Here is a 72,089-nt window from a genome sequence, read left to right as displayed (position 1 = left end):
CACATCTTCAAACATGACTGGACATATGAAATAGCTAATTGGCTAATTTTATGTCTTGTCCCTGCTGATTCTCTGTCAAGGGTAATCCAGGCTTTAAAAGTTGCATAACTCTCCACAATCCTCTTAAAAACTTATTTGCCCATCCCAGAGAACCTGACAGAAGTAAAAGTTTGTTTCTCAGTTCAAATCCAGCAATGTCGTCTTCTTATCTGAGCCTGAGCTCATTTACGTCAGACCCATCCTCTGGTTGGACCAGTAGGCCTTAATTTCAGAAATGATAGCCTCTCTTTGCTCCAAGTTAACGTTGAGCAGAACATTCATCTTTTTAGAAGCACACAGCTCACAGCCTATCATCCATAAAGTCACACAGGTGCATTAGTATAAATGACATGAACGTCTTCCACATCTGCGAAGACACTGTTATTTTTGAATGCAAAAGGTATTTTGGAGCAAAATTTTTTTCTTAAGTAACCAACCAAAAATGTGTTTTCACTGCAGTAAATTTTTTCTGGACTTTGAGCTCCAAAACCAGAAACTATACTTTTAAAGTTTTGATTGATTGATTGATATAACTCTGCAGCCTCTCACACCCCAACGGTAGTTAAAGCAGAGTAAATGAGAATGAAGTGTGAATATAACCTTAACAAACTGTGAAAATGACTAAACTTATCTTGCATCCCTTAATATTTTACTTCTAAACATCAAAGGTTTCTTGCATTTTCCTAAAATGATTTTTATGTTTTGATCTCTTGAGCAATGAGGATGAGGATTTCCAGGTTTTATGAAGTCCTTTCACACATTCACTGTAAACATTGATGGTTTTTTGCTCTCATTTTCCTTCAAGTTTTCATTCTTTAGTACTTTTCAGTTAAACTTGTCTTAAGCGGTTCAGAGTGTCCTTTCAAAAGGCTCCACTTGTGGTGGCTTCAATTTGTTTAAGTGTCTTATGATCCTACCACTAAGAGCAGAAAACGGTTTGAAAGTATTATTTCATTCCACAATATTTCCAATCAAGACACGTTTTGGGCTTTTCCAATTATATCAGAAGCATAAATAACCAGAAATAAATAAGGGAACATAATTAAAACACACCATCATTGGCCCTTTTTCAGTTAGGGGACTTTTATTTATTAATTTACCCTTTATTTAACCATGTGAGTTATTAACAACAAATTTATATTTATATTAACAACCTTGTGGGGAGGTCTTTTTTTTTGTCTCAAGTAAATAAATTCCTTGGTTTTGTCAATATTTTAGGTGATTTAATCTGATGAGCACATAATGTAAGAATATTTGTTGCACTCTTTAAAAAAAAAAGACAAATGGATGAGGAAATAAAGAACTCAGCCACCCACACATGTGGCTTCATTGTGCTGGACAATCTGTCAAGTTGATGGAGATGAAACTCCTATATTCAATCAACAGTTTCAGGCACCAGTAAGCATTTCTTTGTATCAGACGTCGAACTGCAGTCAGTCTCTCAGTAGGTAATACTATGCTTATTTCAAGTGGGAGGTAAAAAGAAGACGTTGTTCTCATGGAAACAAAATGATAAAAAAAAAAAAAAGGATTGTTGTTCAGCGTGACTTTCCAGCTGCATTCAGCTGATCCACATCAGAGCAGAAGCTCTAATGCATTATGTCTGTGTGGAAGGTATTCATCTGTTTATCTTCATGTTTGTGTTTTTCTCAATGCTGGCCTTCGTTTCTCTTCTTCTGGACTAATATTTGATTGGCTGTGCATCTCAAGGAGCCTGCGTGTTCTTCAGAGCTGGTTTGTTTGCAGCATTGCATGCAAGTGTGCGTTTGCTTCCGGGAATCGGTTCGGCGGGAGAGGTGGCGAGTCAGTGGGAATTAAAGTCGGCAGCCTAACAGCCACATGTCTTTTCCACTTGCGCTCACGAGTGCATGCCGAGAACTACCTGTTCTCATTCCTGACCCGCTTTCAGGCAGCAGAACACGCTTCCCTGTAATGGGCCTTTAATAGATCAACGATTGCTATTGATTACCATTGAGCCAGGACTGCTGATTCCTTAACTCTGCTGTCACTTTGCTTCTCTACTGTCTGATGTTTAAAAGCTCATTCTCCACGTGCGCTAAAGTCAACAGGGGTGTAAGTGTGTTTTCTCATTAAAGCTGCATTTAGGCCTGGTCCGTTAATTAGAAAACCCCTAATAGTTTATGCACTTAATAGATTAGCAGATATTTAAAAGTAATCAGATAAAAGTTTTAGTCTGATTGATGAAGATGAAATGTTTTCTTATAATCTCTGAAAAGCAGAAAACAAGCAGAAATCCAAATCTTTTTGGACTTTACATAACGTGAACTTAGCCTGGTGGTTCTGGTGTGCGATTTGAAAATGGCTTTCTGTTGACGGTAAATGTCACAGGTTTGACTGATGTTCCAGGTCCTTTTCTCTCCTCCCAGATCCACCATGATTTTACTTAAGATCTGTTTTAACTGGCAGAGCTGTAAAACAAACCTAGCTGTCACTCGTCGCTACAGCAACAAAGCCCTTTCTTTCCCTGCCATTTGTTTCAGTTTGGGCTCAAACGGGCAGATAAGAGGTAGAAGAGAGGACTGCCCTGAGCAAACACTGCCCCGTCTCTCTCTGCCGAGCTCTGATTTGACTTGCATTTTCCCTGAAAAGGTCAGTTTCTTTCAATGCTCTGAGATTTCTTTTGAAGTGAGGACTCTTTTCTAATTTGCCACAGATGGGCTGAGAAACGGAGGAGCTTGCTGTTGCTGCTGATGCTGTTTTGAATCAAAGAGCCTCTGAGTGGCAGTGGTGGGATTGAAACATGGCTTTACCTTATTCTGTGTCTCTCTACACAATGTCTGACAAAACTACCCGAAGGCACAGTTCTTGAATTGTCACATGAGGCTAGGTGTAACTCTCAAAGACAGAAACATTAGGTTTCATTAGGGTATTTTGGACATTTAGTGGCAGATAGAAGATTGCGTGAACAACTCCACAGCAGCAAGCTTTGATGTTAACGTTTGAAGTTGGGGTTGATAACGTATACCTATACGTTTTTTTATTCTCTTGTGTGAAACCTTTAATCAGGCTTTGCCTCCTGTGGAGATGGGAGCGCCGTGTCATTGTTAAATTATAAAAAAAAAAAAGCTATATGTTGAATTTGTGATATCTGCCAGTGAGTCTTTCACATCAGTGTGGAAAACTTTTGATCCCCTCGTCTTTGCAGAAAGGTTTTCATTTTGTCTAATTTTGGAGTGTAGACCACTTTTTGGAGCTGATAATCTGTGAAAGTAATGTCTTTTTGACCTTGTATCTCATTTGTTCTTGAATTTATTTAAATTTGGTTATAAGAAAATGCTAATGTGCTAAATATTAATGTGACCAAAGCTACTTTTCTGTTTCCATTAAACCACATGAGGTGAGATTTGTAAAGTTAAATCAAAGATGAAATGAAACATAGATTTGTTGCAAATATTACATCAAGCACAACTGCAGAAGGTAGCCGCAGTTTTTAGAAATGTCTCTTGACCCAAAGTTCGACTGGCTGGGTCAAGAAACGCCCAAAGGAATGAATCTAAGTTGCAACAGCATCATAGATTCTGTAGCAGAGACTCGGTAATCATTTTTGGGGTTTACGTCTCACTCTCCTAGCGTCCATATAGACAGTATAGCTGAGAGCAATTTGCACCAGAAAACCTCTCGCCATCCATGGAGCCTCAAGCAACAGATTGCACCAATTTCACCATCACCTTTTTTTTTTTTTTTGACAAACAACCCATTTCTATGGGAGAAAGGTTCATATGCAGCAGCAACACAAAGTGTATCCCCATCATGACTCTTCTTCAAGGAGATCTAGCATAATCTAAAACAAATTGTTTCCCATAATACATCTAAGCACATAACAGCCATTCGTCTTCATGAGCTGAGAAACCAGCTCAGCGTTCTGTGCCGGTTTTGGTCGTTTTTTTCTGTTACCTTCGTCTGAGTCACTTTGCCACAGGCTTGAGGTGAGCAGCTTGCGTGTGTTGCTAAGCTGTTGATGGGAACAGGAGAGGACACATGAGGATGTGGCGTGAGCCTCCTCTTCCTCTTTTCTTCTTCTTGTGCTTCATCTGGAGCAGTGTGGCACTAAGGTGACGTTCCAACTGGAAAGGAAGCTGCTTGTTGGACTGTAGTGGTGTATTATTTATTTCAAGAATGTGATGGGTGCATTCACCTTTGCAGGTTGTGGAGCATGTTCCCCTCTGCGTTTTGCCCTTCTGCTTTCTCCGTCATAACTTTCTGACTTGCCTTCTCTCTTCTGATTGAGGCTGGATTGCTTGAATCTAAAATTATGTTTAAATTTTACAAAATCTAAAGATCTTTTTGAAAAGATTTCTAATCTGCGATTGGGCTTGAAAAGTAGTTGAATATCCATGGTTTTGTACTGGGGAAGAGATTTATTTTTGATACGTTCTGTAATGAAGATTCTCTGAAAAGAAACATAATTTCCTTAGTACCTCCCATTTATATCCAATTTACAGTACTACCATGTTCAGTTGATAAATAATGCTAGCAAGTTTAAAAACCATGAGTTTTGGGTTGTAAACATTTTCAATAAAAATCCAAAGACAGAACACGAAGGTAATGGAAACAACTGCTTAGTTGATAGCTAATCCAGAAAAGTGACTCGACTAAACACAGGAGTACTTTCAGTGGAGAAAGGAGGAAAAAAAAAAAGCTTTCAAAAGGGGAGAACAAATTTAATGGCAGTCATAAGCCATGTAGGTTTTTATCCAGAATTGGGTAAAAGCTGAACACAGAAACACTAAGGGAAAGAGAACGTTCAGTTAAAAAAGAGAACACAATCGAAATTCCAGCAGTAGCCTAGCAATGTCTCTGTCTGCAATAGAAGCATCACTAAATACAGAAGCACTGTGCAAAGAACACTGTCTATATAAAAAAATAAATCATACTCACTAAAGCAAAACATAACTTCATCAGTGGTTCATTCTAGAAAAGAAATGAACACATCGATGCCTGATGCTAAAACAATGTGTTCAGCATCGTGTTTGGATGCTGAACACAGAAGCATCGTGCCAGGATTACCTTCTACAGAAAGAAAAACCAAGAAAACACAAACATATGTTCAACAATAATTGCAGATGATGCATAAATGGAAAGTGATGAGTCAAATGAACATAGTGATTTATGATGCGTCTATTATAATTTCATTGTTCCAGAGTTAGTAATCTGTTTATATCATATTCATGTTTCTGTACTGTGATGGCAGTCGTTCACACTTGTTCCAGGAAGGTGCCAGAAGGAAACTGTTGAGGTGACACCAACTCATTCAGTTGTTGGCAGAATAATTGAGCGCAGTACGGTTTTTCAAAGCACCTTATTGTCTTGTTGACACAAAAATCTGTCTGCATAGTTTTCAAAAGACAGCAGCAATAAGCTCTGAAGGTCACATCTGAAATATTTATCAGATCACATCGCATCTGAATGTTTCAAACTAGACCCGTCTCTAAATGACGGCCTCTGTCCCTAAACAACCCAACCTCCTGGCTCAATTATCATGTCACATGACACAGTCAGCCAGAGGATCTCTGTCATTACCAAGGATCTCCTGCAGGGTGGGGAAGGTCAGACTCACCCTCCAACTCTAATTTTACCTCCCGTCCTGCTCCTCCTGTCCTTTCCTCTCCATCCTCAGCTTTTCTGCTCATATTTTGCCCTCAGGTTTTTTCCCCTGTTTATAATATTCAGCTTAAACTTTTCATACACTTTGTAAAGTATAAAAACTGCTCAGTATACAGAAGTCTTAATGTATTGTAACCTGCTTTTCAGGTTTAGCTGCAACAATGGGCTCATTTTCAACCTAGCGATGTTTAAATATTTATTATACCTAAGATTACCAGTATATAGACTTCTTAAAAGCCTGATAGTTAACTTATTTCTTTTGTATATCAATCCCGTTGGTGTTTTGTTTTGTACATTATCATACAGATCTGCATCATTTATTTAGTCTTCAAATTACGTGCATCAAAACTCCTTTGTAGTCATATGCCACCTTCAGGCAAAAACATTGGCTTTATGTCAGGAACACATTGTTTTGCTTTTTGCTTTTGTGTTTTAAATATACAAGGTTGGTGTGAATATCAGATGTGCACAATAGGATAAAGTTTATGTTTGTAATGTCAGAGGGAAAAAGTGCTTCAAGGACTTGCATCAAGAACTTTACCAGCATACACGTCATGTTTCTACGCCACAATTCCTCTTAAAATCCTACAAGAGTTCATTTTTTTCTCACATTGCAGGACACAGAGAATGGTAGTTTGGAAAAGTGCTGGCTCTGGTAATTAAAGCTTCTCGTACCCTTTCTGAGCCCCTCAGAAACCCATAGTGGCACCAAGGACTCTTAAAGCAGATGGGTCAGTGTGATGTGGAGCCAGGAAAAGGACAACAGTCCCTCTCTGATCCTTTTTGCTCGTTTGTTCTCAGCCTCGCTTGTTGAGGAGATAAAGTTGAGAGTCTGCTGGGAGAGTCTTTGCCTGCAGAGCTGAGCTCTTTTTGTCTTTATTGTCTTTGTAGTATTCTCTGAGGTCCTTACAGCCTAATATGTTTGTTGTTCAAAGAAGAATCAGTTCAGCTTTTTGTTGGACTTTGTTAAACAACAGCAAAGGCTTTCTGACGAAGTGTCCACTTTGTTTGCTCAGTTTTCCATTAACTGAGCACACTGCAGGCGTAAAAGATTTTCCTGCTGACAGAGAGGGGTGCTCGAGGTTAAAAAAAACTAAAAAACTGTGTTTTGATGTACAAAGTAATTACATAATCAAAATACTGTAGTCAGAGAGAGGAATATTTTTCTGTGGGGTTTAAAGTTAGTGAGTTGGAAAAGAGTTCTCTGGTAGAAAATACAACAAAAAGAGTACATTTACATACAATTATTTAAATATATAATATCTACTTATTTTAAAAATAAATTTGGCACAATATTCCAGAATACTTCAAAGTGGATACTGTCTGTCAGGGTTCAAAGATTTATTTTCTAATTCTTAGAACCTCCTAACTTTTTTCTGGATTTTTTTTCCTCCAAATGTCATTGAAAGTTTCAAGCAGCAGTAATCATATAATCATAACCGTCATAGTGGTTATGTCCACTTTGAATATAAAGTCCTTGCTCCAAAAAATATATTTTCTCTCAATATCTAGGAAATTCTCAGACAACATTAATTTTTTCACTCACATTGCAAAATCAGGAAAACAAAGTGAGGAAAACAAAGATGTTTCTAAGGAAATTTACTCCGATTATAAAGTCAAGTACTTGTAGCAAAAAGTGGCAGTTGCCTACAATGATTAGGTATTGTACTTAGGAGATATGCCTCTGCATATTTTCCAAAGTGTCAGTGGTAGATTTGGGGTGTTTTTCCTGTATCAGAGCATCTCCTGGGTCCAGACTCAGCATGAATGCCTCAAACGAGGCCAAGAATTGTCTGATTGCAAGATTTTGTCTAAATTTCCTGAAATATAATCACATCACAAGAAGTCAGAATCCAGTAATTAAATCGTTTTGAGTTGAAAACTTCTTTTGATGGTCCAAAAGGAGATTCTTTGTCTCCAAGCAACGCAAAGAGTATTTTTTGTGTTTTCTTCTCCTTTTCATTAGTTTTCTGTTATTTTTCTTTCTATTCTCAAAAATGCCGACTCCCTGAGCTTCTTACTGCTATTTGAAGGACTCCAGCACATCTTTTGTGTTTGGCTCTTTTATTTGCCGTCTTGCATTGCAGGTGTCACACAATGAAATGTTCTGTTTCCAGCAGATGACATGGCAGCCTACAAAGGTCTTTTGATGACATTTTCATGTTGTACAATGAAGCTCACAAAAAAACGCAGGTCATGGCGCTGCGGTGCCAGAGTGTGCGCTTTTTGTGTATCAAAACTGCCTTTTGTTAAAATATCAAGAATGATTTAACAAAAGCAGGTAGAATTTTTTAGTTTTTGTTTGTTTACATCTTGTGGTGACAACCAGTGGAACTAAACCTTTGCATGGCATGTGACTTGTGTATAAATGAATTGTGTGACTGAAATCCAAACGTATTAATTCACTTACAGGAAGAAAACTTTTTAATTTCTTAAATGTCTTGTTCATTTGTCATCTCTGTGATCATGAACCATTTTGTTCTCATGATTTGATGTGACCTTTTTCAATCTTACTCGGGGAAACACAACAGCTTCCGCTGTTGCCCGGCATTTTATTTTTCTCAAGCTGTACGTCATTCTTTTCAAAAACATGGTTTGCAGGGCAGATTGGATGAATTGACTTGTGAAACAACCCTCCAAACAAGCAGCAGACGTCTTTATTTATCATTCTGCTCTGTCCTGAAATACAATTCACCTGCAATCATCTTCCACAATTGTCATGTTTGCAGCAGAAGGTAAGAATTTGCCCTGCATTTGTTTGTAATTCTTACCTGAGGGCAGTGCAATGGCTTCTTCATGCTGAGGCAATGTGCATCATTTTCTCAGTTTTAGATTTAAATTCAAATGGGTCCTCAAGGCTGACAGACTCTTTATTTAAAATCTTACTGTAGACGTTTGTCCTTGCTTTTCCTCCACATGATTGTACATTTTAATATCTTTTTTTTTCCAGACTGTAAACTATTAAAGAATAACTGAGCTTCATTTCAGAAAATCTTCCCTCGTCCTAACATATTATTTTATAAGTGCAAAATGCTACAAATGTCCACCGCCCGGAGCTCATTACATACAGGAAATCCTGAACCATGACTGTACATTGATTTCTTTATAGAAAGAAGTGTCCAGTAGTCAGATTTACATGCTGCTGAGCTTTGATCAGATACAGCTGTTTTCCTGAGCACAGTTTGTTGGTTCTCTTGTAGCAGAGAGTTGCATGTATGTCAGTTTTACTCCTACAAATGAATTCAGAAATATCACAAACACAACACCTAAAATCCCTGGTTTTTATTTTGCATGTAGTTGCCTTAAAGTTATTTTGCACCTCTATGAGGAATTACTGGTTAAATAAACTTTAAATAAAAATAAAATGTATCCCCGTAACAGCAGGAACAGATTATAGCCCCTCCAGCAAACTGCCGCCTCCTGATTAGACGAATCTTCACTCGCGCTCAGAGGGAACCGCTCCTGTTACCTCGTATTCCTGTAATTTCAAACAACCACCAGCCACGATGAAATAAATGGGCAGCTTCAAATTGATAACTGGGACAGAGCATCCTGTTTCCACTGCCCCGTTGTTTCAATTTCTCCTACAACCAACCCCACTGCTGAAATATCCATTGTAATTTTATAAGAAGTTGTTTTCTAAAGAATCGTCAAAAGTTTGTAATTACACAAGAAGAATTTTGCTTCTCTGGTGATTTTGTCTTGAAAAGCCTCGTCAGGTGGAAAACCAGTTTGTTGTTTAGTAAATATATTTTTATGTTGTGCCAAAGCTTTGACTGCTGATGTTGAGGAGGGCTAAGTGTATACTGAATATAACAGAACTATGTGTTTGTGTGAGGCAGATTTTATGCTTCATTTAAAAGAAAATGAAATCAAGAATTTAAATTATAGCTTACCTGTTAGAAACTTTTTTTTTAAATCCTACAATACAGCCACCTGTATTTTTGTCACCCTGATCAGAACTGAGATATTGTTTGTCAGTCCTTTATTACAACCTTCCCATGATCAGATAGATCCTCTTGCAGTGCATTGTGGGATTAGCAGTCCTTTCACATGCTTCCTGTAATCAGTCTTTCATGACTGGAGGTCCAACATCATTAAAACAGATGGATATATTTTTGGTCAATTCCAATTAAACAATTTAAAATCCTTGTTTTTTCTTTTCTGCCAGGAGTTGACAAATGTTTCAGGAAGACATTTTCTGTAAAACTTGTCATGAGAATGGTTTTCTAAAAAAAAAAAAAATGGTACAACTGAAGAAAGTTCCCCTAAAGCAAAACTGTGAAGTGTTTAAGCGTCTCTGGAGAAGTTTTGCTACCTTTGTCAGCTCATCTCAGTGCAAAAGAAACATTGACTGCTGACTCAACACAGTGATGAAGGAGGTGGGATGAGGGAGGTGAGCCAGAGGTTACATTGTTAGTGAAACTGAGGAATGGAGATGGGGTGAAAACAGACTATTCATTCAGAGGGGGTGAATTTGATGCCAAGTAAATGATCATTAAAGATCAAGCTCTTTTAGCTGCACCATGTACTCTGCTTGCGTTAAATGCTGCAGAGAAATAATGCATCAACATATTTATTTTAGCTTTCTCACCAACGCTTCCTAGTTCATACATTGTTTATTTTAAAAGTTAATTATAACTGTATTTAGCTGCTTTTTGAGTGGAATATCTCTGGATCCAGCTCGGAGTTCATTACTGTTAATGGCATGTGGGAACAAAACATGAACTCATACTGTCTAATTACTATGGCATAATTCAGAACACCACAACAGTAACAGTACAACAGTAACACATTGTTTGGTAGCCAGCAGCAAGGACTTCAGTATGGCATTGAAGGATTAATATTAGATGGGGGGAAATGCAAAAGTTCACAATGTATGTTTGCTTCTGGCAAAGTCATTCTGATGTTGCCATAAAAAAGGGAAGCGTTTTCTACCAAACTGGTTCCAGTGATTAACTCCAAATCTTGCCTTCATTAAGGCTTTGCTTCCAATAATATGGTTTCAGTTGATTTATATAAAATTGTGTCACAGATATGACAAAAAGGGAATATATTTAGAGTAAAAGTTAACTGTCTGAAGTTTCAGGTTTTTTATTTTGGACTCACCACCATGTTTATGGTTGCTTGGTTTGGACATACTGCACTGTGCAACAGTTTATAATCTGAATATAGTCAACCACTTCAGGTTTTTTTTAGTATCTGTCATTTTTTATGGCCACGGTCAACTCAGTTTCTAACAGAGTTAAATCCAGCTAAGAATCCTTTACATTAACAAGAAAGTCTATAAAAATGTTAATGCAATTACTCAGAAGGTCCTCAAGTCCCAAATTAGCTTTTGCCCCGTCATTAAGCACCATTACCTCTAAATTGCATCAAAGTTTGTCAATAAAGGCTGAGTAAAAGTCCTGATTTACATAACAAAAATGCTCTCTGTCAAACCACATACTTTCTGCTCCATCAGGTTTTCTCTGAGATTCGGATGTTCAGCATTGTTTCAGTGAATCTCTATTCAGAAAGAGCTTCTTTCACTCAGAGTGTCATTATTAACAGTAATGTTTGTCATTATTATTATACTCTTACGGACTCCTCTCCAGAAACAGTCGCACTCAGTATGAATAGACCCATTTGGCTGTAATTGAACTTTCATTTTAGCATCTTTTTACTTTTCTTTAAGGAAACGTCTCAAAAGTAAGGGCTGAATGAGAATTCAGCCTCTTAAATAAGACTGATTATCTTCAGAAGTCACTTAGTGTCATCTTTTTTTAATTAGCATTAGTGAACAACGGCATCTTAAAGACCAAGAAACACACCAGGCAGATCAGGGACAAGAGTGTAGAACAGGTGAAAGTGCGTTTTGATCATGAAATAATATTTTTTGGATATAGTTTAGATTTGGAGCATAACTTTTTGTACAAAGTACTTTAAAGGACAACAGGCTTGGTTTCTGAGAACTTCTAATGCTGTCTACTGGTCATATTTTGAAAAGCTCAGTGAAGTTTTCAGTGACATTTATGCTGCCAACGGGTGGAGCACACCCTCCCTGAGCTCATTAATATTAGTTTATGCAGGTACCAACTGCTCAGTTAAAAGATGTGAGCCTTTCAGGCAGACTCAGCGAAGGTCCATGTTTTAATGACTTTCAGTCCACTATGCAGCAGATCAGCCAACGTTGGGTGAGCGAGATGAAAGTCTGCTCAGGCCTGAAAGAGCTAGAGGCAGCTCCGCTTGTTTCTGGGTGGTGGCTGCTGGTGGCGAGGTGAAGAAATTAGACTGCCTCCAGCATATTTTGGTTGTCTGTGGAGAAAAGAAAGCTAAGAGCCTCCCTACCAATCTCTAATCCAGCCTTAGAGCATCCCTACTACCAGCCGTAGCTTCGTGGCTTTGGTAGTAATTGACTCTGTTTGCCTGTAGAGCTGTCTTTTTCTCTCTCTCAGTGGATTTAAAAACCTGTGGGCCCGGTTCAGAAACCGCCTGCTGACAGTTTAAAAGCTGCCAGCTCCTCTCCCTCCAAGTCTCTCCTTTATTTCCTTCTTCTGGCTGCTTAATTGAACTGGCCTGGCCAATCGGTCTGTTGATGCTGACGGGTGGGAAGAGGAGAAAAAAAAATTCCTTGACATCAGAATTTAATCTTCTTTAATAGTGCAGCATCTAAAATGTGGAGTTGTGAAAAATATTACTCAAACACTTTCTCAGTGCAAAGGTTGTGGATTTTAACGGTTTCAAGGGAATGCACAAGGAGGTTTCTTGTGTTGCTGCCTGAAATTATCCACAGAAGAATGGAAAGAGGAACCACTGAATGATTTTAAAATCTGTTTATCTCAGATTGTGTGTCACAGGCTGCAGAAATGCTGGATCTGTGTCTTAAGTTTGAGAGGAATTGATACCAATACTTGGAATTGAGTGGCAAAGGGATTCTTGGGTGCAGTGATTGTCTTCATGAACTCGGATCACGTATTTCACGTCTAACCTTTTCCTAGGGAAAGGCCACTTCTGCCGTCTGACACAAGCCTCACATGGACGCATGGATTCAGGATCCCTGGCCATGAGAGACCTTGTTCCATGTGTGGCTGAGAATTTACCCACTGTCCTTAAGCCACCCTCCTCTCCTGTTTCCCTCCTTTTTAAAAAGTTTTTGTCATACATGCTGTGCAGAACTCCCTCTTGTCATCCCGAATCTGCGGTGAGCAGATCGTAACATTAAGCGTTTTCTTTGTTTCTGAAGTTCCTGAGCTCGTGCGGAAATATTAACGTGCTTGCGTTATTTCGACTTCAGCGCTTTGAAGCAGTCTGATGATCCGTTTGCTGCCTCTCTCAGGGGACAGCAGCAAGCCTTTTAGAAGCAGCCCTGTGGTTTATTTGCTGTGAAAGGCTCAGCATATTCTTTAAGTAAGCTGGTCCTCCCCTTCGTCCTCCTCCAGAGTCGGATGTGCCTTCTTTGATGCCCTGGAAAGCTTTATATCTAGGCTAAAGAACCGCCTTGGACTGTGTATCCTGAGCAGTGGCAGATTTGCTCTACATGAACATTTGACACAGGGGAGTTGTGCCGTGCTTGTTACATGAAAGCTCGACCTTGCTTTTTGCCTTTCAGTATAACTTGACAGACCTTAACATGCAGTGGTGAGCGATTGATTATAGTTCAACGGGGCTTTTATGTGCCTGGTGTATGAACAGAACAAGAACACCTGCTCTGGCCCGTCCTCCCTGCTCACCGCAGAGGAGACGGACTCCGTGGAACAGTAAGACTTCTCTTTTCCACATGTGAATCGTTTACTCATGTGCAGAGAGGAGCAAACACACACACACACACACACACACACACACACACACTTCTGCTGTGACGAATGCATCTCCGCGTCAGAGGGGGTGTTTGTGCTTTTGTCTCTGTAGCAACCACACAAGGTGACTCTGATCCCTGATGGTTTTAGCAGCATGGTCTCCGCTCCGTCCGACACGTGAAAAACAATCCCAACAATCAGAGTTTCATGCTCACCCAGTGGGAGTCCCTCCTCCATTCTAAATTTGTCATTTTCTCCTCTTTCTCCCTTTCATCGTCATGTTTGACCTAATCCATCTACCTTTTTTCATCAGAGAGCATGCCACCTCATTTCTCTTCTGCCCCTTTATGTTGTATTCCTGACTCCCAAGCCTTTTCTTTGTGGCGGAAACCTAAAAATTAGTCACTTGTACATTGAATTCAACCAATCATCTGGACCATCAACTACGCATGATCGTTCTCAGTCAAATGGCGGAGTAATATTGCATTCTTTGAACACCAAATATCCAAAGAGCTGGAGAGAAATTGCAGGATCTGCTTTGCAAGGCTGAGTTTGTATATATGTGCATTACTGAAATGCTTGAAATCAAAAAGCATTCCACCAATAATGATACTGTTTATCCTGAGAGGCAGTTGTAAGTTCTGACGTCAAACCTGATGGACATAGAAAAGAAGACACATTTCTCTTCTAGAAACTATCCTAACCTAACGAAAAGGTGCCCACAACTAACACGACATTCTGGGTTAGATAATTTATATAATATTAAGTTATAAATGTTGTAAATAGGCAAATACAACTATTTGAGCTTTCATTCAGCCAGCCACTCACTGAAGGCAGCAAAATGTTGAAAACAAGTCCAGGAGGAAAGACAATATTCTCCAAAGCAACACTTTCCAGGTCATTCTAAGGGAGGCGTCCGGATCAGACGCCTGAACAACCTCAGCTCACTCAGAACTGACTTCTTTTTGGTTTTGGTTTGATTGAGGACCAAAGTTGCAACATTTCAGCTGGTGCACTTTATTTTCAAACTACTCTGTGCCAAACAAACCAAACCCTTTGCGTAACCTGTTTACCCCATCGCCTGTGATGGCGCTGCACCAAGAACCACTGAAGGAAATGACACAAAAACTTCTGAAGACACTTTTTCAGAAAATATAAACAAAAATGGAGTGACATCAGATTTCAGCGGTTGTAGGATGTTTCTTTTGTCTTTGGTAAAAGACCACGTCCCATTTTTCCCACTAACTATAAACTTGAGCGTTTGTTTTGGTTGTATTTACCCAGAATGTCCTGAGCTGTAATTCGCTTCCTGCTTTTTAAGCGGTCTCTGGTCGTCTTGGCATTCACTGTGTATTCGGACCGCATCACTTCAACTGAATCGAGACCTAGGTTTTTACAGAACAATGCTCGTTTCTTTGGACCACTGAAGAGTTCAATTTCACATTCACATCCTCCCTAATAAATCACCTTCTAGGAAAATGAACTAGAGTTTGTTTTAAAATGGATTAAATGCGATTTTCACTCTAAAAATTACAGAGCAATAACTCTACAGGCCTGGAGTTGCAAACCTTTGATTGTTTCAGCGTTTCAGGTCCTAACTGGGAGGTCAGACTAAAAGCAAATGATGGCAGACTTCAGTGATTAACGAACCTTGCCCATATTAGGGGACAAGGAGCGTCCTCCTGAAATGTGACCTAGGACCAAGGCTCAACACCAAGCTCCTGGTAGTCCAACCTTGGCTCCTGTGAATTTCTCTGGTTTACCATAAAAAAAGCAACTAGAAAAATCTGCTTCATGAATCCCTCAATCTACGATGCCAAACATCTCCTGTTTGGCATTGCATCCAAACAGGAGATGTGTTTGGATGCAGTGCCGCCCGAGTGGCAGACTACTAGCAAGACATGCTAATTCGTGACTTTTTTCTGAAACTTGAACTTCTGCATCAAGCCATTAGCAGAACGGCTATGTGCAGGGAGAGTGTAAATAAAAATATTTTAATAAAAAAATGTAATTGGTGTTGAAGAACTTGCTTAGAACTCAACAGTAGTAAATAAGTCTTAATTGAATGTTAACGTTATTGTCGTCAAAATGGCATCAGAGCGGTGATGTGCAGAAGTCTGGTTCACGCCTCTCGTTTCTTTTCATTTGCCTTTGAGCAAGACTTTCTTCTTTCTTTAAAGTTGTCTTGATCAAGAGTTGTTTTCATGCTTTCTGAAGCTCTTTTCAACTCATTTCTTTGAACTTTGACAGCTTTTTCACTCATTTTCAGAGCTTTTACTCTGACCTATGACTCATTCAGACACTTAAAAACTCAAGGGGCATAAATCAGCGCTGAGTCAGCATATTGATAATTAAGCAAAGAACCAGTTTTAAATGGATTCTTTAGGCTGTGTAAAAAGCAAGATAATTTATTTATACGTTTATTAACTGAACCATCCCCTCTTTCACAAACATGATCACAAAGATGAGACCCCTTTTTAAGGTAGATCCTTTTACTTTTAAGTCACCAATTAAGCCTGATGTCAACGCAGATGTGAGCTTTCAGAAATGAAAACTGCAGGAGGTGTTGAATGAAACTCATCTGGGTCAATATTAGTATAAGGACTGATGATGTCAGTTGGATTGACTGTAGAAGCTTGGCGTTGCACTTACAGAGGAAATACATGAGGGGGAAAATTACATCTGAACATACAGAATTTAAGCTTAGGAAGCTACAGGTTTAGCATGCAGCTTTAGTTTTTTTTACAGCATTTGATCCATTTAAATCCTGGTAAATTCTAGCATTATCTTAGTCCTAAATCCTAGTCTGAACACATTTTTACCCTCTCTCCTCTCCAGGTGCTCTCGCCATCCTGATCCCGGAGTTGGACCTCGTCATCTCGTTGGTCGGTTCGGTCAGCAGCAGCTTCCTGGCTCTCATCTTCCCGCCCATCCTGGAGATCTTAGCCTTTCACACGGAGGGTCTGTCGCCACTGGCGACCATCAAGAACCTGATCATCAGCGTGGTGGGGCTGCTCGGCTTCCTCTTAGGAACTTACATCGCCGTCATAGAAATCCTAGCACGAAATAATGTCAAACACGAAGAGACATTCCACACCTACATGGTGCAGTAGGACAGACTGTTGGGCCTTTCAGGCCAGTTTAAACCGTTTTATTTTATGTTTTTATTTGCTGCTGTTGTATACGTATTTTAATGTAATTATGTCACAAATGTACGAGTGTCACGTTAAATTAATTACAGCCATTAGTTCAGTCCAAAAGTCATTATAAATATCTGAAAGTAGAAGATGACTTCATCAGATTTTTAAGAGATTAAGAGCATTAGAGGTAATTTATCATATTAACAGCCTAAAAATATTTATGTAAATTCTCCAGTCAACACATCAAACTACCTCAATAGTTGTTTTTGGTTTTAACTCCCAGATTCAGAGCTGATTCTGATTGTTTTTCACCTCAACCCAAACATTTTCAAGTTTGCAGCTTTGAGTGGTTTTTAATCACCATCTGACATCTTGACAGGAAGAAAACCTTGATAAAAGAAAAATGCACTTTGATTTATGCCTTATTGAATAAAACTGCACTACTTTGGCAGTTTTCGGTGACACATTGAGCAGTTTAAATAAAAAAAAATAATGTTTTGAGAACAGATTAAGGGTTATAAACCAAACTTTGCATTATTTGTGCAGTAATTGTGCTTTTTTATCTTCGCTTATCAAATCCATCGATGTATCTCTGGTCAGATGTTTTAAAGATAAATATATTTAGCCAAATTGTGACTAGGGGGATGTTTGGAGGATATTTTGCACTCTGTATATAGCCAATGCAAAATATCCATAAAATGAAGTGACTTGATGCTTACTGACCTAAAAAGATGTAATATTTCCTCCAGTGCAATATTACCGTGTTGAAATGTTGGTGAAAGTAAAGAGAATTTCTTACCGCAACTATAGTTTAAATTTTATTTAGGTCAAAGATTGAATGGGTGTTTTGGTTCCTTTTATACTTATTTTTTTTTTCTATTTGGGGATTTTAACCATTGAAATGTTCAGCAAAACCATCACATCTTGAGCTTATTCTCGGTTTAAACTCTGAACTATTCAGAAGGTTTTTGGTCCAGGCCTCATTCATAGCTGTACTATGATTTTCAGATGTGCAGTTTATGCATCTTAAACAGAGTTATCATTGTTCAACCAGTGTGGCTCCTGTTATTTATCTGGGTTCACATTGTGTGATTATTTGGCATTTTCAGCCAAAATCTAAAAATAAGAAAATCTTTATCATTAAATGTAAATCATAAAGTAAGCAGTGATACTTTCTGGGATAACCATGCAACAGACTTCTGATTCTTGTCACCCTGATATGAACTTGTGCTGCCTCCTTTTTCTCCTCCTCTTTTTCTTATTTTCACCATCTAACTCCATCAATATGCACATGAACAGCTGAATCTTGCTTTTTGTATATTGATGGACTAATATATCCGTCTCTTGCAATCATGTTGCAGTAACTATGTTGCCTCCATCTCACTTCAAAGTTTTTTCAGAAATGTTGTTCTCGTTCTTTACTTTTATGGTGAAAGTAAGCTTTTCCAGTCTATTTTTGTGCAAACATCAGTTGCGATGATTTTCTGCACTGCAAATATAATACAAGCTTGAACCTTGTGCCGGCTGTGCTGTGCACCGTTTGCCCCAGTCACATCAGCCTCACTAACTCTCTTTAACTTTGAAATATTACAGGAGATTCATGAGGGGAATCTCCTGTAATGCCTTCTCATTTTCATGAGAAGGCATATTTTCATGCCTTCTCATGAAAATGTATGAGAAGGCAGAAAATGATTTTGAAAATCATCCAATGTTCAAACTTTTCCTGACCAGAGATGACAAACATTTACAATCTACAGGTACAGGTTGTAAAAGTTTTTTCTAAAATCTTGACAAACAAGGATTTGATCAGAAGACAGATGGAAAAGCTCAATGCCCTAAAACTGTAGAATAAATCTAGATATTGATTCAAACTGTTTCAGACTTTGGGATAATACTAAATTATGAAGTAGCTCTTCTGTGTCTTAAAGTTTTTTTTGTTCTTTATTTTTTATTATTTTGTTTTAATTTTTTTACTAAGTCTTATTTTTTTTATTATTATTATTATTATTATTATTATTACTTGTACCTAACTTTCACAGGTTAGGTACAACCAGACCAGAGTCTGTCTGGTTTAACTACAGACAGACTCTATATCGAATAATAAAAGATAATTTATCTACAATGTCTAGCAGATAAAATGCAACATGTACTGTAAGTTCACCGAACAGCTTCTGTACTGTTGTGCGTCTTCAGTGTTTATGTGGCAGTATCAACCAGCAAAAACTTTTCAGCTTTTAATAGAACATTTTTGGAAATCAATTTAAAAAATCATGTCCACATGCCTTATGTGTCTAAAGCACTATAACTTTATGTGTATGTGTGTGAATATATTACTTATCTGTTGCATATGTAAATATTTGCTCATTTGCAAAGGAAATGTTTAAAATAAAATACCCATTTATCTTCTACCTGGAAGGACTTTTGTGCTAAACGGGGAGCAGCATTGATAGCGGTGAGGACTTCCCAAGGACTTTTTTTTCTATCTGTAATGTAGAGTATTGTGATAATAATCATTTTTAAATCTCTTCAGCAGAAAATACAAATGTCAGTGAAATAAAAATCTGCATCTTAATGATGAGGTTGAAAAGGACAGATTTTCACGTCTATCTGCTGTACGGTTTTTAAAAAGATGAAAACATTTTTTTTTTCTTTTAGCACTCTGTACGTTCTTCATCCCTTTCGCAGAATAAACAACCTTGAACAACATAATATGTCCTCCCTGGTCTCTGAGTTATGCATTTGAGTAATGCAGCACATTACTTATATTTTTCAGTCATAATTTAAAGACTTCGATGCAGATCATAAGTGGTTGAAATGAGAGAATTTGCATCTTAAATTATATATTTATAAGAACAATCATTACTCATTTTAATGTTCTGCCTGCAACATAATATAATAAGGCAGGTAAATATATCTTTAGCTGCATAGTATCATGACATACAGCTGAACAAAATTAAACTGGATGGAGATTTAACAGGAATTTATTATCTTCACATGTTCATTTTTAAGGTCTTTTATCCATGTCTAAAATTTAAGAAATACATTTAAAACTGAGTTGAAAGAAAAACAATGAGCAAAATGTATTTAATTGTGTTTCATACTTTCAAGATTTCGATTTTTCTCTCTAAAATTACATGTTAGTTGGTCTTAAAATCAGCTAATAACCCACTCTCTGACAGTTTAATGCTTTTAGCTTAATTTGTTTAATATATTTTTATATATATTGTGGCTACAATGGTATGACGAGCTGTTAATTCTGTTATCACAGATTTTTCATACTAAACTCAGACCTTTATAACCTGTAACTACTATCTTTCCTTTTTCCCCATGCATACATACATAGGAAGGCATCCAATGTCCAAACCTTTTAACTGACTCTCCTACAAGCTCCAACCTGGAAGATGGAGGAAATACAGTGTCTTGTTCTTTCTTCCATGATGTGCATAAACACTACATGCATGTGTGTGTTTGAACATATCTGAGCTAAAGAGCTTCCTTTTCAGCTCAGCTCTTTCTTCTCCAGAGCAGAACAAAATAATGCCCTCACCACCACAGACAAACACCTTTTCACAACTCCACATTGAGATCTTTTCCACAAACTTCAAAAACAGTATCAGCGAGTAAGTGCAGCTCTGACAGAGTTTAACGAACAGCTTAGACTTTGGCAACAAAGGGACCAGATGAAACGGGACTACATTCTCCAATACCTCTCACAAAATACCTCTGAGGACACATCAGGACCACTCTCCACATCCAGTAACAACAAGAGAAAAAAACTCCATGATCTCCTCCATCACGGTAGAGTAAACTTTTCTGGACAGGCTGACAAGTGGGATGCTTTGATAGCTGGAAGTCCCTCTAAAACTCCTTTAATCATGATTTGAACTCCATAGATTCTGCTTATGTTTTTCATTAACATCAAACATTCTGAGAAATACTTTCATTCTATGCTTTTATCTAAAAACATCTCATCATTTCTGCTTCAATCTAAACATTTGACATGTAAACATTAAAACCAAAGGAAATGTTTAAGACTGTTTGTTCCTCATGATCTCACAGTCTTAAACGCAATTTTTCTGTTTGTTATGATGTAAAACACTTTGAAATACCTTCCTGCTGAAATGTGCTATACAAATAAAATTTGATTGATTGATTTTTTTTTATCACAGAACGCTCCATGTACGATACATGGAGGCACTGGAGTTGAATACTCTGTAACATTCATCTGCTCAGTTTACACATTAGTGTCAACATTAAAACATGTCATGTTTTGCCCATGATGTAGAAAATCGGAGTTATTAAATACTCATTTTCTCATCTCCAGGTCAAAACAGAAACTGACTGGAGAAGTTATTTCAGAGTTGTGGTAAAACAGACGCGTGTGTGACAGAGTCTTGGTGGAAGAAAATGACACCTCTTAATCAGAGCGGTCATGTTGTAACGAGATCTAATGCTGCTGAATAAATGCATGAAGACTCTTATTGCTCTGGCAGTTCTGTTACATCTGAGAGGTTAATAGATTCGCTGAAACCTGCAGAGACTTTAATTCCTTCCTTAATTTGTCAGATTGTTCAATTTCTCTTTTCCCATTTATTTTCAGCAGGTCTCCAGTCTGTCTTCCTCAGGTACTCAAAATGTATAGATTATTAAATAAAGTGTCTGGTTTGGATTCTATTTGGTCAATAAATATTTTAATAAAGATGAAAAATATAAAAAATAAATTACAGCCACTTTAAGTTGCATTTAAGATTCAGATATAATTCACAAAGTTTGTGAAGTTGCATTATAAACAGTTGTATTATAAACATTGTTTCACTTTGGAACATTTTTATTTGGACTAGTGGCTTTTATTGAACTGTAATTTGACTGTGTTGGCATTACAGCAATCAAATCCCTCTAATACCAGAGTTTTGCATGTTTCCACTGGTATTTTGCTAAAACTTGGTTATAATTCTGTAACAGATCCCAGTCAGGACTCAAATGATTGAACACAATCTGTCAGCTGAGAAACATATTGGATAAAATTGAATGATTTCCAAAACTTGTATTCATCAAATAATCTGTTTCCAACTGCTGTATTATATGTTGTTTTTAATATGATCATATCTGGATATTGTAGAGTTAGATTGTTTTTATGACAGTTAATGACCTTACAGTGGAGAGGTTGTTGTGGAGGCATTTGTGAAAGGAATGAGTTTGTCTCTGTAACTCACATCAGCTAAAACTTCATAAAGCATTTCTCACATCGAGAGTCATCCTAGGCTAGACAATAGAAAATTTGTTACAATATATTAAACTGATGGTGTACTTTTTAAAAACTTGAACTGGATTGTACATTCAAGCCAAATAAACAACATGTAGGTTCTGATTCTGAGATTTCCGGCTTGCTTGGTTTTCTTTTTGTTTTCATGTTCTTGTTAATTTTCTTTAAAAAAATTCCCACAAGCAACCCAAGTGTTCCTCATGACCTAATAATACAATGAGAGGAAAGCCTTTGGGACTAAGAGGAAATAAAAACACGTCATATTGTGCTTATAGCCAAACTCAGCATATCATTAACCTGGGGGTAAGCAGTCGCTAATGTGGACCGATGTATTCTGCTAACAGCACAATGCCTGGCAAATGAACTGGTTGACATGGACTGTGTGAATGTTTACATTTATCTTTAAGTTGCTGCATGAATTTGTACATGTGACTTTTGGTCTGGTTTATAATTCTTTTAAGATAATTTATCTGCAAGTTGAACTGTCCCCTTCCCTCAACTGCTGCACCAATATGTCTCCACTCACCTTCTCTTTTTCCTGAAATGACCCAGTTTGTGCTCGTTATCATCCCAGACAAACAAATAATGGGACAAATCGATGGCACGAATTCAACAAACAGCAATTTGTTGTAAAGACACCCTCTTTTTTATGACGACAATGAGATGAAACAGCTTTTTTATACACGTAATGCAGGCTTTTCAAATCCAGTATGTACAATAATTGCACCTCTGCATTGAACCTGAATTACTCACCCACCACAGATTAGAAACAATTGAATAGGAAAATCACAACAGGATGAGGCCGCTCCGATTGCAATCATCTTTGATGTTAATTCCTCCTACAGAACACAGTTTTATATATACATGTAGTTTGAGTCTGCTGTGCAATTTTACTCAAAATAAATATGTAGATTGAAACCTGCTCATGCAACTCCTACTACAAAATTTCTTCTGAAGCGCTGATGAGGGATATAAAAATAACATCCACAGACAAAAGAAAGTTCATAAAAGAATATGTGGACAGGCTGTGCAAAGTGTTGTATGCTATAAAAAGAACATTAACAGCTTAATTAGTCTTTTATAACGAAGCCAAGCTAAAAGACAAAAGATGTTGTGGGTCCTTCTTCTTACTGGAAGTCTTCTAAACTCTACATAGAAAAACCAAAAGAGAGTCCACAAGAACAAATTATTTTATAGTATTTGTTCATTGTAACGTAGAAATAAGATTATAGAATCTTGTCAAAACAATCTAACTCTAAAATATCAAGATATAAAAGACAAATCTGAGCATTTACTTTGTTTAATTGCTGAAGATGACATTTGGATTTCAGGATTTTTATTTTTTTATTTTTTTGCAGAACTTAGATTTAATTGCAGAATAGTTTTATAAATCTGACTCAGAAAACTTTTTTTTTTTTTTTTTTTTCCTGCATCAACTAATTGAACATTACATCTAATTACCTTCAACTTCTTATTTGGGTAGGAACACATGGCTCATTATTTGCTCCATCTCTATCACAACAATTTAAACTTTAAACTTGTAAATTATTTTCTACACTGTGAATTTTTAAATGGCGCACATATCTTCTTACACATACCCTGCTTTTAATAAATTTTACATTATAGGCCCCAAAACATCTATTCAACAGTGAGTGTTGTCCTGTATTCCAGAGGATTTTAGTTAAAAGTCCAGGCATGAATCTGCTTCCTGCTGTTACTCTGGACTCCTCTGAGAATGTTGTTTTGGACGGAGCTGAAATATTTTGAAGTTGGGGGAGCAGGCAGCTCAGTCGGCGCTGTCTGCAGCATGCAGCCTTTATTGAGAACAGGGAGATAAGGAGAGCTTCCCTGCGGACGTTCGGCTTAAAAGATCCTCGGCTCTTTTTTTCCTCATCTTTAGAAAGCTGTTTTCCATTTCAAAATTCCAAGAGCCAGGATGAGCAGAGCATAATGTGTGTTTTCTGTTTAAGAGGATGATAATTTCCTGCAGAGATGGTGGGTGACTCACCATGAGCAGAAGGGGGGGACAGTACTTCTCTTTAATTGAAAAGCGTCACCCACACTGAGGAAATTTCTGGAATTTTGCAATGTGCAATGAATAACGGTATTTGTCAATTTGCTTGCTGTTACATAAGCTGTTAAGAAGATGCATGCCATTGTTGAAGAAGCAGCGAACTGACATATGTCTCTCTGTGGGTCTTAATGAGAGAGAAAATTCAGATTTTCTCACAACCCACCCATTAGCTGCTGTTCTAATTGCCTCAGTTTCAGACCCTAAGTACAAACAACCAGTGATTAGAAACTCATTTGTGTTTGTGGTACCTGGTATTAAAGGAGAATCTGTTGTTCTTGCCTCACTTCCAGAAGTGCCAGATTTCTTTTCTGGGTCAAAGACCCAAAATGTTTGACTGGAGATACGGAGGGATTAAAGAGGCTCAGAAGGCATTGTTGCATAAAGATCCACTCTTAGGCTCACAACATTAATAATTAGTGATGATGATGTAAATGAGGAAAATCTTCACTGGTGATTTAGGAGGCACTAACTCATGGTGAGTCATTATTTTAGATGCAGCTGTGAAGACAAACCCAGTAGCAACATTAACTTGCATAATCAGCATTTTTAAACAAATAAGTAGTTTCCCAACTGACAAGAAGCCAACCTTTGTATAATTAAATGTTAAATGTTACTTTAACATTTAGAAGTTTAACTTCAGGAGCAGATATTATCTTCTTTTTTTTTAATCATCTAAAGTTTAAGGACTTTGTTTTTATACTTTTTGTACATTTACATAAGGTTTTAAAATTGTAACTCAAAGCAGTTGCTCCAACTCAGCTGCTTTGAGTTGGAGCAACCACTTTTTAAAATGTGCTTTATTTGGGCCATATTGTTTTTTTTCTGTAGCACCTGCTCCACATTACTTTTTACTTTGATGTTTAACTATGTTTGGTTTAATTATTTTTTATCCAATGCTTGTCTGCTGTTTGTGTGTTGCTATTTATCCACTCAGCTACCTCAGTTTATGCCACTCCACAGGTATTTCACCTTTAGATAATCAGTCTAATCTGTTCCCACTCCAGCAATCATCATTTGAGCAGTTTGGCTCTCTGTTTTCTCTGTGTAGGTTTCAGTTGTCTTTCTTCAGGCAATGATTTATCTTACCTTTTGTTCTCATATTTTGGTTTGCCACAAGTATTCATTACAAAAATACTAAAGACAAAATTAATAAGAGTCCAATCTATGGTGCATTTTTAAAAAATTCAGCAGACTGTCTGAACCAAAACATGAAAAAAGGCTGGATAAAAACAATTTTATTAGGAATCATCTTGGTGGTTGGAATGATTTTTCTTTCTTTTTTTTCTGTCAGCATGTGGTAAGTAAATCACTTCCATTTATCTGAAATTCAAATAATCTAAAATAACATTTTAAGAATAAAAGATAGTGTACTTAATATTGCTAGTTTGTAAACAAATATAGTCTAAAATTTAGACTCTAAACTTTATCAGCTACCCAGATGATCCGCAGAAAAAAAATAAGAATGGTTTGATTCAAGTTGTGGAAAGAGTTAGCTTGATTTTTTTTCAAAGTTCTTCCCTTTCCGACATTTAAATTCCTTTTTGCTGTCTCGTTATCACCTTTCTTTCTGTATTTCCTGATCTCTTATTTTGTCACATTTCATCCTTGCTACAGCGTTACTGCCCTTAACAGCAGTAGTTTCCTTTAACCAAACTTTTCTTCACTTTCCTCCCCCTTCTCTTTATTTTAATGACTGCTGTGTGTTTCATCTCACTCCTCTGGCTGCAGCACTGATCTGCGCTGCATTGCATCAAATGTTTCTGGGAAGCCTGCAGGGAATTGTCCTGTCCTGCAGCATGATGCTTTAGGCGTCTGCAGATATAAGTGTAGAAACTTTATCTGCAGATGTTTTTTTTTTCTTCTTTCTTTTCTAAGCCAAGGATGTGGGATAGTTGGAGGGGCCATTATAAAAATAAATCAAACTTCCTAAGAAGCAAAAATAAAATCTGAGTACAAAATCCAAAGAAGGGGAAACGTAAAGCTAAAAGCAAACAGGGCGGAAACCATGCTAGCACAACTAACTACATCCCTGAGTTTAATTATTAAATAAATCTGATAAACAAATGTAATGAATCAAACCAAGATTACCTTATCTCAAAATACAAAATGTTTGAAAGGGCAAAGTTATAACCAAAATTACTGGATGGTGCTTAAAGAGACCACAATAATTTTGGTCTCCAATCGAATCGAGAATACTTGGAGTACCTGCTCTATTTAATGAGTCCGTAACACTCTTTTGGCGGCACCACATTTGGTTGTGAGTTGAGGATTTTCATTCAGATCTGTAGTCACCTCTCAAAACGCAGGTGGATAAACAAGCTACAAACTGATCAAGTTCTAATATGACAAGCATGGGTTCACCTTCAGAGAGCACCTGGTTTAGAAGCTGATATCATGCACTGAATTATCTTTGTCCAGCTTTTCTGCCATATTACAAATTTTCTCTTGTAAGTTCTTCAGCTTTCAGCTGAGATCATTTCCCAGTTCTCAGGTTTTTGCGCTTCAAACAGTTATTAGGACGGGAGCATGATGTATGAAAAAAAGCAAAGCAGGGAAGAACTTAAACTATTCTGTCACCAAAGTTTACATTTTAGAAGTTACAGTTCATTGCATTACATAATTAGCTGCAGTTCAATCAGCAGCCATATGAAGTTCTGTACAGCATGACACTGAGCTGGATTAGACTCTTGATTCTAGTCTCAGGCTGTGAAGTGTAGACTTAAGTGTTTAGTCTCTGAAATGAGTCTGTAGATTTTTTTTATATATATATAATTAAGAACGAACTCAAACACTTGACATAAGATTCATCTGCATGGGTCGACAGAGATTATCATTTGAATTTGCTTTTAAAAGAAAATCTCTGTTTTATTGTCTAGCTGTCAAGTCATTCCTCAGTGCTATCACTGCCCTGTTTTCTCTCCATTCCTCTATTTATCTTTCTCCTCATGTGCCGTCTGAATTCATTTCCTCGCCTCACCCCCTGGTGGAGACGGTGCTTGACTTGCAGTGTTGCTTCTGGCGACAGCTTGGCTGTCAGATCCTGCTGTTAGCGCAACCATCACCTTCAGACTACAGAGGATGGTGTTGGGATGGAGTTTGTACAGGTATGTGTGTGTAACCACGGCGAAAACAGACAGCTGTCAGGTTTCTGTCGACAAAAATCACAGAGTAACACAACATTAGTGATTTCTCTGTCCTCTTCAGTTAGTATTCTGACTCGCAGGAAAAACCCACTGGCTAACAACATGGCCCTGACTCCATTTTTCTCCTTCTCTTCATGGAGTTGTGCTATGAAAACAAGCACCACTGCAGACAAAAACATTTTTTTAAATAGAAGTATTCTTCCAATTATGAAGTGCTAAGACGTACAGTGCTGCAAAGCTTGGGGAAAAAAAGGCAACAAGGGAGGCATTCACAGTGAACGTTCATTTATTAAGACATGTTTTCCAGGATTCAGTGGGTTTCTTTTGTCTCATCAACATTACAGACATTCAGAGGAAACATTCTTCATGGCGATGTGCAAAAACAGCGTATGAAAGGAAAACGGTTACATTCTTAGACTGAATACTGATAGCTCCTATTGCAGCTGGCTGGCCTTGGACCACACATACGGACACAGCATTAAATTTTCTTTTTTTTTTTGCTGCTGCTGTTCCAAATACACAAAACGTCAACAAAGCTTGGCTCATTGCATTGTTCTTCAGCACTAACAAGAAAAATACCTTATTAGTTAATGCACATAACTACAGGTAAAAGGCTGATTGTATATATTTGCATCCTCAGTGGACCAATTAAATTTGCAACTACTCTCATTGGACTCCTCCGAAAAGCCAATGCAGATGCCTCATTTACTTTCTGCAGAATGTGAGAATGTTAGATTACCGTACATGTATCTGCTCCAGGATATATCAACTCAAGGAAAGGTCATTATCAAAGTACTTTACACTTTGATGAGCACTTACTTTAAAGCTATAATGATTCACATTATTGTTATGGTTGAGTTTATTCTATTATGTTTATGTTATACAGTCCAGTTAGAGCAAATTATACCCACTTATCTTGAGCAGAAAACAGAACAATTGGGACAAGCCTTTTAATTTCTAGACAGGATACAATTTTTTGAGGTAAATTCGAAACTGAATTTTTGTGGTCAGTTACTGAAGATCATCATACGCCAAAGAGAACAAAATGGACTTTAAGTAAAGAATCATTAGCCCAGTGGTTTCCTGTCTTTCTCTTTTCGATGGCCAGTGTCTTACATGTTTTAAATGTTTTCCTGGTTCAGTAGAGAGGATTCAATCAGCAGGCTGTCAAATGCTGCATAGCAAAAAGTCCTCAAATAAACAAATTAAACATGTAGGACGGTGCCCTTTGATAACTGACAGTAGGCACCTGTGCTTTAGACTGCAGTGCTTTACAAATATAATCTTAAATCTAAATCATTCTCATTTAAACCCCTTCACTTCTAGTGACATTAGAACCACAAACTCCACTGTATTTTATTGTAATTTATAAGATACACCAACTTAAAGTAGCACATTATTGTAAAGTAGAAGGAACATAATACACTGTGACAAACCAACACAAAAAACAACTTTTAGTTGGTTTACCATATGAAATTCTAATAAAATCCATTTAAGATTGTGGTTATAATGTGAAAAATAATAATAAATACAGTTTAAAAAAAAACAAAAACATTATCCTCTTCTACATGTGGTGCAATGTTGGATTTTCTATATTTGGGGGGAATTTCTTGACCGATGAGATTTTGGTCTTTTTTATTTTAATTGAAAACTTTTACCCACAGATATCAATACAATACAAGCTCGAAATGTAACACAATTAGACTAACACAGAGCAAGTGAAGGCAACAACAGGCCGAAGAAAGACAATTGTTAGAACTGATAGTGATTGGAAACGGTGATCATGGTGAGCAGAAACATGGCAGAATAAAGATTTTTTATGTTAGTAATGAAGCATGGTAACTTGGACAGATTATTTTAGAGTGAGGGTCCACAGCAGGGTGCTGGCAATCCTCCCAAGCAAGGTTATCCAGTTTCTTTGGAAAGGTGGAATAAATCAACCAAAAAACAAAGATTTATGGTTAAGCTAATGGATCACCTTGGAATAAGAGAATTCCTATCATTTTGTGAAATGCCTACAGTGTTTGAAAACACTGTAGGCATTTCACAACAATTTGATGTTGTGATGCCTGATTTAAATGCCTAATGAGGTCATTCTGGAGTTTTAAAGAGCCTATTTTTTTCACCTCACTGATCTCAATGAGATAGTTTTATGGTCTTTTTTTTTAGTAGTGGTTAGGGAAATGACTTGTTTAGTTTCCACTACTTTTGTGGCTTCAATGAAAGGATATCTATAGCTTCCATTTAGTCTTGGGAAACATAAAGACCACATTTGTTGGTTTCAAATGAATTAAGAAAGACAGAAATGCCCAGAAACGGATAATGAAAACACTCCTTTAAGCACCTCCAGTGCAGCGCTCAGTTAGCACTTTGAATGTTATAGTTCATTATAAATCAATTAGAAAAAATACTGAGCAAATATGGCTTGTTTAGACAAGTTAAAAGATTGTTCACTCTAGACAATGTAGCAGCACACCTTATATGCGGAAAGTTCCATCTTAATGAACCACCAAAAGTCTGACAGAATATCCTTTGGACAGATGAAATGCAAGAAGAGATTTTAGCCACAATTTATCACAATATGTTGGAGAAATCCAAGCACAACCTGGACTCCTTGTGATCATTGTTTCAACCAGAAACTTCTCTGTAAAACAAAGTATTCTAGTCTCAGATTTGAGGCCATGTGTTCGACAGCTGAAGTCATCAAAATGGCAGTGGTCTCAAACAGCAGAAAATCTACAGAATGGCTGAAAATCTACAACAGAAAGGCTAAAAAAAAGAACCAAAGTCTTGTCATTTCAAAAGTGATTCAGTAAGTTGTTCATTTCCAATTTTGTTCCTTCCCGCTGCAAAACTTCAATCTGTAAACCCAGACATGCTGATGTGGGGAGCAGAGTTTAAACTATACAGCTTCACAAAATTTCAGGTGTAAGTTAATTGTGCATAACACTTGAAGTAAACACCAAGACCCTCATAAAAGACAGTGTGAAATGCTGCCAGTGTTGGTAGGTTGTTGCTCAATTAAACTTCTACAAGAAATAAAGCAAAATACACAGAAACAAAGTCTTAAGCCAAATTAAAGATGTTGAGAGTTTAACATCTGTTGATAAAAGCTTAAAACATCTAAGCTTGTGCCTTAAATAGATCTCAAAACACAAGTCATTCATTTTAAAGTGATGCTTTGGGCAAAATAAATTACAAATCAACTGACCTAATTTCCTTTCATCCCAGTAACTTGGTGAAATCAAATATTAATTTGGTATTTTGTTTGAAATAATACATACACCTAATTTAAACACAGTAAATCAGTCACCACTTGTGCAATTGGTATTTAAGATGTGTGCTATGTTTGCTCATCTGGATTGAACTTTTAAATTGTAGGGTAAGTGATTTCACTTTGAGGTTTCACATAAAAACTTAAACTAGGATGGGAGCCAGCAACATTTTGGCACAGACAAAACAAAGTCCCCTTCCAACTGATTGCCCTGTTGCCAATTTAGGTGTCCTTAGTGGACCTTAACTTGGGGAGGAACTGGTCCCAGAGCAGCCGGATGCACACACACAGAAAGGGAACTCATTAAAATGGGAATGAAGCAGTCATCCTTTGGACAGATGAAATGCAAGAAGATATTTTAGCCAGCAACACCCCTTATAGTCATACATGCAGAACTTACACTTTCTAAGGGTGTTAGAAACACAGTGATGTGGTCAGAATACCATTCAGAACAATCACGGCTTTATTCCTCATTTTTATCTTTTTTTATTTTTTTATTTAGCATGTTTCACAACCCCCTGCAACAGACTGGCAACCTGTCCAAGGTGACCCCGCCTCTCGCCTGAAACGTTCGCTGGAGATGGACACCAGCACCTCCCGACCCCATTAGGTACTACTGTGTAAGAAAATGGATGGATGGATGGATGGATGCTTCAGAACCATATTTAAGTAAGTATTCTTGCTGCTGGGAGGATCTGATGTCGAACCTGATTACACAAGTGTTTATGCGGAACATAAATTGTTCATTTAAATGAGTGTGGAATTGTTGAAATTTCTGTCTATTGCTTCTGATTGGCAGAAACAGAAACTTTTCTGGTCTATTACTTATATATCAGATTATAAAAGTGGTGAACATTGACACTTTTTTGCACTGTAGTTGATCTTGTTCTGAGTAGAAAGAGCCAAATATGCAATCCCTTCAGTTTATCAGTCTAAGTTCTAATCAAAAATCTAGTTAAAGTCCGGTATACTTGAAATGAATGAGCATAGACAATCTTTTTCTATTTACGAAATTAATAAAAAAAGAAGCTAAAGTACTGTGACTTTCATTAATTCATCTGTCAGACTTAAGTAAAGTCACTGAGCCGCAAAAAACAATAGCAGTAGAATATAAGTCAAAACAATATTGCAACTAACAGGAGTTGATTTTAGAGGCAAATATCTGGTTGCTCTTTCTTTGTTTGCATTGCCATATTAGTTTTCAAGTAAATCTGCACAAAAGGACATGTCATACTGTGCAAGAAATCTTTTATCAGTGTAATACTTAACATTTAGTTACTACCAAATAAGTACAGTATACTAAGCTTTGCTATGACGGAGTAATTTTAGACCCATATTCATTCATCAACGTTGTGCTGTAAAAGTGTTTAAACTGTTTTGTTCCAACAGACAAGCATTATGTTTCTGGGAGGCAAATGGGGCCTTTCTGAAATCAGGGTCTGTGAAGTTAAGAGCAATAATTCTCTTTCATATAGTTGACATTTCCTACTGCAGTGAGATTGTAAACACATGGATACAAGAGGTCAACTCCTAGTCTACATCCTTGATCTTGACAATTTAAAACTGAAGCTAAATATTTTGATATCTGTGGGATATTAATGCATGTTAGTAAATGCCAGTAACACTCAGCACTTTCGCAAGGGAGAGTAGCTAAGCTTATTTCAGTCAATGTCCATGTTACAATGCTAAAATCATAGCGGTTGAAAGTACCTGCTGCATTAATCGTCTTCATCAGCAGCAACCTGCCAGTCTGCTCTAAGACCATTAAACAGAGGTAAGCTTTTTAATTTTGCAACAGGCTGTTGAAGGTTTAATCACATTAAGGTTGGCAAATTGCTGTGCTTTTCATTATCTCATATGTCTTTGGAAATTTCCCTGACAGACTCGCAGTCAGATCATCAACCGGACTCTCACAGCTGGGTACCTGTTATGCTGAGGAAACAGCATAACAGGTGTTTTGTTGTAAAGTTTGCTCTTGTAAACAAACTTTACAAAAGCATAGATGGTTTATCTGTTATTATAGTATGTATATTAAAATTTGCAGTTTTATCTGCTTAAATCAGCTGTAATGGAGGGACGTCTGACGTCCTCTGTCATTAAACACTCTGAGAATGTATTTGTTTTTCTAAAAAATTTACTGCAAACTGGCATTTGCCAACAGGAGTAAGAGGAACCTTTACCAATAGTTTCATATTTCTGTGCTATCTGGCACAACACCCTTTTGGATGGAGGCATTGGGGAACACACACAAAGGAGTGTTTACAGGGTTACTGAACCCTGACTGATGTGTTGCTTTGAGCGCATTGGTTCTAGCTGTGTTATGAGGGTGATGTGCTGTAAGCTGAGAGATCCAGGTACCTCAGCAAAACAATCTCAGAATCCTCCAATAACAGGGATGGAAGGCAAAAAACACAAAGAGGGACATCCCTTCATCAAAAATGTTCAGGAAATAAGAGTTTCAGCACAAGAACAAAGCTGCAGTTCCAGCCCAGGTTTACAGGACGTCAAGTTTGATGGTCTTCTCTACTCTCAAACTCTGGCGGGACGAACAAGAACTGAATTAAACCATCCAAAAGGTTAGCAGAAACAATTAGGCTGGTAAAAGATCTTACAGTGATGCAGTCAACAGTTGCATGTTCATGAACTTATCAAACATATTTTGTGTCACTGCTAACTATCACACAGTTGGGGTAAAGTGATACGCCGATGACAAAAACTATCCAGATAAAGCTGTAACCGCGCTTTAGCATTGCATATGTGCAAGGTAAATCAGTCAGAACCTCAAATTTATTCAGCTAAATTATAAAGCCAACACTGCAGGTAAGACACTATTCTAATATTTGGCTCATATTCAAGAAAACTAGTAAGATTATATTTGCAATATTTCAAGTCAATCAAAAGGCAAATTAATTGGTCAGCTTATTTTGCTTGCTATGTCCCTAAATAAAAATACTAAAATCACAGTCAAAATTGTACAAATTTCTGTGGAATAGCACCTAAACTACCTCTGAGAAAAGGGACAAGCGTTACAACCACTGCAGTCCATACTTTATCCAGTAATCCTGGGTTAGAAAATTGGACATTTGCATAAAGTTCAGCTACTGAAGTGAGCTCTGCTAAATTGCTTAGCTTTTTGGTGCATAGTCCAAAAGTAATTTGTTCATTAGCTTTTTATGTTTTGCAGTAGTAACACGTTGCTTACAAACAACCTCTCTGCGTAATAATTAGTTGGTTAAGATCTGGTCATTTCATGTGTTGTTTGAGAATTGCTGCTCTGCACTTTGAAGCCAGCTGGAATAGTTTGGGTATTTCATACAGAATGACTGTATGCCACCTAAACCAGTGGACATTTTCCACTGGGAAAAGGCCTTGGGTGAAACCCAGAACTCCCAACATGCACCTAAACAACAGGCAGAGTTTGTTTTTCATGCTGAAGTTGATTTTCTTTAGCATGATCATATGAAGACTATATTTCTGTGTTTAAAAGCCAATATTAAAACAGGCACCTGTGTGTTTACTTCACTGTAAAGTAGTGGAAATTGATATCTGAAACAATTCATACCTTGAGTTAAATTAATGAGACACAGCTCTGTTGTTCTGCTTTAAAAAAATATAAAACTGTTTAAAAAGTGCAATTCTTTTTTGAATGTTTTTTTCTGCAAAAGAAAGTTAGTAAATCATTTCAAGTCTTGTTCTTTTCTTTCTCTCTTTCTGCACCCAAAATAATTGTATTTGGAAATCTACACAAATTATAATGAGAAAATTTAATCTTGAATATTTTATGCTTTTTCTTTATTCCTCCCAGAAGCACCTATTTTGCAGTTTATTATTTTTTTTTACCACCTTTTACCATTCAGAAAATCATTCACACAAGCTCACAGTTTCTGAGAAGTTCAGCAGCATGTTCTGTTAAAATTAATCACATGGAGGAGGATGGACATAATATTTGGATGGTCCAACATTTAAATGAATTGTGATGCTGGTTAAAATTTGAGCAGCCATTAACTTTCAAAATTCAACAACGAGTAATGACCCCCTTACCACAGGCAGTCATGAGGAGATGAATTACTAAGAGTTACTTTCAATCTCTGGTCTCAGTTTCACTTGCTACATTTTAAAATCTCTGTTTCCCTGAAGGCAGCACTGATAACTCTCAGTATGGCGTCATTTATTTTACCTCTTCTTTGTCCTCCTCTTCACCTAGAGCTGTTTTGCTCTTATACTACATGTTCCTGCTTCTTCCTTTCACAGTGTTGTTTGTATTTGTCCCCTTTTCTTGTAGTCTTTTATTTCTTTTGCTCATGGCTTTTTAATAATCGTTTCTTGGATGTTAAAAAAACACTTCTAGCTCTGGGCATTTTATCTCAGCAGTGAAACTTGAAGATAATCAGGACGATCCTCTTGTACTCCTTCCTGAAGTTGTGGTTCAGGACGCCGTAGATGACGGCGTTGAGGCAGCTGTTGAAGTACGCCATGAAGTAGCTGGCTGTGAACAGCCACTCTGGGATGGCTCGGCTCAGCCTGGAGTCCAGCGCCACCACCAGGCCAATCAGGTTCAGCGGCGCCCAGCACACGGCGAATAGCACGAACACCACGAACATGGTGAGAAAGTTGCGAAGGTCGTGCGGTTTGATTTTGGGCCGTGAGTCCGGCTTTACCCTCCGTCTGACCTGGATCACCAGAATCCAGATGCGCAGGTAGCAATAGGTGACGATGCTCATGGGCAGAATGAAGTGCACCACCACCACTGTGATGGTGTAGAGCGAACTAACCGACTGCGCGAAGGTGCAGGAGTACACCCGCGGGTCGTACTGCAGCGACTCCACAAACCAATTGGGCACGATGGCTAGGATTGTGAGCGTCCAGACAAGCATAACGTAGCACATAGTGTTGCTGCTGGAGAAAACTTTGTCGTACTTGAGGTTGTGGCAGATGTAGCAGTATCGATTGATTGCGATGCCAGTTATGTTGAAGATGGAGCCGATGACACTGAGGCCCATGAGGAAGCCGCTGATCTGACAGTGGATGTAACCTGCAATCCAGCCATTATGGAAGATGGCTGTCAGGACCAGTGGGTACGGATAGATGGCCACCACCAAGTCAGCAAAGGCCAGGCTGACCACGAAGGCATTTCCTACAAAAAAACAGAAAGTGAGGAAAAGACACAAGTTTAATAGAACAAATGATTTATACAGCTGTGCTGTGTTTAAATTCATCTCCTGTTTCATCTCAGTCTTCAAAAAGCCAGATTTCTACAATTTTCTATGTTCAAGGAGCTTTCAAAGTTTTTGGTTTGCTTTATAACTTATTTTGATTAATTATCTAACAGTTGTCAGGCACATCGTTTTTGGTTAAGTCTTAACTATGACCTCAGTTTTTATTTATTTTTAACCAGTTCCTTAATTACATAAATTATTTGTAATAGGTGGAGTTTAATTTTGTAATTTAAAAAACACACATGTTCTGTTTAAATAAATCAACTCAAAGTCAGCAGTTGCAGTGCGTTTGTGCTTGTTTCTTTATTTAAATTCGTGCCAAGAAACAGAAACAGCTCCCATTGAAGTTCATTGAGCAGATTGATTTCCAGATATGGCAACAACACAAAAGAAAAATATTACCTTTCAAGCCTCTGCAGGCAGATTTTTGGAGGTGAAAGGATTAAAAGACTTCTTTCATTTTATCATTCTCTAAGGCAGCTGGCAGCCTTTTCATCTGTATTGATTTTGCAGAAACAAATATTTACATGTTCCCAGATTCATGTGGGGAACTGAATGTTGTGGTAAATTAAACAATAAAAAACCAAGTTTTAAGATACTTGTTCAACAAAGAAGAAATACATGTGATTACATTTTATTGGGACCTAGAGGAAACTGGTGTCAAAATGATGTGAGGTCATCCCATTTGTCCCATGCTACAGATTCTAGCTTAGCAGTAAAAGAGGAGAACGGCCTGCAGAATTGTCCAACAATGGAACCAGTGATATGGGACAGCACTCAAACACATCATGTCATCATGTAAAGAGGATGCTCCACAGACTAGTCAACTGATTGACACATTCCTTCCACCTTCCAACCTTTTGGTGATAAGATATGAATCATGACTGAAAAATTAGAAAAAACTGTTAAAGTGAGCAGATCCATTGAGCAGAAAGGACTCGGGTGAGGTTCATTGATTAAGATGTCGTCTTTTAGACAATTTCCAAGACTCGGTTTAATGGAAAGGTTATTTATCTTCCCTGTCCTGAAAGGTCTTAGAATTCCTCTTGAGAATCTGAGGAGTTTCTAAGCAGATGCATGTTTTGGGTTTCCCTCATGTTGTTGCCTGATAAGCGGAGGACATGTAACACACTTACAGGCCAAGTTTCATGGCTCCATGCAGCATTTATGAAACAGCATTCATTGGCCAGTCACAGTGTGCACTTTGGGAATTGTTCACAACAGTTATTTACATGACACTCCTACATTTATTCATTACTTCAGTGGCTTCAGCTGCAGAATATGCGGCACGAGTAGACAGAATGTGGCAAAAAACAAGAATGTTCTCCCACATAAAACTTTATAGTCTTTCAACGCAGACTTTAAAGGAGCGCTAAAAGACAAATCAAAACTTGGAATGTAGTTCATCACATAAAGTCCATGGTAATGTTGTATTTTATAAGTTTATTATAATGGGATAGTTCCCATAATTAAATAGTCACATCTGGGACGTTTGATCCAGAAAAACCCTCTCTTGTTTGGGGGGCACAAAGAAATTATTTACCAAACCCTTTGCAGAAATGCATTAATTAAACCGATCAATGCTTTACATTGATTAGGTGGATAGATGAATGGATCTGTGGAAAATATAACTTGAATGACAATGCATTTACAGAATAAACTGGTTGTATTAGAGCATGTGAGTAAGCACTGTATGTTTGAGGTGTCCACATGTACCCTACTTTAATAAACTGAGCTTTTCAGCTGCAATAATACAAAGGAAGGAACGATTTGAATGCAGAGCACTTCACTTGGGGCAGCAGGTAAATGTTAAACCCATAATTCAGGCATTCAAAGACTGTCTCTCCTATGTGTGAGCGAGACCTCCATAGCACATCAGGTGAGCTGTTTTTTATTAAACATACTGTATTTGCCTAAGCAAGCAGCTGAAAATTGGAATAAAATTGAAACCACCTGCGACTGTGGCTGGTAGAGCTGTGTTTACATCTCCCCCAGGGAGCAACAGCACATTACATTCATTTTTGGTGAAGTCAGCTAGAGCTGCCTGAAGTGGTTAGAGCGCTCACTGCTACACTGAAGATAGTTGTTACAGTTCTATTCATTATTTCTGACTCTTGATGGCACAAGTAAAGTGCACTGAGGAACTTTGAAGAGATTAATGATGGAGAGAAGCTGGAGATCTTTTATTAAGTTATTTTCTTGCTTACTACTTTTTTTTCCGGTATGCATCTTGTTTTAAAAATACAAGATTTTGCTTGTTTGAATTTAAAATATACTGGAACAAATGTGCAACCCAATCTTACTAAATAACAAAGCTTCACATTGTGAAAAAGTTGCATAGAATGTGTGGAGATCATGGCTCTACAACAAGTTTGTCTTCCATTATCTTGGTTTCCAGTGTGCTGCATCCTTCGCTACCTGTGTGGAAGGGTTAGAGACTTCAGATGCAGCTCATTCAGCAGCCTGTCGCTTCGTCTGGCGACTGTTTCAAATCGCACTCTGTTAGATCAACAGAGAGGGCATCCAAAATCTTGTTTTGTTACCATGTTTCAGACTCGGTGGAAAATGTTTTTTTTTTTCCTTTTCTATACAGCATAAAGGCATTTTACTAAACACAGAAATCCCTGCGTACATTCCAGAAGCAACCGAATCAAGCAACACAGAGAAAAACAAACTTTCAAGAATAAAAGGAAAACCTTATCAAAGAAGCAAACACCACACAAATACCTCAGAGTCGCTGCAGAAGACATGAAGTTACTGAAAGCCCCCAAAGAAGTGGAAAGGAAATGCATATGTACAAATTTAAGGCTATTATGAACATATATATTTACTAGGACATCAAAAAAAATTGAATATTTCCAAAAAGTGCAAAATTTCTTGCCAGACATCTCAGAAAGTGAAATGGCCATTTTGCAGAGGCGATCACCCTGTGGCACTGCGTAGATGTAATGGAAGCCCAGATTGCTTTGATAAATGCCTTCAGGTCATCTGCCGTTTGGTGTCTGGTGTCTTTCATCTTCCTCTGGACAACAGATTTTCTTTGGGGTTCAGGTCAGGGGAGTTTGCTGGCCAATCACAAACAGGAACACCATGCATGGTCATTGAACCAGCTTTTGGTATCTTTGGCAGTGTGGGCAGGTGGCAAGTCCTGCTGGAAAATAAAATCTGCATAGCCGTACAGCTAGTCAACAGAGGGAAGAAGGAAGAAGGAAGCAGGAAGCGATGCAGAATTTGCTGGTGTTTCAGAAAACACAGTGAACCAACATCAGCAGGTGACAAGGCACCCCAATTCATCACTGACCATCGAAACTTAACTCTGGACTTGGATTGTGTGCCTCTTTATTTTCCTTCCATACATTAGCACCATGATTTTCAAATGAAATGCAGAATTTATTCTGAAAATAGAACTCTGGATCATTGTGTAGCAGTGTAGTTCCTATAAGCCATAGCCCAGGTAAAAGCCCTTTGACATTGTCTCTGGTTTAGGAGTACATTGACATGGAGAATACAACATTTGCAGCCTGTGTCAACTGTTCATGGAATGGATTTTAATTGACGATTCTCTGAAGGCTGCTGCTCAGGAAACCTTTGCAGGGGTTTTGAGTCAATTAGCTGATTAGGGAGTAACACCACAAGTTTCCAATAATTACCTTTTTTATCACAGTATTCTAATTTTCCGAGACACTTCATTTTTGGTTTTCATTATCTGTAAAGCATTAACATCAAAATTACAACAAACAAAAACTTGAAATATATCAGTCCATGTGAATATAATATGAGATTCAGTTTCTGAGATGACTGGCAAAAAATATTGTACTTTTACACAATATTCCAATTTTTTTAGATGTACTTGCATATGTCTAGTTGTGCATTTGTGGCCAGTCTGCAAGGAATGTCCAGGGAACTTTTTCTTCTCAGTCCTTGTGGAAATCTACAGCCTTTTTTGGCACCAATTTCCAAGTGCAGCTACCTTATTTCTAAGATATTCTTACATGCACTCTACATACTCCATGTTTTTTACAGTTTTTGAGATGTTTCTTAATAAAATGGCATAATTCAAAAATTTTCTTCCTCTAAGTTGCATCTTCTGGTCGCTAACTGTTCTTGTAAAACTTTGGATTTTAGACCCCAAGTAAACCTCTAAACGTGACCGGACTGACTAAGTCCAATTACGCGCTGTGACTAAATAGTGAAGATAAGCTGTTGCTGAGCTGAAACGCCTCAGTGTGTGTAAGGAGCGTCTCACCTCTCAGCTGTTTCTGTAATAAATATGTTGTAGTGGAAGCTTTTATCAGAGCACACAGAGGGGTGTGGCCATTAACCTTGGCGACCTTAATAAGACCTTGTTAAACCTAAATTCAGTGTTTATCACCCCATGACTCCATCTTCATTATGAGGAGTCCTCGCTGTTAATATTCCGGATGATACTTTGTCTGCTGCAAATCACAAGTTTCGAGCAAAGAGCTGTGGCAAACAGAACAGAGACAGGGGACTTGTTAACTGCCAGTCAATTTGTATTAGTTGGCGGTTCTGTCTTTATTACCGCCATTGCCCTTGGCAGAAAAGATCCCATCCTCTGGTGTTTGCGAAACGTAAATGTTAATAGGACAGAAATAAAATGGTGACATCGTTAACGGTTCAAATCCCTGAGTAGTTGGGATTCATTAGAGATGTTCTTGCTGTAAATACTTGAGACGAGATGCATTTAATGGAAAGGCCATTGCTTTGCTGTTAGCCTCTAGGAACATTAAGATAATTAATGGATTAGGTTTTTTCTACGACAGAATCATCTCTATCTATCTGTCTGTCTCTCTTCAAAAATCAAATATTTCATCAAGTCAGCATCTATCAACTGCAACTATGCAGAATAAAAGGGCCTTTTAAACAAAAGTTTTCTTTTCTCTGAAGCAGCCAAAGTCATAAGAAACCACACCTATGTACAGCCTTGAGAACTATTGATCAAAACCACTTTAAAAGATTACGCAAAGTCTGTCTTTTTTAAAAGCTAAACGTGGAAGTGAAATGGGTTAAGACGTCTGCACTGTACTACACTTTCCTGAATCTCAATTACACAATCTGCAGTTAGAAACGCCTCAACTATGTAATGATAAATGAAACGAAGCCTGCTGTTAATCATGCTGTTCATTAAGACAAATGGAGACTTCATTGAGAAAGATCTCTATCTGAGTGGGGTGATCTTTGCCTTTTGAAGGCACTGAGAAGTTACAGTAGTTTCAAAGTTATTGCTTTTTACACATTGAAATGCAAATTTATGCATAGAGTTAGACAAATATCTAATCTGATCATCTGCTCTGTGGAGGGAGAAGTGCTACGAACGTTTTTCCTTTAGTGTTCCCAAGTCCATATGTTTGTCTCACTGAAACGAGGAGATGCCAGCATGCGGGGCGCTTCTAGTTACCGGAGAGAGGCTGTTTTGAAATGTGAGTCTCTTTACACAGCGAGTGTTTCAGTTCATTCTCCCGGTAGTGAGAATGTGGCACCACCGGGGTCTTTGATCGTGTCGGCAGCTCTGACGGCTGCTTCTGGTGCTGCTGGATCCCTGTTGAAGTGGAGCAGCAAACATGGCTGTCACCTTCAGACACACTTCAGGTAGCAGTTTGGAGGTAAAAATAGCCGCTTGTTTGTCAGCTTGTGTCTTTGGATGTGGATTACCGCATGGAGCCCACAGTTTGTGGTTAGAAAACTGAAGTCAGTCTGAAAAGTCATCCGAGGCAAACTTAAGAAAAAGCTCTGCCTGGATTGCATTTTTTTAAAACTTTTCTACTTTTCTCTCTGAAACTGTAGCTTATGTGGTATATTGAAGGGACACTGTGTTGTTATTCCATCCTTATTTTAAAGAACTGCAAACTTGAATGTGTTTTATTGAACTGCTATATTATGTGACAGATCAACAGAAGCCAGTACATAATTTGAAGGTAGAAAGAAAAGCAATACTTGGTTTTTACCAGTTACGCCAATGAGAACCCACTGAACGTTTCACATTTTGCTACAAAACGGAAGGCCGTTTGTTGAACACAGTGTGATAACACCAACTATCAATGGAAAATGTGTTTCAGGAGGGTTTTGACCCTGTGATATTTATTCAGTCACATGACAATGATGCAGCACAGCGTGTTTAACTGAAGCAGAGAAGCAATGTGGGGAGTGATCGCTTTTATACAGTGACCAAAGTGGAGGAAAACATATTAAAGATATATAACATGGGTAAATATGGTAAATACTGCCATAACAGCAGAATAAATATCTAATACCAACAATGACTAAAATTTTCTTGCCTGCGTTTCCCTAATAATTACTTTTCTATAGATTAGAAAGTTAACCTGTAAAATTAATGGCTCTATAAATTGATAAGTCAAAAATTATGCAAAAATTTAGAATAAAATAAACAGGTAGCAATCTCACAGACACTTGAAAAAATGTTTATAGGCTCCTCTACTCTTAAGATTTGGTTCTCATCATTCTGAGTCAGTTTAATGATGAACTGTAACTTTGCAGAAGCTTTTTTAATATTTGTATCCTGTGGGATCTTAGTCATACACAGAAACACACACCAGTTATGTGCTTTATGAACTCCGCCAACATTGTTGTGAGTGGTGATGGTATGAATGAAGTTTATTTTCCGGTTCGTCATGCTGCATGCAGCTGCGCTCCACTCCACTGCGCACTTTGCCACTTTGTAAAGAACTGTAGCAGGACTGGCAGTCTGTTGTCTGTTCCATCTAACGGATAAGAACTAACCACGAGGCAGCAGCTTAGGGAGGACGTCATGTGAAAGAAAAGCTGTTGCATTTTGTGCGGCGCTCCAATCAATTTAAGCATGCCCATTGGTCCCCTGAAAAACTATGCAAACCCGGACATTTTCATAAATCAATGAAATCCCCCCGGATGCCCCCGACAGGACATGAAAAGTGGACCTGTCCAGGGAAAAGAGGACGTTTGGTCACCCTAGTTTTGATGTAACTTTTTGTCCTCGTCTTGAGCGAAACGTGAATTTAAAGCAACCCCAATGAGGTTTTCACACTCTGATCTCTGCCTAGCTTTAACTCTGAGCTGCTGCTGTTTCTGTTACAACTTCATCCTAAAGCCGTTCAAATAGCTCAAGCTTATGAATGCAGACCAGGAGCCTACAGAAGACACAGTGCCCACATGTTTGTTTTATTTTCAGTTTCTCATTTCAGTTTTGTAAGCTTGTATTATCTTATAACACAATATGATCAGGCTAGAATGTGCCTGGAAGATTTCCAAGGAAAGTATTGGCTCCCTTAACAGGGCCGGGTGTCCTTCTGTCTCAGGCTCTCATCGTTTCACTCACTTTAAGTTTCTCTGAACTCAAAACGAAATGAGCAAACAGCCCCTTCCATGACAAGACAGAGCCAAGACCCAGCAGCTACTAAGATGTGGACTCAGCAGGTCATCTAAATTAAAACAGGCTGAATAAAATATGGGCATGAAATGCTCAACCAGTTAAAAAATAAAGCCACCTAAGTCAGTGGAGAATAGATCAGCTCAGCATTATCGTCGTCCTGACCCTAAAACACTGCAATTTATGTTTCAATTTCCTTGTGGCTGACATTTATGGGAAAAGTAGTTTTATGACAGAATTAAAGTTACAATGCATAAACCAGGTCCAGTAATGCTCTGTCAGCTGCAGTTAAAAAAACATGCACAACTCTTTATGTTTTATAATAATAAGTAATTATACAAAAAGAAATCAAAATGTTATTTATGTTGATTACATTTAGTTTATTGTTTTTTTTGTGTGTGTGTAATCTGATTTTACACTGATGCTTCTAAATGTTTCATTTAGGGGCACCAGAGCTGCCAGTAAAACACAAAAAGAAAACAAAACAAGCTTGAACTTTTTATGCCACTTCTGTCATGAGTTTTAATCTCATGGCTTAAAACTTTAGCATTTAGAAGCGTACTTTAGTATAAAAATATGAGGGCATTTTCAAAATGTCTTTCCTTGATTGTCCACGCAGATGCACTCACACTCATCTGCTGCCCGTGCTCATCAAGCTCTGAAGTGGTGGCGAAATTACTGTCAGGTCACCATAGACTGGGACTGAGGTTCACCTGCAAGAAGTGCAACATCCCAAACCTTAGAGCCAGAGCTACAATAAAATGATTTATATCAAAGCATGTTCAACTGCCTGATTGGCCCAGACATAAATCTAATGGGGAATTTTTTGGTAACACTTGCAAATTGATGTTTACAAGTCACAGACAGTGGCGCAAAAAGAGGGTATGCAGCGCATGCAACGCATAGGGGCGCAGCACCAGAGGGGGCAGCACGCCGATTATGTTTTCCCAAACACTTCAGCGCGCCTTACGCTCCTTCACCTCGCGCACTTTACGAGGTTATTGTAGCGAGTTTTACCCTTCATGTAACTCCATTTCGGGGGTGTGGGGGATATAGCGAGCGTATGTTTTCGACGCTCCTTCAATCTTCCTTCGGGAGAGAGAGGGATGGGGGGGGGCACCGATTTATGTTTTCTATAATTTTTCTTTCACATCACCATTTTGTATTACTCTGGGTCAGGATAAAATCATATATTCAAACCTGCAGTTGTTGCATAACAAAATGTGAAAAGGTTCAAAGAGCATTAACATTCTTACAAGTCACTCTAAGCTCAATTCTGTTCCTAAATCAGTGACCCTAAACGTATGGTAATAAACATAGAAAATCTTAAAACGAAGGCTAAAAATAGGGACTCGTTTTATTAAAAAAACAACAACAATGCAGAACACAAATTTAAACATCTTCTTTTGGTGAAAATTAGAGTTGAGAGACATTTTCACTCCTGCTTTGAATTCATGTTGCCGCCTGTCACAGGAGGACTTCAGATCACAGAAACTGATGCTAACCAAACGGACGTGTTGCATCAGCAGACCAGCTGTGCTGCAGCAAGCAAGTAGCTAGAGAAACCTCGCAGCCTTTGATCCGTGCATGGCTTGAGTCATTAGATCCTTTTAGTAGAACATAACTGAGTCTTAGGAACACTGATGAAAGTCCAGAAAAGCTAATGAAACATGTTTTTCCTTCTTATTTTTCACACTTAAACAGCTCAAAGTGAACACTACATAGAACATTTAAAACGGATATAATTTTGTTTGCAAAATCAAACATTAAACAAGAATAAGCAATCAAAGGCCTTGTTTACATAATTGATGCCCAGCTTTTTGCATATTTTAACTGATATTTTTTTCAGCTATTTCTCCTTGGTTTTCTTACGTCACACATCCATTAATTAAACGATCCTCGTTACCTATTTTTAAGACTTAAATCACAGTTTCATGGCTTTGCTCACAAAGAAGAATCTCAAAGTGTTGATCAAATCCTTATGTACTCCTAAAAATGTAATTTTACGTGTTTATATGCTGTCTAACATTTTGCCCTCACTACTTGGTGTCACAGCAGGTGGTAAGCGGTCATCAGTTGTTATGATAAAGTGGCTTAGGCTAGAATTTCTGTTTGAATGAAGTGTGGTTTATAGAAGCAGAATCCATTTTCTATTGAGTTAAAAACAGCAAAAACGTGTTTAGTTTGTCATGATGATATTTAACATCTCTTTGTTGCTGCTTCCTGTCAAGTCAGCCTTGTAGATGCATATCAGTTTAACCCTGTAATTATGTCTGAAAAGCTACATCTTCTCTAAAAACTGAAAAAAAAATATTACAATTGGCATTGTAACATATTTGCCAATGTTTTGTGGTAATTAAGCTTGATTATAGTGTATAGTGTGCAATTAGACTTGACTGTAATGGATATAGTGCCATGTTGTTGATGCATAATCTTTTTTTTTTTTTATTAACTATCAAGCTTTTATTATAGATTTCAAACCTGTCAGCTGCGTCAAGGACTAACAGCCTCTGTAAATGGGCTCTGGCTGAGTTTCAGAAGCCAAGACTCAACAATCCAACCCCCTCAACACACTGCTGTATACCAGGCAATATACTGTTACAGCTTCTTGATTGTAATTTAGATTATCTGCCTTATGTCTTACTGTTACTGCATAGTGACAGATTTAACAAATATGTAAAAAATAAAAGCATATTTTTACTGAAGTTACCTACTGCAGTTTTAATGTGATGTTTTTTTTCTGAGCAGTGGTTTTGGTCGTCTGATTGCCTTGCATCCTATTTACATACATATATAGAAGCAACATGATCTTCTTGAGGAACAAACCCAGAACATCCCGGTTGTTAATGGGGAGAACAATGTGTGGGTTGACCTTTCGACCCCCTGGTCTCTACACCTCAACCTCAAGTAAGTGGAAAACAATGAGTGGTGTGAAATGTATTTATTTTTTATATATTTATATTTTATATATTTGAATTAAAATAATGCCAAAGTAGTTTGAGAAATTGTTCATGTATCAACCAGTTTAGGAAAAAATAAGATGACATGAGCTCGTAGAATAATGTTCCACATATGTCATAATATTCAAACTGGGATGACAGCATGTGATTTATGGTGATGCAATGAGGAAGGTAAAGATTCTTTGTTTCTTTTCCACTCATGGATTCCTTGTTTGAATCACTCTGAGAGATTCAGATGTAATGAATCATAGGATAGAATAATCAGTTTCCTTCTCATGGGTGTTGGACACTAAAAGATGAGAGAAGGGAACCACAAAGGCTCCTGCAAATAAGCAAAATATGTTGAACCCCAAAATTAACCTCAATATAAAAGGTGCAAAAACCACAATCTAATAAGGGTGGGAGATTAAATACAATTTTAATACATTGAAATATGATTTATAAATGCTAATACTTGGTTATCTTAATGTTTTTGAACTTATATCTTAATTTAAAGGAAGGCACAAGTCAGAACTCAGAAATGCAAAGGCACAATTCACACATGATATAGTAAGCTCATATCAAAGTTATGAGGGAGTGGCTGAGAAATAAGACAAGCTCCATTCTGACAAAATGAAATAATGACTTGGACTAGACCTGCAGCTGTGTAAAACTAAAATTAATTATTCTGAAAGATGGTAAACCTGGTGAACCTTATTACATAGTTTCAACTAGAGGCAATTAAAATATGGATCATCAAAAAACCAATGTCAAGTTGCAAAACTGATTCTCTCAAGTTTAGAATTCTGAACTCTAATATTTAATATGCAGAGGATAGACATGCATCTATCCTCTGCATACAGTAATAAATGTAGCCATAATACATTGGGCTAGATGGATTCCCAATACCAGCGATGAAGTTCAAGTTGCTGGTTTGGTGTTTGATAACTACAAAATTAATAGTGATCAAGATGCTAACACTGAGAGAGGGGGAGACATGATGGTGATGGAAAAGAATGAGAAAACTGAGGAAAATGTGGCTTCTTCACAACCTAGAATATTGTAATATTCCACAAAAATATCAGTATTGACCAACTTCCAACTAATGTGCAGCCTTGTTTCTTAAGGGTCCATTCACACCAGCACTGTTTATTCTGTAATTTGTTTGTTCAGTAAGTCATTCATTTGGGGAGGTGTGAATGTGTGTGAATCAAACTCTGATGCTGACCAAACAAGCAAGCTCTGCTCCACCTACAAACCTAGGTCTTGGTATGGTTTAAGTGAACTCTGGTGCAGTTTGAATGAACGTTAATGCCAAGTGAACAGCAGGGTTAAATACTGCAAAAAAAAAAAAAAAAAAAACAATAGAGGGAGAAATAGGTTATGGTGTTTTACCGAAGTTACTCAAAGAGTTTGGTTCATTTGACAGTGCAGTGTGAATGCAAACTGCAGAAGATGTGAAAATGTGACTAATATTGCAACTTTGGTCCCCAATTGAACCAAGTCAACCAAACTCTCAAATGTGACAACACCTTCAAATTAAAAAAAAAAATCCATTTATAGTTTTTAAAAACATATAGTCTCTATTCAAACATTCTGAAAACACAAAGACTCTTTGATTGGACCCAAAGTTAATGGGACGTCATCCTTGTTTTCCAAAGATTGAGAATCTAATACTTTTCCATTCCAGACTCACACAGTCTGTGCAGCCTAAAATCAAACAAATCTGGACTGGGTGGCTTCAGGGCACAGACTAATTTTTACCCCCATGACAAACAAACTGAAGATATGCATTGGTGGCTCTGAGAGTTAAAGATGAGCAGCACCGCTCTGTCTCAAAGGCCTCCAGCAGGTGATGCATCCTCACCTACACTGAGAGCATAAACAGGGTTACAGCGAATGATGAAGCGTTGTGCGCTTAAAGGAAATTAGACAAAATAAATCATGGAGGCTCGGCAGCAAACAGGAGGGTCTGACTCCTGGAGCTACAGCGACGGCGGCAGGATGAGGGCTGAGCTCAGGTCGGCACCATTAGACGTGATGTCAGGGAGGAGAGAGAGGCTGTGACTCTGTTGGAAAAGCTGCACGGGGCGAGCCTTCGCACCAGAGAGCACGACTGCCGGCTTGTTAGGCTCTCTGCCAGCTGTTGCTGCTGTTATCACAGCATCTCTCTTCTGCTCTCCATGGGTCACAGAGTCTTACTGTCATCACTCCAAATAACCGCAGCTAAGAAAAGCTGAAGCTATAATGAGAAAAAAAACAAAACACCAGCACTCAAAGTATCTGAAGGTATCATTTATGTATCAAAATGCTTGAAAATATACTTTCTTTCCCCCAAAAAGAAATCCATCAAACAGCTTAAAACGATGACACTTTGCTACAGACTCAAACACAATGAAAGCCTGAGTTTTAGAGAAAACCCAAAAGTTATGCTGGAAAATTCCTATTCATGTTCGCAGAGGTGGAAGAATCAATACATATATGGCAAGATTGTTTTATATCTCTTGTTCTCAGTTTGTAAGTTGGGTTCAAGGTCTAGGATAGCTTCAGAAAACTGTCCAAAGAGAAAGAATCAAACCTCCTGCATGAATGCACAAAACGAGAATTCAAGAGACTCTGGAGAGCCTGCGCTCTCTTCTAGTGTGCAGTCATGCCTGCATTTCAATGACCTTTATGTAAAAGTCATCCAAAAGAAACCTTTCCTACATCTTCACCGCTAGGTATTGGGAGTTTGCAAAGAACAGAAGAAAAGATATTCATCTCAAAGTCCATAGATTTTACTGTAGCTGCACCTCAAAAGGGTTAAATCTGATGGAGAAAAAGAGCAAAACAAACACTGAAACTTTTATTGGTGAGATTCTGAGGCAGGNTCAATTCTGTTCCTAAATCAGTGACCCTAAACGTATGGTAATAAACATAGAAAATCTTAAAACGAAGGCTAAAAATAGGGACTCGTTTTATTAAAAAAACAACAACAATGCAGAACACAAATTTAAACATCTTCTTTTGGTGAAAATTAGAGTTGAGAGACATTTTCACTCCTGCTTTGAATTCATGTTGCCGCCTGTCACAGGAGGACTTCAGATCACAGAAACTGATGCTAACCAAACGGACGTGTTGCATCAGCAGACCAGCTGTGCTGCAGCAAGCAAGTAGCTAGAGAAACCTCGCAGCCTTTGATCCGTGCATGGCTTGAGTCATTAGATCCTTTTAGTAGAACATAACTGAGTCTTAGGAACACTGATGAAAGTCCAGAAAAGCTAATGAAACATGTTTTTCCTTCTTATTTTTCACACTTAAACAGCTCAAAGTGAGCACTACATAGAACATTTAAAACGGATATAATTTTGTTTGCAAAATCAAACATTAAACAAGAATAAGCAATCAAAGGCCTTGTTTACATAATTGATGCCCAGCTTTTTGCATATTTTAACTGATATTTTTTCAGCTATTTCTCTTTGGTTTTCTTACGTCACACATCCATTAATTAAACGATCCTCGTTACCTATTTTTAAGACTTAAATCACAGTTTCATGGCTTTGCTCACAAAGAAGAATCTCAAAGTGTTGATCAAATCCTTATGTACTCCTAAAAATGTAATTTTACGTGTTTATATGCTGTCTAACATTTTGCCCTCACTACTTGGTGTCACAGCAGGTGGTAAGCGGTCATCAGTTGTTATGATAAAGTGGCTTAGGCTAGAATTTCTGTTTGAATGAAGTGTGGTTTATAGAAGCAGAATCCATTTTCTATTGAGTTAAAAACAGCAAAAATGTGTTTAGTTTGTCATGATGATATTTAACATCTCTTTGTTGCTGCTTCCTGTCAAGTCAGCCTTGTAGATGGATGTCAGTTTAACCCTGTAATTATGTCTGAAAAGCTACATCTTCTCTAAAAACTGAAAAAAAAATATTACAATTGGCATTGTAACATATTTGCCAATGTTTTGTGGTAATTAAGCTTGATTATAGTGCATAATGTGCAATTAGACTTGACTGTAATGGATATAGTGCCATGTTGTTGATGCATAATCTTTTTTTTTTTTTATTAACTATCAAGCTTTTATTATAGATTTCAAACCTGTCAGCTGCGTCAAGGACTAACAGCCTCTGTAAATGGGCTCTGGCTGAGTTTCAGAAGCCAAGACTCAACAATCCAACCCCCTCAACACACTGCTGTATACCAGGCAATATACTGTTACAGCTTCTTGATTGTAATTTAGATTATCTGCCTTATGTCTTACTGTTACTGCATAGTGACAGATTTAACAAATATGTAAAAAATAAAAGCATATTTTTACTGAAGTTACCTACTGCAGTTTTAATGTGATGTTTTTTTTCTGAGCAGTGGTTTTGGTCGTCTGATTGCCTTGCATCCTATTTACATACATATATAGAAGCAACATGATCTTCTTGAGGAACAAACCCAGAACATCCTGGTTGTTAATGGGGAGAACAATGTGTGGGTTGACCTTTCGACCCCCTGGTCTCTACACCTCAACCTCAAGTAAGCGGAAGACAATGAGTGGTGTGAAATGTATTTATTTTTTATATATTTATATTTTATATATTTGAATTAAAATAATGCCAAAGTAGTTTGAGAAATTGTTCATGTATCAACCAGTTTAGGAAAAAATAAGATGACATGAGCTCGTAGAATAATGTTCCACATATGTCATAATATTCAAACTGGGATGACAGCATGTGATTTATGGTGATGCAATGAGGAAGGTAAAGATTCTTTGTTTCTTTTCCACTCATGGATTCCTTGTTTGAATCACTCTGAGAGATTCAGATGTAATGAATCATAGGATAGAATAATCAGTTTCCTTCTCATGGGTGTTGGACACTAAAAGATGAGAGAAGGGAACCACAAAGGCTCCTGCAAATAAGCAAAATATGTTGAACCCCAAAATTAACCTCAATATAAAAGGTGCAAAAACCACAATCTAATAAGGGTGGGAGATTAAATACAATTTTAATACATTGAAATATGATTTATAAATGCTAATACTTGGTTATCTTAATGTTTTTGAACTTATATCTTAATTTAAAGGAAGGCACAAGTCAGAACTCAGAAATGCAAAGGCACAATTCACACATGATATAGTAAGCTCATATCAAAGTTATGAGGGAGTGGCTGAGAAATAAGACAAGCTCCATTCTGACAAAATGAAATAATGACTTGGACTAGACCTGCAGCTGTGTAAAACTAAAATTAATTATTCTGAAAGATGGTAAATCTGGTGAACCTTATTACATAGTTTCAACTAGAGGCAATTAAAATATGGATCATCAAAAAACCAATGTCAAGTTGCAAAACTGATTCTCTCAAGTTTAGAATTCTGAACTCTAATGTTTAATATGCAGAGGATAGACATGCATCTATCCTCTGCATACAGTAATAAATGTAGCCATAATACATTGGGCTAGATGGATTCCCAATACCAGCGATGAAGTTCAAGTTGCTGGTTTGGTGTTTGATAACTACAAAATTAATAGTGATCAAGATGCTAACACTGAGAGAGGGGGAGACATGATGGTGATGGAAAAGAATGAGAAAACTGAGGAAAATGTGGCTTCTTCACAACCTAGAATATTGTAATATTCCACAAAAATATCAGTATTGACCAACTTCCAACTAATGTGCAGCCTTGTTTCTTAAGGGTCCATTCACACCAGCACTGTTTATTCTGTAATTTGTTTGTTCAGTAAGTCATTCATTTGGGGAGGTGTGAATGTGTGTGAATCAAACTCTGATGCTGACCAAACAAGCAAGCTCTGCTCCACCTACAAACCTAGGTCTTGGTATGGTTTAAGTGAACTCTGGTGCAGTTTGAATGAACGTTAATGCCAAGTGAACAGCAGGGTTAAATACTGCAAAAAAAAAAAAAAAAAAAACAATAGAGGGAGAAATAGGTTATGGTGTTTTACCGAAGTTACTCAAAGAGTTTGGTTCATTTGACAGTGCAGTGTGAATGCAAACTGCAGAAGATGTGAAAATGTGACTAATATTGCAACTTTGGTCCCCAATTGAACCAAGTCAACCAAACTCTCAAATGTGACAACACCTTCAAATTAAAAAAAAAAATCCATTTATAGTTTTTAAAAACATATAGTCTCTATTCAAACATTCTGAAAACACAAAGACTCTTTGATTGGACCCAAAGTTAATGGGACGTCATCCTTGTTTTCCAAAGATTGAGAATCTAATACTTTTCCATTCCAGACTCACACAGTCTGTGCAGCCTAAAATCAAACAAATCTGGACTGGGTGGCTTCAGGGCACAGACTAATTTTTACCCCCATGACAAACAAACTGAAGATATGCATTGGTGGCTCTGAGAGTTAAAGATGAGCAGCACCGCTCTGTCTCAAAGGCCTCCAGCAGGTGATGCATCCTCACCTACACTGAGAGCATAAACAGGGTTACAGCGAATGATGAAGCGTTGTGCGCTTAAAGGAAATTAGACAAAATAAATCATGGAGGCTCGGCAGCAAACAGGAGGGTCTGACTCCTGGAGCTACAGCGACGGCGGCAGGATGAGGGCTGAGCTCAGGTCGGCACCATTAGACGTGATGTCAGGGAGGAGAGAGAGGCTGTGACTCTGTTGGAAAAGCTGCACGGGGCGAGCCTTCGCACCAGAGAGCACGACTGCCGGCTTGTTAGGCTCTCTGCCAGCTGTTGCTGCTGTTATCACAGCATCTCTCTTCTGCTCTCCATGGGTCACAGAGTCTTACTGTCATCACTCCAAATAACCGCAGCTAAGAAAAGCTGAAGCTATAATGAGAAAAAAAACAAAACACCAGCACTCAAAGTATCTGAAGGTATCATTTATGTATCAAAATGCTTGAAAATATACTTTCTTTCCCCCAAAAAGAAATCCATCAAACAGCTTAAAACGATGACACTTTGCTACAGACTCAAACACAATGAAAGCCTGAGTTTTAGAGAAAACCCAAAAGTTATGCTGGAAAATTCCTATTCATGTTCGCAGAGGTGGAAGAATCAATACATATATGGCAAGATTGTTTTATATCTCTTGTTCTCAGTTTGTAAGTTGGGTTCAAGGTCTAGGATAGCTTCAGAAAACTGTCCAAAGAGAAAGAATCAAACCTCCTGCATGAATGCACAAAACGAGAATTCAAGAGACTCTGGAGAGCCTGCGCTCTCTTCTAGTGTGCAGTCATGCCTGCATTTCAATGACCTTTATGTAAAAGTCATCCAAAAGAAACCTTTCCTACATCTTCACCGCTAGGTATTGGGAGTTTGCAAAGAACAGAAGAAAAGATATTCATCTCAAAGTCCATAGATTTTACTGTAGCTGCACCTCAAAAGGGTTAAATCTGATGGAGAAAAAGAGCAAAACAAACACTGAAACTTTTATTGGTGAGATTCTGAGGCAGGAAGACGATATAATAACCAACCCAGAACTATGGTACTAGTCTGAATTATTGCCTGTTATGTTTACAAGCAATGGCAAGATAATTATTGGTTGTCCCTCTTAAAAACTGATCTGACAGAAAATCTGTGGTTTAAAACAGAGGCCTGCAGTTATGTCTGCAGGTTTGAAAAGGACGTAACTATAAATCCTTCATTCTCTCACGAATGAAACAGTACATGTGTCCGGACTATTTTAGACATAAATACAGTTATACCGCTGTGAAAAAATATGTGCCCTTTACAGATTGTTTCTTTGTTTCGCTCAGAAAAAGCTATCCAAACCAACATTGTTTTGTGTGACAAATTGCTTCCCTTTGTCAATTCATGTACTACTGTTGACCATATTTTTGAGAAGCTTGTTTCCATTTCAGCCACCAAACCCAGGCCCAACTGCCAGTTCTTTAGAATAAAGAAGCAAACATATCACTTAAAAGCCTGGAAGAAGGTTAATAAGTCTCAAATTGCAACACATCATGCCCTGTTCTAAAGAGATTTAAGACAAATATGATATCAGCTTGGATAACATGACAAAGTCAAAGCTAAGAGGTTTGGGACTTAAGAAAACCTCAGTGAGCTGTTATCTAAAATTTGAGAAATCTTGGAAATCAGTGGTGAAGTTTCACAATCTTCAGGAACAACCGGCCTGGCTGAAGTACTCCAAAAGCAGCTTTCATCAAGATTTGATTTCCACCAAATTTTAAATCCTTCTCACAGGAGCTTGCTTGAAAGTAAAATTGAGACTCACTCATTGTACCACCTAGTGGTGACATGAAGAATTAATTGACATGCTTGTTTTGGGTGTTGAGGTGGTGATGTGGAAAGCCCAAGGTTACGTCACGGCGCTGAGATGCCAAGGCTGTTCGAAGCTGCTTGCAGCTTTAATTTTACTTTATTGTCAAAGTTGCACCAGAAATGGTCTTTAAATTAAACTGAAATATTTATCAAAAGTTGTGCAGCTGTTAAAGGGAAATAGAACAGCTAATTTAAAGGCTAATAAGAAGCAGGTATCACATATCCAGTGGATATCAAAAGCTGCATTATTTGAAAACCCAGAGTAACTTTCCAGGGATGTTGCTTTCGCTAGTGAACAATATTGTCAATGTGGGTTAATTTAAAAAATAAATAAATAAATAAAAAAAATAAAAAATACTTTTTCTTTCTTTGTTCTGCTTCATATTAATTGTAAATTTGAAATAGAAAATCTGTTGTTTTTTCTATGTAAAGATTGACAACATGTTTCTGTTGACAGTGGCCCATAATATTTGTCTTGAACTTTTCCACATTTATATTACAGCCACAAACTTATGGGGGAAAATTAATCAGAAGCCAAAATAAAATGTGGACCTAATTAAGAGTTGGTATCCTACCTGTTTTAGATCCCTCCCTGTTTCGATATATCCCCTGAGGGTGAATTACCAGGCTCCTGCAGAGTTTGATGAAATGCTGGGGAGGTCATTAACTTCTGATTAAATGTGTTTGAGCAGTGAAGAAACTATAATATGGACACCAGCCTCTGAAGAGTTTATCTGGGTGCCTCACATCATGAAGACCAAGGAACACAACAGGTCAGTTGTGGTGAAATTAAAGCAGGATATAATGATATTCTGAGCTCCCAACATGACAATAGAGCAGCAGAAATAGAAAGAAAGAAAAATAATATAGGACAAGTTTGACGAAAAGTCAAGTACAAAAAAAGTCACAGTGGCCCAAGTATACTTTGCTTGCAAAGTATGTTTTTACATCTCACAATGTCATTTTCCACAGGGAAAATAGGAAGAGGTTTTCATCATCATTTCAGACGCACGTCCAAACAAGTTAGATATGAATTCATTTTTTTATTCCTGTTGACTGATATTTATGCTATAGAGGAACAAAAAAATCCTGAGAAAAATGTTAAATGTCACCACATTGTGTCCGCTAAAGTTCATCATTTTAAAAATGCATTTAATTCAGAGTTGTTGCAAATAGTTACACTACTGGTGTTTTAAATCTGGAGGTGACTTTTTTATATGAAGAAATAATATTAATTATGGATAAAGCATAATAAGTCCTACTAATGCTTTATTTTCAACACTTTAATAGAAGAGATGCAGGCTTCAATCAGCTGCGGCAAAGCAAATCCTATTCTTCACACATCAGGTTTTATCTTTTATTATTCATTTATTAACGGTTCTGCAGTTTTAGGAAGTGTTTTTGCTGTACCAGTCCTGATTTTTTTCTTCTTTTGTTGTAAAACCTTCTCATCCATCTGCTGTTGTTCACTTAAAAATAAAAAAATAAAAAAAATATTTAAAGGGATGCTGTGATGGATGGATTCCCTTCTTTAAAGCCTCTAAATCTAATCACATCGCCGGTCGGTATGTTTGCTCGTGTATGCTTAAATCTGGTCATCACAAATACCTCCAAACAACTCGGGGCCACCTTCTGCAGAGAGCTGACTGATTTGCATAATAATCTTCCCAGGCAGAGAGCTACAGGGCATTGTGGAGATGTTCAGAGGGAGCTCCAAGGATGTAAAGAAGAAAATGAAGGTCAAGGAAGAATCGTGAGCTTATTTTTCAAACAAATCCCCTCAGTTGGTGGTATTTCTATGTCAAACTCACTGCCCCTCTGTTTTCTGATTCAGCTCTGCAACAAGAAAACCACCTTCTGCTGAGTTTTACTCTACGTAACATTGGGAGCCACATGAGGTATAGTGGTTAAATCAAGATAAATCTCCATTAGTGAACAACCATAGAAATGACAGAAATAAGATGAAGAATGAGTCTGATGTCAGGAAGTAGCTTAAAAAGTACAATCCTGAACCATTGTTCTGTGACTGTTGATAACGGCAAGAAAATGTGCATCAGGAATTGGTTTAGAAAGAAGTTAAAAATTGTTCAGCAAATTGGTTTCAATAATGATCTGGGTCGGAGCAAATTCATTTACATTTACACTCTACAGACAGATGGTTTCATTCAGTCTCAACGTGAGGAAAGCTGAAACTGAGATGGGATGCACAGACCACCGGCGCCTACAGCAGACTACTGGATGTCCTTATCCCATTCTTCATCCATAGCAGGTTTCTTGGTTAGAATTGAGAGGAAGCCACTCTGTTGGATGAAAAGCAACCCCACACACAGACTGAGTCAGGATGCCCCTCCGTTGGCATGACAAAGGACTCATTGAAGCGCCCACCTGTGCTTTTCCACATTTTTTTTTTACACAAATCTGAAAGCAGATTTGTAAGAAAAAATGAAAATCCAGCAGAATTTGTCTCCCCTTTATGTTGTTTTCACCTGTCATATGTTCGTTTTCCAAAGGTATTCATGTCAGTGCTCATGCAAATATACTTACATCGAGCAAAGTCTGTACTAGTGATCTAATGATGACGTGAATCGTCAATAAAAACCAAAGGTGGAATGTCTGAAAACCTTTTGGACAAGATTGTGAAACTTTGACACTATTCATCAGAAAGCCTTACTATTCATCATATTCTTGCCATTCTGTATTTTCCCACTTCCTTCTAGCTCCCCTTATAAGTTAGAAGTTAAAAACAATAAATATGTTTAAGCCAATAGTACCAAGCAGATGGTATTATTGGCACTTTATTGCTGTCCACCAGAAAAAGGTAGTTAATTAAGCCAAGACATAAAGATTGCAACTAATGTCAGAATACAATAGGAGGAAGATAATCCAGTAAAGATTTTCCATTTAAATTAGTTTCTTTTTTCCCCCCAAGATGATTCCTTGTGAATTTTTCTAAAGAAAATGAAAATGTGGTTAAAAAGCAAAAGGCTAACAGATGTCCATGCAAAGAGGATCTGATGGATATTTGGTCTTTTGTGTCATAAAATCAGTTTTCAGGAGAATAAAACAGTTTACTCTAAGTATTTAAAATTGAATTGTATAGATGCAGTCTACCCATGATTACAAATAGTGAGTTTTGGTTTTTTTAATGTCAAATTGGAAACAGCCACAGGAGGAGTCACAGACTTTTCTTTTTTCTCTCAAGGTTCAGTCTAGTAATACATTTCAATTGATAAAAATCCCTTTACTTGTCTTCCTGTGAGGTCAGCAGCAGCAGCAGTAACAGAAGAGGCGTATTAGAAACGCATGCTCATAGATACTATTGGGTGATATTTTGAGTTCATCAACCGGCCCAGTCTTTTATGGATTACTCCATCCAGGCGGGATTGTCCTCTGCCTCTGAAAAGGTTGAGCGCCACTGATCTACTGGCCAGAGGATCAGTGAAACAGTCGGACTCATTCAGATTGATTTCCAGCCGGAACGCAGTGGCTCGTGGTTTCAGGCACAGCAAACGAGTTTAATTTGGCGGGATGTGGCAGCGAGCCAAAACCCATCCATGCCAAACACAAAGCTCTCCTCCCTCCGTCTTCTCTGATTTAACTGCGAGTTGAGCTGAGTGTTCTGACCCGTTGAATGTAAACCATTACAGGTCAAGTTCTCCTGCAGAAGATGCCAGTAGAAGGAGAGATTGCACATCATGACTAAAGGTGCTCTGACAGTTTTTCACAGATCAGGTGGCATTTACATGATGGGAACAATAGCAATAGTTTCGTGATGACCTGATAATATGTGTCAGATGAATGGTAAGGAAGAGATGAGAGTAATTCAATCGATGCATCTGGGAGAGAAGAAACAAGACAATGAAGAGTCATTGAACAAGGAAAATAGGACACCTGAGAGGACGGCTGAACAGGAGAGTCTTAAAGGGATAAATTAAATTGGAAGCGCAAGAAAAGACAGAATGGAAAAGAATGAGCTTAATTGAAGGATGAGCTGAGGAGATGAATGAGGGGAAATTGTGGAGGACAAATGAGAGGAGAGAACAGAAAGCAAAGACACAGGATGAATATAAAAAAGAAGGAAGCAGTCCATGAGGTTTTCTAGTTTTGGTTGCTACATTCCTGCCCTGGGAATCAAGGCATACAGAGACAGAATCCATACAACCAGAGCAGCACAACCATTAGAAAAGTGACACATCTGGGCTTTTATCTTTATCTACTGCCTTAGAGGCAGTTTAGCAATATTAGAAAAATAGAGATGAAGACATGAAAAATTCCAAGATTTCAGCCCTACCCTTTGCCGGACGGTTATCTCTGTATTAGCTGATTTATTTATTTTAGCACTAAAATAAAACACATTTATTGAAAACAGTTTGCATTTGTTGGCTGATAAAACGCTGTGGAGGTGCAAACGGAAACACCTGCTGATGTGGCTGAAAACATTCATTGAATAGTCAAACTATTAAATCTGTCTTTTGTAGTTTTTAATAATAATTCAGTGCTGTTTGTGTAATGATCAAAAATACACGTTCACACGATGCATTTGGATCAAGACAGAGCAAAATGTATCTCTTTCTTTCTACATCTGCAGAGAAATTTCAGACGAACTCATCAGCTTCTCATATGTGTGAAATTTCCTGTCAGACACTTTTCTTCATGGAGCGTTTAAGCCGGTTCATGGAGGAGAGCTGACCTTTCCAGTTGTCAGGTGGATATTTCGCATCTGCCATCTTCTCTGCTTTTGCTCTCTAAAGAGTGTGATCACACAACTGCTGAGCAACGCAAACCTTTTGAACGGAGACTCACTGATCAATCGGCCAGAGATCATAACTTTTTCCTCATCAGCTCTGTTCAGTTCCGGCTGCTCATACACTGACGTAAATGCACAGAAAACAATAAAGCTCCACTTTTAAAGTAAAGGTGCTTCAAAAATAAAAATCTGATAAAGTTTGTGGACATAATTTTGATGCATAAATATGAAATATTTTCTGTTTCATTCATGAGTATGATCTCTATGATAGAAAAGAAAATTGGTATTGGTCCCAAAAACTGGGCTCAGCTACTTTAAAGCTGCTCTAAAACAACAAAACCGTACCAAGCCTGATCTGGGCCAAAACTCAGGTAATAAGTATTTAATGTTTACATGCAACCAAATCATATTTTAAAAAATCTCTCTCTTAAAGTTGAGCTTCTCCTAAAATATTGTTTCGTTCAGACTTTCATGGTCACTTTTCTGTTTGTGCAGCAGAGGTGTGAATTGAACTGCGGCTCTCGGCTGGCACACGACCATCGCTGCATGTTCAACCTCCTGTTGATCTCCATTAACACTGATTGAGTTAAGTGTCTCACTAAGTGCCTCTTGATTTGAGCTTCCAGGAGGAGATGTAGCCCTTCTCCTCCTCCGTTTCTCCTCTGTTGCCTTTGGAATTAGCATGACCATTATTGCACTTTATTTCTTATTGATTACAAAAAGGCATGAATTGTATTTATGTTCCTGTTTATGGGAGTCAAGCCTCCCTCACTATTTGCATGCTGCCAAATAAATGTTGCTTATCATTATTCTGAACCTGTCAAGTGAACATTAATAGGGTGAGCATCCTTGGTAAGTGCTTTAAATGTGATATTTTCTGCTTCAGATCATTCTCGGGTTTGGTGATTAATGAGAGTTAATAGAGGAATCCTTCTGAATTATTGTTTAATTAGTTGTAATTATTTTCGCTTTACTGTGCACAGCGGTGGGACTTTTAATCAGAATGGGGTAACTATCAGGTTTACAAACTCATTTGCAGGAGAAACTTCTGCTTCAGAAGTTTAGACCTTCAGAAATCAACGAGGTGAGTCAGATCAGCTGCAGACAACGAAAAGGGCAAAGAAAGGAAAGATCATCTCCAGGCTCATCAGTCATGTTGCCTGGTTAGAGAATGAGCAGCAACTTCCTTTTGATCCAAAACTCCTGGAACTTTATCTAAATAATGTCATTAATTAGGTATACCATGTTGGTGTAAATCTACTTTAACTTTAACATTTTTTCATTTTATCGCAAAGTTTTTTTTTTTTTTTTTTTTTTTTTTGGGAAAATAAAACTTTTTGAAATTAGTCCTGCAAGGAAAAAAAAAAGTTTAATTATTGGATTTCAAATATTTTTTTACAGGGATTCCTAATGTTATACGAATCACAAGTGCATCAAATTGGCTGAAAAAGTGATCAAACTGAGGATTTTTCACATCATTCTGTTCACACCGTCCAACAGCTGCCTGTGTCCGTGCCTGTACCTGCTTTCCTGAGTTTTCTGTTCCTGAACACCGACACGATCACCAGCAGGTTCCCGATAACATCCACCACGATGGTCGTGATGAGGACGCCGGCCAGCACGGTGGCCACCCACGGGAAGGAGTGCTGCTGCTGACCCGGGGCACCCTCCTCGCCCGCCGCTGCCGTGGAATTGCGCGGCTCCAGGGTCCCTCCCGCCATGGTGGGCTCATGGTCCTCCAGGGACATCAGTTGCGGGAGGTGCCTTGGATCGACCAGTCGCATCGGGTCGTAGCGGCGGAAAGTGGGTCCATTCAGCATAACGCACGAAGGTCAGACTAGGCACAGCCGGAAAGGGTGCGCATGGCTGCGCGCTCGGCTGCGGTTCAGTTTTTTACGCGCCCGAGCCTCCAAAGGTAGGACAGGATATTTCAGAAGACATTACTTTTGTCTTGGGTTTATCCCACTGGACACCCACGGAGGATCAACGGCAGTCTCGATCTCTAAGGCTCAGGAAAACAGATTCTGTGGCGGCAAACATCTCCCCAGTCAGTCTGCCAAACACCTTCCATCTAAACTGGAAAACAGCGGCTCAGCTGACCCGTTTCTTTCTCCTGCTTTCGGTCACCTATCTGCTCTCCTGTTCATGATCTCCATTTCATTCAGCCTCACATGTGCGCTCCATCAGTCTGGAGACTTTCAACATCATTTAGACTCCTCCAGCTTCCTCTCTGAGCGCCTCAGTCTGAGCCCAGCACGTTTACGCGCCTTTAAACATCCAGCGAGATCCGCGCGCTCTCTCATCTTACCTCTTCTGACGCGTGTGCTCGTTCTCGTGAGAGTGCACGTGCTTCTCTGAGGTTCACCAGGTAAACCGCCGTCCACCTTTGAGCATATAGACTACACGCATTATACATTTTATAAGAAGTATGGACACGGTAAAATCATAAAAAGCTATCAAACATAACAAAAAGATCAATAATGTAATTATAGTATCAATTTAAGGAGATTACGTTTAAATTATAACATTTGTTTTAAACATGTGGGTATTATTATTATTATTATTATTATTATTATATTATTATTATTATTATTATATTTTTATTGATTGTTGTTTATGGACTATGGGTCTGTTATAAAATCTATCAAATAACATCTTCAGACCTTTTAGCAAAACAAAGTAAAATTGAATCAGCACTTCAAGATCTGCTCATCAAGTCTGCGTTTCACTGCCAAAAGTGTCGAGACTAACAGAAATTTAGCTGAGAAAGATTCCTGCTTTAGTGTTGTCACATTTTCTTGTTTGTTTTTTGGTATTTCTTGTCATTTTTTTATAATAAAGTTTGTTGCACATCTAGTAAGTTTCTAGAACTTAATTAATCAATTTTAAAAATTAATGAAAACCAGGAAAAAATTAGAAGCATTTCATGTCTTCTGAATTTCACTGTTTTGATATTTAGTTGATCATCGTTGCTCCTGAATCAAAGGAAGGAATGCTTAAGGAGGATGTTATTAGCTTTCTTTATTCATGACAGCTGTTTTAGATAGGATGCTTTATTGTTTTCATGACACATCTCATTGTGGTTTCATCTTTCCCTTTCCAGACATCCGTAATGGTCTGATGGATTCTTCATCAGAGAACGTAGCTCTACCCCAGTTATCTGAAGTCCAATCCCAGTGCATCCTGCAGGATGTCAGTCTGGTTGATTTGGGCTCAACCTTACTAGCAGGAATATAAAGCAATGATGGCAACACATGTTTCCCTGGGGTGAACCAGGGCTGATCAAGAAAGAACGAGTTAAAGCACCACTTCTTTTTAAAGCAACCATTCAGCTCTTCTGTTTCAATGACGCCAGCTTTCCTCTTTTTGTAAGAGTTTTTCTAAATTAACAATGAATTCAATGAAAAAGCCCTCATTTCTTGGCAAGGCTAAAAAGCAGTGCAAATGATGTTTCTCTGGCAGCAATTTTGATTGATCTTTTAATAATTTGTATTTCTTTTGATACAAGATTTAACCTTTGATCTCAGTTTGTTTTGATACCTCTGTAGGCCATCAGAGTGGGACTTCATTTTCAATGTTTGTCAATTTTATATTCTTAAGTTCACAGGATTTTGTTTCTCCCAACTGTAGTTGTAAACACAGTTTACGCTTTTATTTCTCTAACATATTTGTGAGGAGAAAATCAAAATCCAGACTTAAGCAGCAGAGTCTTTGAGTGCCTTTTGAGATTAAAAATATCATACTTTACAAATGCTGTTAACTCACAGCCAATAGCTTCACGCACACTGGGATGAGATATTTGTCTCTTGACAGTCAGGTACTAGATGTTGTTTTTTTTTCTTTTATTTAAAGCAATTCTTCACTTTAATTGTGTTTGAAGAAACCCCAAACTGTCTTTGTTTAGTTCAATTATCCCATCTTCACATCACTTTTTCTATTCAGTTATTGTGCTAAACATTTGGGCAACACTTTGACGTCTTTGATTTGTTTACATTTGATGCTGCTTAGTTTCTGAAGGTGATGCTGTTTGCTCATAATAAAGGAATAAAATCTCCTTCCTGTGTTGTACAAAAAAAAAAAAATAGCAGACTGAACATTTGTAAAGGGAAATTTTTATGTGCTGAATAGTTTGGGTCCCAAGCTGGGATTGTGGATTTAAATAAGAAAAGTGTAAAGAAAATGCAATAATACGCTTTGACTCCCTGAAGTAGAGCCAGTGACAACCAACTCTATTACTGCTGTAAACATTGGGAGTTTGGGATCTGTAGAAGTCCAAACGTTTATCTTTGTGTGCCAAAATATCATGCATGGATGACGGATGGTTTCTTGTCACATCTGTCACAAACTAACTTCAGTCTTTTGCGTTTCAAAACATTTAGGGAATTTTGGCACATATGTTATTTGAAAGAATCCACTGATGAATTAATAACCAGAGTTTTAAAAGAGGGGTTTATGGAGCCCTACAGCCTGTCTTCTTTTAGTGAAAATTCTTCAGTTAGTCAAGAAAATAATTAGTAAGTAAGTAAGTAAGTAAGTATTGCTACTTGCTTTCAGAAACAGCTGATTATGTTTTGACACACCTGGAAGAGTTTGTCCAGAGGATGTGTGAAAACAAAGTGCAACTGTAACCCAACATGTTATAGAAGCAATTCTCACAATTTTCTTTTCTGAGTGACTTTCTCAGGCTTGGGCTCACATTTGACTCAAGAATACTTTGATATGCAGAGGAGTTCATGGTTGACTTAATGGCATCAAGGGGAGCAGGTCTGCAGCTGCAAAACAAGCCTAGGTGGGAGATGTGTTTGGCTTTCTCCAAACATGATACCGTCCATTATGTGGCTTACTTTTACCTCAGATCTCCAAAGATTGTTGTTCTGAAAATCATAAGGTTCTACTTTGTAAACCTATGTGCTATACACAGTTATATAGTTTAGACAGACAAGAAGCTCCATCCTTCAACTACTGAAAACTTTTCAGTCCTTTTCTAATTAACTTATCATCCACTTTAACATTTAACTTGTTGACTGAAGCCTGCAGCAACTGAGAGCTTTTGAGATTTTTAAAAATTCTCTACGTTTTGCATGTTTTGACACTGGGTTCAATTTGCTGGTCCATCCACTCCTGGAAAGATTAGCAGCTGTTCTGGAAATGTAAGTTTTTATTTCCTAATGGCAGTGTACTAGATGGTCCAACTGTTGAGTTTGTGGATCTTCCCTGAAGTCTCCTGTTAGCAGGACACATCTGGTGCACATTGCCAGAAATCATTATGTTCAGACTTGGCTTCATCTTGCCAATCAGGTTATATTGTACCTAGTACCTCTGGAGGTGGGATCCCATAGTTTTTATAGGAGTCAAGGCCTTGATTATTAAGTCCTCATATGATTTTCCTGTTCTGAATTAGTCGTGCTTTTTCCTGTAGTCTTGCTGGAAGAGCTTTAAATCCCTCTTAGTCTGACCCGTCTCCTCAGACAGGATTATCTTGAGACACCTCACCAGGAGCTACAGCCCAGGAGATATAATCATTATGCTTTTATTTTTGATCTGATATAAGACACTGAAAGTAAAGGTGTTAGATTATTGTGTGCTTTAATTAGTTGTCTAATTCACCATTTGATCTAAATTCTAAAGTGTATCATTAATTTAAGTCTGATAGATGTGCGTGGAGTTATACGTTTTAAGTCCTTGTGTCTGTTTTCCATCATCTGAGCCGGCAGTTTGTGTAACCACTTCTTTTGTCTTTGTCTTGTTTTCCCATCAGGCTCGGAGCCATCTGCTTGGCAGCTCCATTGTGCACCTTACTTTACTTTCAAACTCATTCTATCCTTGTCACAGGAAACACGCCTCATCAGCCTGTAGACTCAGAAAAGTTACATGGTCACTGTAATATGCTGACTTAATTTAGCACCTCTAGGCCTAGCAGCTCTCTCCTGTGACTTCACGTTGATTTGCAAAGTGAGCCGCACAGGGTAAGTAATCTATAAAGATACATACAGTTTGATAGATTTTAACTTGAGCTGTCAGCCGCAACAACTTCTCAAGTCGGATAGTACAATGAGGTTGGTCAACTGATAAATCTGTTGTTTGTTGATCATTTCTTGTAACCTGTTATGTATTATCATCAGATCTTAAAAGACATTTTCAGTACATCTACTGTGTTTGTTGCACACAGTAGAGCTTACCAATAGAAATAAAGTTTTCTGAGCCTCAAACAACAGTTTCCGTCTTGCTGTGGTGCAGGATTACACCGGTATTATTATTTTTATCACATTAAGCTGCATCAAAGGTTATGTGTGAAGGTTGTCTTTGTACCAAGGGCTGTGCACCACTTAGTGTGACATCCTGTGAAAAATGTTAATCTTCAGGATCATTCTGTATGCATACTTAAGCAAGTAATCACTGATCCAATATCAAAAATCTGTGTATTCCTTGTCATCGTGAGCCCCAAGATGAGATGCTCTGCAGCTTGTAAGTTCACACAACTTACTGAGTTACATTATAAACTGATTATAAATCACATTTTGTTCCTGTCCAAAACACCTGATCATGAAATAAAATACTAAGATCTTTGACAGAAACTCACTTTGTCTTTCAGTCTCCTGGCAACCATCAGCACTGTGGGTGTAGTTTGGAGGTGTGTGCACCTACCCAGCAGTGAACAGCATGGCAGCAGGGATCAGTGCATACAGGTTTCTATGAGCAAAAAACCTGAGATTGTGGGCAAGAACAGCACGAATTGTTCTTTGCACCTACGTAACGAGATTGCCTCAGTTGAGGGCAATCGGTTGCTGTATGGGATGCGAACAGTAGTTGTTGAACAAGTAGTGTTATAATGTCTTACCTGGAGTGCTATAGGGCTAATGTGGACAACATAACGTTTTAGCTTAATTACACAGCTGGCATGGAAAGTTTTGCTTCAATTATTTGATGACCGAGCGTGAACCAGACCCTAGAGTTAATATGCCGTCTCTGCTGCCATTTCAGTCGCCCATAATTCATCCAGGGTCACAGACTGCTGGACCAGGATGAAAATAAGCACCACAATGTCCGTAGTGTCGTTTTTTTTATTTTTGGATGCTAAAACTACTCTGGAAACTTTCACACTCTAATTTTGTCAGAGTGATGAATGCCACAGGCAGCTTAGTGAAGGCCTTAATTGCATTGAGTTTCTTTTGGACTTGAGATGAAATGACAGAGGTTTTGGATGATAGATGGAAAATACATTTTTTGGCCTCGTACACCTGATTCTGATGAAGAAGCATTGCTGTTATGTTTAAGACGGAGCCTCGCACTCCCAAATGATACGTGTCTTTTTGTCCCATCACACAAGACTGAAACTTATTCCCACATATAATTATCTTGTGGACACAAAGTATAAATTATTCATCTTCTTGTACACAAAGGAGCTTCCACAGTTGGCTACGAATTTTGTTTGCGGTACAAGCTGTGGCTCTTGGTTGGAAACATTCATTTGTGCCGTGGGGTGTTACGTTTGCTGCAAGGTGAAATTACATTTTGAAGTCTCTCCTTTCCTTCTGTCATATAATTTTATACTCCCTATAAATACAAAAATATAACTCAAAATGCTAATGAGGACTATCTAATACCTGGACAAATCCATGCAAGATGCATAGCATGTATAAAATGTTTGCCAAGATTTTTGTTTTTGTTTTTATTGGGTTGTAAAATAATCAATATATGAGAAAGTGGTGGCGCTCCATACTCCACAGCAGGTTTTCAGTAGCAAGAATCACCCAGTCCTGTTAGAAAACCTTTTAAATATCACTCCTTAACCTTGATGGAGTGACTGTGGAAGTCGACAGGTTATTTTTAAGACAGTAAAAACACTGACGTTAGTTTTGTTGAATTGCTGCAGAGGTGACACAAAGGCTGAAATCATGTTGCTATGCTGCTTCTGTTATCAAGTCAGTGGAAAATTGCAGAGCTTTTCCATTAACAATATTAGCATCTTTTCCTCTTGGTACTGTTTAACATTTCCTCTCAGAAAGTGGCAAAATAAAGATTGAAAGATACAGAAAAAATGATTTTTGTCATGACCCGTGTTTCTGTGTATTTATTTTAAGGTTTTTCTGTGTTCAGTTTCTGTCCTGAGTCTCTGTTTCTGCGTGTTCCCCGTTGATTGCTTCCCAGCTGTGTCTCATTCCTGTGATTATCCTCCCGGTGTATTTAGTCCCACCTGTTGTCTGTGTTCCTTGTCAGATCCTCGTAGTTTGTTGTACGTCTAATGTCTGTTGTCGTTCGTTGAAGCTCTCCAGTTGAACTGTGAAGTCCTGGTTTGCTTAGCTCTCGTTTCAGTCTTCAGTTATCAGTTGCTATCGGTATTAGCTGTTTACTAACTCTCTGCCATGCTGCCTGTTCTGGACCTTTGAGCATCTTCATTAAACTCATCATCATCATCTTTACCTGGGTCCTCAGCGTTCATTCTCACCACCACCAACCACACCTCATGACTATTTTGACATAAGCTCATTCAGAAGCTGTGGAAAAGATCCATCCATCTGTCTGTACATCTTGTACAGTTTCTCTTAGAAACATTGAGTGGAACGTTTGGCATAAATGCAAACTCCACCAGAATAATTTGTTTATCAAGTATGAAGTTGATAACAGGTTATAAGTTAAAGAGGGATACGATTTGTCTGGAGAGAGTTAATGAACTTAACATATTTTCAATCAATTCAGAGCTGGAGCAGCATCATCCTCTCCTGTCCCCCAGTCAAACCTTCCATCTGACACAGCAGCTTTCCTGTCACACCATAAGTGTTTTATTATCCACCAGCTGAAGGATGCCTCTACTCCTCCAGTGGACAGACAGACAGACATTTAACTGAGAACCAAAGAGCCTCCTTATAGTTTCTGGGATACACCAAAGCATTTGCAAGCAAGTGAAGCTTTGTTTTTCATCCCTTCTGTAAAATCTACTGAAAGCTCCTCCCTGTAGGAGGCCCAACCACCTCAGCTGGCGTCTTTTCATCCAGGAAAGCAGTGACTCTGTTCTGAAGTCCTCCATAATATCCCACAATCTATCCCAAAGGCAAGTCTGGTCACTGTGCAGCAGAAATTCAGTCTTTTGTATTTGTGACCTAATTTTTCTTGCCTTTGCCATCAGTTTATGACTTTAAGTGAAGTTTGGTGATGACCTGATAAAATCGCCTTCTTCATCCCAGATCTGCACAGCAGAGAACTCCAGTGCTCCTATCTTCTCATGATCTAAAGACCCAGACATACTTAAAACCCCTTCAGTCAAGGCAGCCGCTCGTTCCCAACCTGAAGGAGACAATCCTCCATTTTTTTTCAAATAAACTTTAAAAAGCATTTTTAAAGGTGCCTACATATGGATGAGAAATTAACTGGATGTTTTTTTTTTCTTTTTACCTTAATGAACAAAGTATTGCCATAATCTTTTCTTAGATATGACTTTTCTATTTTTGTCTTTTGCCCAAAATCATAAAATATCATCTTGCCTCATATCATCTGATGTTTCAAGTCAAAGGCCTTCTTGTTAATGTGCTGCATATTTTCTTCCAAATATGTAGTTTTGGATAAAAGACTGAAACCATCATAAAAGTGACACCATCTCTTTTCCTCAACTGAACCACAAATAGAACAGGAGTTTGGGAGCCCTATAAATAACACCACTGCATCTGGGATAAACATGAAGGACTAAACAAGGAGATGGATCTGGATCACTGGCAAGGGTCCAATTCAAAAAGAAGGAGGAAGGTAGAAACTGGGTGTGGAAAGACGAGTCAGAGCCCAGAGAATCTGAATGATTCATATCCACATCAAACACAACATTCACCAAGTCGCTGGATTTTTATCTAAGCAGACCAAGAGCTCTCGTCTTTCTCATCTGACATGCACTTTGTTGATGCTTGAATCGCTCAACTCTCATCTTTTAATAATGAGTTTCAGTGTGCATAAGCATCAACACACAATCACACTTTTAAACATTCAAAAAATTGAAATGCCACTGTTTTATGGAGAATCTGCACCAAACTGTGAACTTTAATCCTGAACGAAGAAGCACATTCCTACTTGGATCAGGATGCAAACATCCATATGAGAAGAGAAAGAAAGAGAAGCAGCCACAAACCGGTTATTTGGCATTAACATATTCCATCTCTCCATGCATCGTGCATAAATAACTCCATCGCATATTTCACCACACGTTCACTGTCAGCGTGTGCCTGGAGGTTTATTTAGACCCTGAGGCACTCAGGCAAAAAAAAACAGCACAGAGATGAATCTGTGGATGTGAAACTGATGCATGATCACCAGCACTGTTTGACGTGTTTAGAAAAACAGACAACAGGAAAGGTCAGGCCATTCAAATCAATCTTTATTTTTGAGGTTTGTTTTAATTAGTGTTTGGAATTTATTGTCAATAAAATCAGAAATTAATTTCATTGCAATGTGTGTATAACTTGAGGGTGAGAACAATCATGTTTCATTTATTTTTCTAAAGAATCTTCAAGATACACCAGGTAGCCTTGAGCCCTCGCTCAAGCTCAGAAATCACTTTCATATCATCAATGACTATCTTTCAAATTTTTAGAACATGCTTGCACTTCATGCAAAATTCTCCATCAACTTGCACCACCTACATCATGTAATTTCTTCAAATCTAAAGATAAGGGTGACTGTGACATTCCCTTCACACGCAGCACTTTTGGATGAACTTTCATGCCAGTAAGGGACAAAAATCACGTTATTGTTTCCATATAGGGAGCATTACCAACATATTACCTTCTATATAATACACACACTTAACACCAGATACTTTTTATCATGAATGCTACCCCATCACCTGACTCCTGACCTGAATATGGAGAAGGACCTTGCAGACTCCTGGGGTCTTTAAGGGCTCAGTTGGCTCCTCATTATATGTGATAATGCAGAATAGTTGCACAGTTGTTTTGAGCATGCACCAAACATCCATTGAGAGGTTGTGGATTACTACCACGGGGTAAGCATATCTTGGTTCTGGATCCATTGTTTTCCATGCATTTGCATGACTTAGTTGGCCAGAATTTGAAGCAGGACCCACCATCCTGGTCAGGGAGCACTGGAGGCTCTTAATGTAAGTTATTGTAATAGTTCTGGTGGCACAGTTGCTTGTGGATGGCATCTTGAAACACTCTTTAAACTATGCTTCATTTACTTTCTTATGCAATTCAAAAAGCCATCATTTTCATCATGGTAAGCAGTAGGAATGGTGAATGTGAAAATAGGAATGAGAAATGCACTTTGTGTGTAATAAAAGCCCAGACTGGAGCGGTTCACACTTAGAAATTGCTCTGTTATGTCTGAGTTTTTGCATGGAAAAGTGGACTGCTGTCTCCACAGCAGGGTCCCATCTTTGCCTTAAGCTTGGTGGATCTTGGTGTCTTGTTCTCGAGTGATGAAAAGCATGTGAAATGAAGAGAATGATCATTGCAGACATGTCTGCCTCAAAGCCCTCAAAGAAATAAAGGTATGCAAGATAATTTTATATACTTTTTTATAAAAGATACTGACAGCTCTGAGGTGGACACGCTGCACTTGTTGAAGAGTTATTATGGCACTTTTCACATTGCCAAACACTGACAAACCAAGTCAGCCCCAATGGATTCCCAGGTGCAACTTTTGTGCAATGACTTTCCATGGCACTTAGCTGAATTTAATGCAGTAAAAATAATTTGGAACTGTTTTTTAATCCATATGGATAGATCACTTATAAAAACTGAGGTGGAGCATATGCTGTAGAAATGCAGGATAATCAAGACAATGTGGATTGTGCAGTTTTCCTCATTCTTCTGTGAAATAATGATACTTTGTCTCTGCTTCCAAGCTGCTCAAATGCACAGAATGTTGTTCTCATGATAACGATAAACACCAGCAAGGAGAAGAAGACGTGCTAGAGCACACCTCATCAAACATTGTAAAACTTGTTACTAATTAACAAAAACAAAAACAAAAAAAACTATTCTAAGCATCATCACCCCACAAATGAAAAAAAGCAGAGAAAAACAAAATATGCATTTATTGTTATTGGGGAGGATTTAAGCAGAGCAACAAATGTTGGTTGAACATTGAATGAACTCTGTATTGAAAAAAAAACTTTGAGTTGGTTTTGGGCATATGATGAGGAGGCCTGACATTGGAGAAGAAGAAGAACCTCAAGGCAGACCCAGAACACACATTGTACTCCAGAATGAGCAACAGACCATCACCGGGGAAACGGATGTCTCCCTTCTCCATTCACCCCACCAAATGTATCCATTAAGAGGACGTTAAAATGCAACACTTTATCTTCTGGTTAAAAACAAAAGTTTAAATGCAAAAAAATTTTTCTCATATCATATCTGGGGAAAAAGAAACTGACATGAATTTAATAAGTCTAGCCACTGACATGCTCATCTATCCAGACAAGATTTAGATTCAGGTGTTCTGGTATTGAAGGAACAGGCTTGCATTGGTTTCCTCCAAGGACACCGAAGCATATGGAGAACTAATTGCAACACTGTTGTGCAGAAGCACATGGTGTAAAGCTTGGGAAATTCTTGTGATTTTCTCATTTGAATGAATGAGGCGCCACTTTTTAATCCAGTTCTCCTCGAATCCAGATGGCAGTTTGGGGACAAGGAGTCAGTGTGTAATCAAGGGCCAATGAGTCATTCATTTTTCAAACCTGCTTCATCTTGTTCAGGGTCACTGGAGCCCATCAGGGAGTTGCAGGGCCCCTGGATGGGCTCCAGTCTCCTCTGACTGTCCAAGATGCTGCCAGGTGAGCGCAGGGGTGCACAGACATGGACAACCATGCACACAAATGCTTTTGAAGAAATGCAGCTGAAATGGAAACCTTCTTGCTAAACTTGCACCCCCAAAAGCCGAGAAAGAAAGTTAGAGTTTAGAGGGCTGGCTGCAAAGTTATGAGTTTCTTGCATTAAGCTTCTGTAAATTGGCTCACTGCATAGTCTTATTGATAGTATATTTTATGTAAGTCTGGCCAGATTGCTGCAGTAAATCCCCTGCTGTTTCCATTGTCTTTAGTCCCATAGTGGCAGAACAATAAGTTGCATTTTTAGACCAAAATATTCTCAAATCCCTGCACTGCACATTGACGGGTACGGAGCAGTGAAACTCTTCTTTTTCCCTACCCTGATACTTCCCTCTTTCCTCTTGGGTCATTACTGCCCACAATCATGATTGTGCTGCACTAGAATATCTGGGTT

The 72,089-nt window shown here is 38.1% G+C and overlaps 2 protein-coding genes across 3 annotated transcripts in view; one reads left to right on the top strand and one right to left on the bottom strand.

Annotated features, from left to right (window-relative positions):
• The window catches only part of slc36a1 (solute carrier family 36 member 1), a 51,109-nt gene extending 32,917 nt beyond the window's left edge, over window positions 1–18,192 (top strand). The window contains exon 12 of the mRNA XM_007555040.2: window positions 16,281–18,192. Within this exon, the coding sequence (XP_007555102.1) occupies window positions 16,281–16,555 (275 nt within the window). The 3' untranslated portion in view covers window positions 16,556–18,192. The remainder of the gene's footprint in view (window positions 1–16,280) is intronic.
• Window positions 18,193–29,187: 10,995 nt separating this feature from the next.
• On the bottom strand, window positions 29,188–61,128 carry mtnr1al (melatonin receptor type 1A like). 2 transcript variants are annotated; one of them, XR_001662523.1, is made up of 3 exons: window positions 60,380–61,128; window positions 34,514–35,470; window positions 29,188–29,817 (listed from the first exon to the last, which is right to left on the bottom strand). XR_001662523.1 is itself a non-coding variant. In XM_007555039.2 (2 exons), exons 1-2 carry the CDS (start codon window positions 60,675–60,677, stop codon window positions 34,701–34,703), a joined length of 1,068 nt encoding a protein of 355 aa, XP_007555101.1. In that variant the 5' UTR covers window positions 60,678–61,128; the 3' UTR covers window positions 34,114–34,700. The 2 variants fall into 2 exon arrangements, 1 of the variants encoding a protein (XP_007555101.1); XM_007555039.2 differs by lacking the exon at window positions 29,188–29,817 and having other exon boundaries at window positions 34,114–35,470.
• Window positions 61,129–72,089: the final 10,961 nt, after the last annotated feature.

Source organism: Poecilia formosa, unplaced genomic scaffold (assembly GCF_000485575.1).
Source record: "Poecilia formosa unplaced genomic scaffold, Poecilia_formosa-5.1.2 Scaffold68, whole genome shotgun sequence".
NCBI lineage: Eukaryota > Metazoa > Chordata > Actinopteri > Cyprinodontiformes > Poeciliidae > Poecilia > Poecilia formosa.
The sequence above is the reverse complement of the archived record's forward strand: the minus strand, read 5'-3'. Positions and strand labels throughout refer to the sequence as shown.

What these genes read in the sequence shown, in the direction of transcription:
- mtnr1al (XM_007555039.2), bottom strand. Translation starts at nt 60,677, where the DNA reads ATGCTGAATGGACCCACTTTCCGCCGCTACGACCCGATGCGACTGGTC. An exon ending in CAGAAAACTCAGGAAAGCAG is followed by an intron (nt 35,471 to 60,379) that starts GTACAGGCACGG and finishes GTTTTTTTGTAG; the next exon opens with GAAATGCCTTCGTGGTCAGC.